General features: G+C 42.4%; 3 protein-coding genes and 1 long non-coding RNA gene across 9 annotated transcripts; 3 read left to right on the top strand and 1 right to left on the bottom strand.

The window, feature by feature from the left end:
* Positions 1-5,719: 5,719 nt before the first annotated feature.
* Positions 5,720-11,749, bottom strand: LOC139063803 (uncharacterized). 3 transcript variants are annotated; one of them, XM_070546628.1, is made up of 3 exons: positions 10,201-11,749; positions 9,982-10,049; positions 5,720-9,811 (listed from the first exon to the last, which is right to left on the bottom strand). In XM_070546628.1, exon 3 carries the CDS (start codon positions 7,827-7,829, stop codon positions 6,828-6,830), a length of 1,002 nt encoding a protein of 333 aa, XP_070402729.1. In that variant the 5' UTR covers positions 7,830-9,811; positions 9,982-10,049; positions 10,201-11,749; the 3' UTR covers positions 5,720-6,827. The 3 variants fall into 3 exon arrangements, with proteins under 3 accessions (XP_070402729.1, XP_070402727.1, XP_070402728.1); XM_070546626.1 differs by having other exon boundaries at positions 9,982-11,749; XM_070546627.1 differs by having other exon boundaries at positions 5,720-10,049.
* A 6,921-nt stretch (positions 11,750-18,670) lies between these two features.
* On the top strand, positions 18,671-20,715 carry LOC107395331 (uncharacterized). The gene is made up of 3 exons (XR_011517116.1): positions 18,671-18,795; positions 19,753-19,856; positions 20,304-20,715. It is a non-coding gene; the product is annotated as an uncharacterized lncRNA (long non-coding RNA).
* Positions 20,716-28,127: 7,412 nt separating this feature from the next.
* Positions 28,128-41,522, top strand: cbx3b (chromobox homolog 3b). Of its 2 annotated transcripts, none has more exons than XM_070546580.1 (5): positions 28,128-28,294; positions 28,617-28,757; positions 28,839-28,986; positions 29,298-29,446; positions 39,605-41,522. In XM_070546580.1, the coding sequence occupies exons 2-5, from the start codon at positions 28,618-28,620 to the stop codon at positions 39,723-39,725; spliced, it is 558 nt and encodes a 185-aa protein (XP_070402681.1). In that variant the 5' UTR covers positions 28,128-28,294; position 28,617; the 3' UTR covers positions 39,726-41,522. The 2 variants fall into 2 exon arrangements, with proteins under 2 accessions (XP_070402681.1, XP_070402682.1); XM_070546581.1 differs by lacking the exon at positions 28,128-28,294 and adding an exon at positions 28,312-28,471.
* A 130-nt stretch (positions 41,523-41,652) lies between these two features.
* On the top strand, positions 41,653-44,089 carry snx10b (sorting nexin 10b). 3 transcript variants are annotated; one of them, XM_015974694.3, is made up of 6 exons: positions 41,653-41,797; positions 42,001-42,123; positions 42,201-42,301; positions 42,375-42,476; positions 42,627-42,836; positions 42,982-44,089. In XM_015974694.3, exons 1-6 carry the CDS (start codon positions 41,774-41,776, stop codon positions 42,986-42,988), a joined length of 567 nt encoding a protein of 188 aa, XP_015830180.1. In that variant the 5' UTR covers positions 41,653-41,773; the 3' UTR covers positions 42,989-44,089. The 3 variants fall into 3 exon arrangements, with proteins under 3 accessions (XP_015830180.1, XP_015830179.1, XP_015830178.1); XM_015974693.3 differs by having other exon boundaries at positions 42,934-44,089; XM_015974692.3 differs by having other exon boundaries at positions 42,627-44,089.
* Positions 44,090-71,328: the final 27,239 nt, after the last annotated feature.

The following is a 71,328-nucleotide window of genomic DNA, read 5'->3' as shown; positions in this document are numbered from 1 at the left end:
GACCGAGACGCTCCACTCGGCGTGGACGCGCTGGCGCACGACTGGCCACGGGGTCTGCTTTACGCTTTTCCCCCAGTGGCCCTGATACCATCCACCTTGCTGAGGGTACGAACCCAGCGCCACACTCTCATTCTGGTGGCCCCATTCTGGCCAGCCATGCATTGGGTGGCGGACATTTTCCAGCTCCTGGAGGGCCAACCTTGGAAACTGCCGCTTCGCAGGGACCTGGTGTCCCAAGCGGGAGGCTCGATCTTCCACCCTCATCCAGAACGGCTGGCCCTGTGGGCCTGGCCCCTGAGGGGTGCGGACTAGTGTCAGCAGAGCTGCCCCAGGCAGTCATTCGAACCATTCAGAATGCTAGGGCCCCCTCCACTAGGTCCCTATATGACTGTAAATGGAGGGTGTTTGAAGCCTGGTGTCAGGGCAGGGAGGTCTCACCCTTCCAATGCCCGGTGAATGTCATTCTGTCTTTCCTGCAAGACTTGTTGGATGGGAAGAAGGCTTTCTCCACCATTAAAGTGTACCTAGCAGCCATTTCCGCCCGACACTTGGGTTTTGGGAAGAAATTGGCAGGTCAACACCCCCTGGTGTGTAGCTTCATGAAGGGCGCGCGCAGGCTTCTCCCTGTGTCTCGACCCCTGGTGCCCTCATGGGATCTGTCCTTGGTGCTGTCGGCCCTCTCCGGGCCTCCATTTGAACCTATGGACGGCCTGGACCTTAAGATCCTGTCTCTTAAGGTGGTGCTACTCCTGGCTTTGGTATCTGCAAAGCGAGTTAGTGACTTACAGGCTCTCTCTGTGCACCCATCCTGCACCCAGTTTGCACCCGGTGACATGAAGGTGTCCCTGAAGCCCAACCCTGCCTTTGTGCCTAAGGTGGTGGGCTCCTTTTCTCCTATTATCCTCACAGCTTTCTACCCACCGCCCTTCTCCTCTCCTGAGGAGGAGCGGTGGCACAAGCTGTGTCCGATTCGCGCGCTCAAGGAGTATGTGAATCGGACAAAGAACCTTCGCAGGGGGGACCAGCTTTTTGTGTCATGGGGTGGGCCTCGTAAGGGGAAACCCGTCACAAAGCAGAGGCTTTCCCACTGGATTGTGGAGGCTATTTCTATGGCTTACTCCTGTCAGGGCATTCAGGCACCTGTTGGGCTCAGGGCCCATTCTACTAGGGGCCTGTCTGCTTCTTGGGCCCTTTTTCGGGGGCTGTCAATCCAGGAGATTTGTGCTGCAGCAAGTTGGGCTTCTCCACTTGCATTTGCACGCTTCTATAAGCTTGATGTTTCGGTCCCTGCAATGACTCACACGATTCTGAGTGTGGGGTCTTTGGCGGGCCAAGACGTATCCCTGTAGGTTGGTGATCGCTGGATAAGCTGTCTGGCAATACGGGAGTCTCTATATCCCATAGTGAGACATCGAAACGAATGTTAAGAAAGAGAACTTTAGGTTACTGTCGTAACCCCGGTTCTCTGAGTAACATGAGTGAGATGTCTCACCAGACAACCCTTCTTGCTGGGCGAAGCGAGAAGAGGTGTTTATCTTGAATAGTGCGTGCGTGGGGACGCTTGCTACTTATAGTAGCATGGGGACGCGTACGTCACGGTCACTGGCCAATCAGGATTGGCGTATTGAGATAAGTGCTTCTGAGGAATCCGCGGAGGGGCGTATCCCATAGTGAGACATCTCACTCATGTTACTCAGAGAACCGGGGTTACGACAGTAACCTAAAGTTATGCGTGGGGCACATGCAGGTGTCCAAGCTAAAATAAAAGAAGTGGCTAAACACACCTTTTATGTTTATGCTTAAACTTGGTCATTGTAGACGCTGTAAAAAGTGTGGCAGATGCAGGAAACTTCTCCTTGTTGGAACGAATGTACACATTCATGTCTGGCTCTTATGTACATAACAGATGGCTGGAAGTGCAGCGGGAGATGTTTGATGGTGCACCACGAGAGCTTCAACAGCTAAGTGATACACGCTGGGCTTGTAGGCACATAGCATGTCGCAATGTTATGGACAGGTTGCCTGCAATTGTACAGGTGCTTGAAGAGATTGCATCTGAGAAACATCCACAAAGAGCTGTTGAAGCAAGAGGGATATTGGCTCAGATTGATCTAAATTTTGCCGGATGTCTTGTTCTCTTTCGAAAGGTTCTCAGTGACTCCAAATATTTATCAGACCTGCTCCAGTCTAAAACGCTGGATTATTCCAAGGTTGTTGAGCTTGTTGAATCACTAAAAGAGACACTGATCCAGTACCGTAGTCATGACTCTTTTGAGGAAATGTGGAGTGAAACACTTGAGTTATGCACACGAAGCAGCATTGAGACGACTCAGCACAAACCAAAGAGGCCAAGAGTCATATCAAAGGTGCTTCAGGGCAGTGTCGTTGCCTCCACCTTAGGACAGCATGAAGTTCCAGATAACAAACACACTTTTTGCGTCTCTGTGTACTATCCAGTTCTGGATAACATGATTGGAGAAATAGGAAGAAGGTTTTCTAACACAAACTGTAACATAATGCAAGGTGTGCAGGCACTAAATCCATCAAGTCAGACATTTTTGAGAGAGGAAACGGTTCTTTTGTTGGCTGAAGCTTATGATTCCAACACTGAGGATCTCAAACATGAGTTACATCAGATAAGAAGGGTGTTGCAGAGAAAAAAAAGGGCAAAAAGAGAGTCCTACCACTCTGATGGAGATGACTCAGTTTTTAGACCCATATCAGGATGTTTTTCATGAATTGTACAGGTTGTGTAAAATAGCTGTTGTTTTACCAGTAAGCAGTGCATCCTGTGAATGAAGTTTTTCAACTCTCAATCAATCAATCAATCAATCAAATTTTATTTCTAAAGCGCTTTTCAAACAAAGTGTTATTCAAAGTGCTTTACAAAATGACCCCAGATTCCCATAACAGGTTAAAAACATTAACAAACATATGCAATCACACGCACACAAACACAGACTCACACACACACACGAGTAAAAATTATATTAGGCTGAGTCCAGATGAGCCAAGTAAGGTAACGCAAGGAAACGCCATCAGAGGAGCCGTCTGTCCCGGCAGCATCAGGTCTTCCACACTAAGTCAGGGCGCTCAGTGGAGGGGGAGCATAGACCCCCACCTATAGAGCGCCCAGGAAGCTACAGTCGACCACCGCTCCCGGGGCAGAGGGGCCCCACAGAGGAAACACTGGATTAAAATGAGTAGAAATGTAATAAAAGAGCTAATATAAATGACAACAATTAGAAAATAAGTAATAAATAAAATCATAGACAGTAAAATAATAATTTAAATAATAAAACTGTGCTAAAATATAATCATATAGAACATGCAAAGCAAGTAATAAAATATAATCATGTAAAACGAGAAATAAAACTGTAGTAAATATTTAGATAAAAGCTAACCTAAAAAGATGGGTCTTGAGTCTTGACTTAAAAACATGAACATTCTCTGCGGCCCTGAGGTCCTCCGGCAGCTCATTCCAGAGGCGAGGGCCATAACACTGGAAGGACGCCTCGCCGTGACCTATTTGCGGTCTGCTATGACAGAGAAAAGACTATCAAGCTTGGCTGTACTCAGCATTGAATCAAAACGGGCAAAATCTTTGGATCTTGATGAATTTGTAAAGTGTTTTGCTGAGCAACATGGAAACCACCACATTCAGCTGTTGTAGGAAGGACATAATTTTATATGTTTTATTTTTGTGATGGGCCTTTAAGCTTATTAATTGAGCACCCAAAACAAATGAATATGTAAATACTGGGAAAAGATAAAAGAAAACATGTTTCTGAGTGAACAATAAAACCAAAGTACAATATCCCGTTGCAGTGAAATATTTCTTAACACAGTGCAATTAGATTTACCTTGGTTCAGCTCATATATATATATATATTATATATATATATATATATATATATATATATATATATATATATATATATATAATATCTGTGTGAGTATGCATTGCCACCCCAGAAAAATGTTTGCCCCTCTTCTGCCACCCCATAGATAATTTTCTAGATCCGCCCCTGCTTCACATCCAGATGTTCCCTCAAACAAAACGTATGATAAACTAATAAACAGCAGCTGTCCCTCAGCACAATCAGTGTGTTTGGACTGAGCTCACGCTTAGCTATTGTAACTGTCTAAAAATGTCCTGCCTTTTTCTATTCCTTTTAAAACGTCCTCACTGGAGTTAAAGGAACAGTCAAACATTTTAAAATGGAAAGAAAAGATCCCTTCTTGATGTCTGCATGTGCGCTGTGCTCTTCATTAGCCAGCCCAGTTCCCTCACAGACTCTAAATGCACTTTAGGTCGTGATTCTTATTTGCCCTCAGACGTGAGTGTGCATGGCTCTGTGTTGTGAGAGGCGTGTTTCAACCCTTGCATGTTGAATTTAGACTCCAGCCCCAATAATCCTAATCAAGAACATGGAGACTCACTTCAGACACATGACATAATCATAACTGGATATTCCAGATCCATATAACATGGATAGTCCATGTTTTTTATTACAAAGCTGAGCTAATGATCACAACTTAAACCTAGCTCAGAATCACCTCCACATCTTGTATCAATGGGTGGCAGTGAGAGATGAGTCAAGTATTCCCACTGTAATGGGAAGTGTGCAGGTTTGAGCCCCGCTCTGTCTGTCGCTGTGTCCTTGAGCAACCTGCATTGATGGTGGTTGGAAGGACCACTGGCGCCAGTATATGGCAGCCTCACTTCTGTCAGTGTGCCGCAGGGCAGCTGTGGCAAGCTCATCACCACCAGTGTGTGAATGTGTGTAGCACCTTGGGGGTTTCTAGGAATCTAGAAGGTGCTATGTCAAATACAAGCCAGTTGGAATATGGAACACAAACATCAAAGCACCATCTAGTGTATGGAGGTTGCCATTGCAACAACAGAACAAGGTTTTCTGCCGTCGGAATACCAGGTTCGCTGCCCATACATACGTTTTTTTTAATTTGAGTCCATCTGTTGCAGGCTTCACCTAAACTTGATCTTGTTTTAGATCTTTTCTGGTCGCTCCTCTTCTGAGAAGGATGACGACGAAGGATGGGCTCAGAAGCAGCTGCTTGACGTGCCGAGTCTGCCATTTCCCGCAGAGCCTGCCTGAGCAAACTGTTTGGTAACCCAAGTGAATTTAGCCAAAGGTTTAAATTTCCATTTGGTCTCACAGGATTGGGATGGGAAGGCTTACACTGGCAGCATAAACCTCAAACACCAGGATCCATGCAGCATGCTCACAGAAGTTTGTCTTTCATTTTACATTTCCTCAGCTATCACCATTAGCACTGGCTCCCCCCAGGGCTGTGTACTGAGCCTCCCTGCTCTTTACGTTGTACACCCACCACTGTGCACCCGTTCATAACAGCAACATCATTGTGAAATTCGCAGATGGCACCACTGTGGTGGGGCTCATGTTGGAGGGAGAAGAGTCTGCCTATAGACTTCTTTGGTGTGATCTTGCTGTGTTTAGTTTCTAATTCCATTTTTGGTTCTTTTTTAAACACTGAAAGGTTTTTCTTTACCTTGCTGACGTTTCGTTTGCGGCTGCAAACGTCCTCAGAGCTGACGCTGATGGTGGCGTCACTTCCTTATCCGTTTATCCACGGGCAGCAGAGGACGTTGTCGCCCTCTGCTGCCCGCTCTCCCCTCTCCGATGATGCAGTCCCATGCACGATCCAACGAGTAAACTCCATCGTCCCTGTTCATGGTCCCACATCCACGTCTCCTTATCTTGATTGCTTCTTTTATCCATCTTTTGTATTTTTGTTGTTCAGTGTTTTGCTGCTCTTGTGTATTTTTGACTTGTTTCTATTTTCTATGTTCTATTGTTCGTGTGTTGAGTTGGCGTCCGGTTTCTCCTATGTATGTTTTATTGCAGAGTTTGCATGGGATTTCGTAAACGACTCCACATTTAAGTCCAGCTGGTATTTTGTCTTTTGGGTGTACTTGTCTGTTTCTAACTCTTGTGTTGGTTTCCTATATGTGTTTATGTTTAGGGTCCCGTCGGTCTGTCTGGTGATTTTCATATCCATAAATGCTATGCTGCCTTCTGTTTCTGACTCATAAGTGAACTTTATGCTGCCTGTGTCATCAATGTTATTCAAGTGTTGTGTTAGTGTTTCTGTTTGTCCTTTTGGTATGATTTCCACTATGTCGTCTACGTAGCGTTTCCATAGTTTTATTTTGCAGTTTGGGGGGGCAGTGGCTATGGCTTTTTGCTCCAGGTCTTCCATGAAAAACTGGCACAGGGTGGCTGATAACGGGTTACCCATGGCGAAGCCTTCCAGTTGTTTGTATATTGTGTTGTCGTATGTGAAGTAAGTGGAGTTAGCTAGCAGTCCTATCAGTTGTGCTATGTCCACTGCTGTGAGGTTTGTTCTTTTGTGTAAAGTCTTGTCCTGTCTGATTCTGTTAACTACTATGTCTATGGTTTTTTGGGTTGGTGTTTTTGAGAACAGGGATGTGACTTCATGTGAGATGAGTATGTCATTATCTTCTATTGTCATCTCCTTTAGTTCTTTTGCCAGTTCTATACTATTTTTGCAGCGTTGATTGTCACACCTTGTCCTGTCTCCCCTTTTGGTTTATTCCTGTGTCTCTGTTAATTGTTTCTGTGTCAGCGTGTTCATGATTAAAGCCTTTAAACCGTTCATATCTGGTTGTAAACCTTATTCACCCGCGTGTGGATCCTTACCTCCGCTTCGCACTCCAGCACGTCTGACATTGATCTGTGTTTCCTAATAACGGGCTGATGATTTTACTGATGTCTTTCGCCATGTTGTATGTTGGTGTACCTATGCTGTCTACTATTGGTCTAAGTGGTGTTATGTTTACTGTAGGAATCCAGTGTTTGTACATTTTTTCTGTTATTTAGCCTTTTTGGTGCAGTGGCTTCAGTAATTTTTTCGTTTTTCTTAATGTTTTCTGTTGGGTCTTTTTTAAGTATTTCATATGTATTTTTGTCCTCTAGCATCTGTTTCATCTGTTGTTTATATTTTTCTTTGTCCATAACTACTGTAGTTCTTCCTTTGTCTGCCGGTAGAATAATTATCTGTTCGTTTTTGGATAAAGCTGTCATGGCTGATTGTTCTTCTTTTGTAATATTGCTGTGTTGAATTTGGCTGTTTTTTAATATCCCAACTATGTTATTTCTGAGTTCTGCTTTCTTTCCCTCATCTGTGATCTGTTGACATGCTAGTTCTGTTGCTACAATAAATTCATCATATGGTATTTCTTTTGGTGTGACTGCAAAGTTTAAACCTTTCTTTAATATGCTCTCTTCTGCTTCTGTTAGTTCGTATTGTGAAATGTTACATACCCATGAGTTTGGTGTGGAGTTACCTTGTATTTCTTTTCTCTTTTTCTTGTTTATGAGTTTGTTTAACTTCTTAATGTGTCTTCCTTTTACTTTTATGAACTCAGTTTCCTGTTGTTCCATCAAGTGTCCTTTAATTTGTTCCTCCATTTTTTCAACTAGTTTGTAATTCCTTTTTAAGTCCAGGTGTCTTCTTTCCAGTTCGTTTTCCACTTGCTTCTGTTTGGTTGTGACGTTTCTTATCCTTTCTTTGAGCAGTGCTCTCTGTGCTCTTTCCACTATGTTCTGTGCTGTCTTGGTCCGGATCGGTGTTTTCAGCTGTAGGCTTGTGGGCGTGATATTTTCGTCCCGGCATCTTAAACTGAGGCGACGGTGGTTCCTCAGACGTGCGCGTTTTAGGTGTAAACGTTCCAAACGGCGGAAGTCCTTTGTTCCTTGTTGTCTGTATTTTTCTTTAAACATCTTTGGTGTGTTCTTGCTGTGTTTAGTTTCTAATTCCATTTCTGGTTCTTTTTAAAACGTAGGAAAGGTGTCTCTTTACCTTGCTAACGTTTCGTTTGCAGCTGCAAAACATCCTCAGAGCTGACGCTGATGGTGGCATCACTTCCTACTCCGTTTATCCGCGGGCAGCAGAGGAAGTCGTCACCCTCTGCTGCCCGCTCTGCCTGTAGGTACGAAGTGCAGCGGCTGACAGCGTGGTGCACAGAGAACAACCTGCTCCTGAACACAGCAAAGACAAAAGAAATTGTTGTGGATTTTAGGAAAAAGAAAACTGATGTCAGTTCACTCTTTATGAATGGGGACTGCATGTATTTCCGCTTCCTGGGTGTACACATCACAGATGGCCTGTCCTGGGGTGTGAGCACAACAGCGATGGCAAAAAAAGGCTCAGCCAGTAGCGGTTTTAGGCACGGGCAGACAGGGCAGTTGCCCGGGGCGGCATTTTTTCATGACACAAAAGGGGCGCACAAGCGCGGAGTAAAAAAAAAAAAAAGGAAATCTGCGCCGCACCGAGGTTTTCTATTATCTGTCATATGACAGTGTCTGGATTGGAAACAGCAAGTTGGCGCCCCCTGCAGTTGCAGGCGCTCCTGCTGACTGAGAACGTTCACGTGCACCGTGTGTCTATGAAGAACAGGAAGGGGAGGGGTGCGGCGGGGGAATTCACCTCTGCGTCTTTCCCAAATGAATGAGCGTGCAGGGGCTGAATCAACTGTATTAGCATTGCTAAAGTCAATCACATCTTAACGTTCTTCCATATTTCATTCATAATATCATAAACACAGGCCTATAATTCTTTCAGGTTTCTCTGAATTGTGTGAAATGGCCGAATAAAAAAAGGAAAAACAAAACGATTTTGTGGTCACCCCCCATCAAGGTCAAATTGATTAGTCCTGACTAAAGGAAACTTACTGAGTCAGGAGACAAACAGAAGAGATGAACATAAAAAGGCTAAAACCACCAGGTGCCCCATTCAGGGGAAAAAAAGAAAAAAGAGCAGAAAGATAAAGGTATGTAGCTCTCATGATGCATGTTTTCAATTTTTTGAACCAGTTAACTGGGATTTTAACGGTTAAATGCGGTCAACTAATTGCTAACAGAGCTAATAGGGCTGAAATATTTAAACGAATATTCAAATGGTTTGAAAAAAGTCCTTGAATCGTTTTTTACTGATTCAAACTAGGATTTGTTAAATGCTCACTGCAGCTTGTGGCCTGCCTGAACAACAACAAACACATGTTGATCATGTTCACATAATAATAAATAAAACAACTCTTCAAGCAGAAGAAAACTCCCCAGTCACCACTAACTATCCTGTTTATTTATTGCAGATGGCTGCACTCAGGGCCGGAGTGGGACACATTTTCAGCCCTGGAGTTTCAGACCCCAGACCGGCCCACTTAATGAATTATTATTAAAATCATGTTAGAACTTTATATGTATAGTCTACAAAAGCACACTACTCGGTAAAGCCTTGTAATTCAGTGCAAGAAAGAGTTGCTTTACAATGTAGGTTTATTTGAACATCAGTGCACATCTCCAACATTGTTCTTTACAACACATTCTCTAACAATATAACAATCTACCTTCTGTTCAAACAGCTGTTCTGAGATTTTCAAACCTTTAAAATGAAATGACTCAGCACTCCCTTTCACACTTTTTCCAGTTTCCCTATACTCACCTGCACACAATTAAAATAATCATCTGTAAAGCTTTAGCACATTTGATACGGAAAACACATTTTTTGTAACCAATTAAAATATTTTCTATGGCAAAATATGCAGGCTTATTTCATTTTACTTTCATTCTAATAACTATCTGTTGTGGGCTTTGTGCATTTACTAATAAAAATACAACAGGTCACTACTATTATTTGGACATTAAAATTAACTAATGTTTGCTTGTTTGCACATGAGTTGGCTCACCTTCTATCCCAACAGGAGCAATACCCTCACTGCTGGCTCCTGGCTCTTCTTCTGACACTACATTGTGTGAAAATTGTCACAATTCAGCATTCATTTTCCTTTTTACACGCTTTCTGATCAATGCTGAATCATCTAGCATTTTAGAACACTTTCATATAGAGCCAGGATAGTTTTCATCATATAAATTTTAATAATATTCAGTTCACTGACTCAATAAGTAATCCTACCTGTACATGTCCACTCTGGAATGGTGGGTTTCTGCCTGGTGCTTATTAGGCCTACTGGATCTTGTGGGCTACAAGACAGTTTGGTGGCATCAGTCACATCATACTGTTGACTATATTACATAACGTTATGTCATGACGCCATATAATTCATTATTGATGCTTAATTAACTTGAATGGTGATTTGCAGCCGGTAAAGTTTAACATCTTGACTTGCCTTACCCGTTTTATCTTCATTTGAAGTTAAAGACCGCAAGCTTGTTTGAGAAAAAAAGGTGCTCATTTTTGCACATTTAGCTGCATCTGTTTCCAGCGCTTTCCTCTTTTTAATTCTTGCCTTCTCCGCGCCACCCTTGCTCTTTCTACTTTCCATGTTTCCGTCAACTGCGAGGTCACGTGGTGCGCACAGGCGCATATTGGGCAAAAAGAAAAAAAACGAGCTGCAGCCTGCAGGTAGAGACAGCCGGGAGGAGCGTATGAGATCAGCCCGGCGGCCTCAGTGCCATGACTGAACACCGGCACCAAAAAATAAAAATAAAATGATAAAAAACAAAAACGAGAGCACCGGCCCATGCGGCCCAAACATCGCGCGGCCCACCGGGAATTCTCCAGACCCTCCCGATTAGCCACTCCGGGCCTGGCTGCACTGATTATTTTTTACATGATTTGTTCTGTAAAAGTTGGCATTTTTGGTAGTCTACAGTTTTTTATGTCAGTTTAAATTACAATTTCAGAGGCAATTCTAAAATATTATGGATCATGATAAAGATCTATTGGAGATCTACCCCAACTTTTGGACTGCTCTGTCAGTCACTGTGGCTCAAGCTGAGAGGAGCTTTTCAAAACTTGATCAAGTCATACCTGAGGTCACCTATGTTTCAGGGGCGGCTCACTAACCTGGCTCTGATTAGTACCAATCACTCAGTAGGGGAGCAGATTTCATGTGATGACATTATTGATGACTTTGCATCAAGGTTAGGTTTTAATTTTAGTTTGTGTTTTCTATTCTAAGTGCAATGCTGTAGTGATTACCTTTAGTTTGTTACGTGTGAAATATTTTTGCTATTTAGAATATTTATTATCTATTATGTTCATATATTCTTAATATTTAGTTATTGTTTGTTTTTGTATATTTGATTCTATATATTTTGATACAGTATATAATGTATAGTGCTTTACATTCTGACAACTTCATAGTAATTAATGTAAATATGTGCAACTTAGAAAAATGAATGTTCAATAGTCGTTCTAATAAAACATGCCTGTTTGTAGAAAACATGCGTGTGTTCATGCAGGTGGGGTGGTGTGGTGGTGGTGGTGGTGGTGGTGGGGGGGGGGGGCGCTCAAAGGGGGCCTCGCCCGGGGAGTAATTCGATGTAGAACCGCCACTGGGCTCAGCAGAGACCTCAGGAAAAACAACATCTCACAAAAACTGCTGGTGTCCTTCTACCGCTGTTCCATAGAGAGCATCTCGTGCTACTGCTTCTGCGCGTGGTTCTCTAGCTGCACATCAGCACAGAGGAAATCACTCCAAAGGACTGTGGCGACCGCCCAGCAGATCATCGGCTGTCGTTTGTCTTCTCTGGATGAACTTCACAACTTTCGCTGCCTCAGGAGAGCAGAAAGCACCCTAAAAGATCCCTCACACCCTGCTCATGATGTGTTCCAACTACTGCCTTCAGGCAAAATATACAGGAGCATTACAATGAGGACAAAAAGACTACACAGCAGCTTTTATCTTGTGGCTATCAGGGCACTGAATAGCAATCCCCCCCCCCCCCCCCCCCCCCCCCCCCACACACACACACACACACACACACCCCACATTCTTAATTCAATTTTATGTGCAATATATAATAAACTGGTGCTATTTTATTATGTATATATTGTTAGCTGTCTTTCACACAGTCAGTGTGAAATGATTCAAGTGCAGTACTGCTCTCCTTTTATTTTTATCTAATTATTTGTTTTCTATTTCAGACACGTGGATTGCATCTAACTTGGTTGTACTTGTTGCAGTGGCAATAAAGGTTATTCTCTTCCTTTATATCAAACCAGACATGATTTTACTTGATCTCTGTCGCTTTTACTAACAGAAGGTATGGAGAAGGGGCTGAATCCCAAATGGATGTGGACCACAGAGACAGCTCATATGGAGCTGTGAGGTAGATGAGGTTAAAGGTCAACATGTTGGATTCGGTGGAGCTGTGTGTGATTAGAGCGCCCTTCAGCAGCTTCACAGTGACACAAAGATTTAGCAAAGCCAAGATCTTCTCACCAGCCAAATAAAAGACAATACTGAGCTGTCTACTCACTGCGGGCCCATGACGTTATTAAATGTCTTAATAATAACATGAGTTATAATAACCCAATATTTGATATTTCTAAAAACTGATGATGAATGTTTCATTTTTCTCACACAAATGTGAAGTAAAACAACTGAATGGTGAATTCATCCCAGTAGTCAGGTACCTGAGTGAATCAGCACGTGTTCTGACATCCTGTTCTGCTGTTCTTCATTTAATTTGTAAATTTCTCTTTACCACTCCTTCATGCAAGACCTGACTGCTTAGCTTGAGATTGTATTTCACCTGAAGTTTGTGTTGGAAGGACACGAGGAAATTCCTCCTTCTTGTACTTGAGGCAAACACTGAGCTTTTGCAAATACAAAGCTTTACAATTCAAGAACTTCATTTGCACACAGAAATGAGAATGACAAGATGATCCTCCTCACTGAGTCTCAGAGTGACTGCAGGAGGCCCTCCGTGTGAAAACCAGCCTTCTCAGTCCATCCACGGCCCCTCGCAGCATGACCCGGCAGCCACCTGGCTTTTCCCTCCTCTGGCCGGGTGGATCTCCAGGTCCAAGCAAGATTCACAGTGGGTGACAGGAATGTGCTTGTCTGGGGGGTAAAACAGGATGCCATGATGTCATATATATCTTTTCACCAAGTTGGAATGTGCGTAGTGCTCAGCTCCATCCTGGTATGTTGAGCTTTAAAATGAAAAGTATTTAATCATTGTGTGTAGGTTACACTTCTTTTAATGGCTTTAATGGCTAATGTTCCAGACTTTTCTTTAAAGCTGCAACCCTTAACAGGAAGAGCCCAGACTATCAATGTGTGGTTACTATGGCAACTACTGGTGAAACATTTCAACAGTGGACAGGTCAAAAGAGCAAAACAGGCTCATATTACTGAAAACCAACACATGCTTCAGTCTGGCTTTTTTGCCTGAGACCGCTCTCTTTTACAAAAAAAGCAGGAAAAGCAAACAGGACTTCAACACAATCTTACAGATATACATTGTATTTGGCTTGTTTCTATTATAAATTTATCTTTAAAGGAAATATGCTGAATTTTAGCAGGAATAGCTTGTAGCAAAGAAAAGACCGTATGTTGTTCAGGGTCTATCCAGACTTAATGATGGGTCACAAGAAAACAGCAGTTGACCATCAGAAATCCAGAGGATAGCACCTCTTCCTAAGTCTTCCTAAAAGGAATTGGACTGTACACAAGTATTTACAACTTGCGCAAAACATGTTTCTTGTCATTTTGAGATGTCAGTCAACAAACTCTCCTTTCAGCAGGCAATAACACCTCACTTTAATCTTCCATGCAGGCACCTATCCAGGATTTTCTTTGAAAACTAAAACCAGCTTTAATCACATCGCAGAGGGCTGCCTGATATTTTCTCATTGTGTTGAGAGGAGACTCGGGACAGGCTCGTCGATAACACGACTCAAGCCTGGGCCGAGCTCCTCTCTGTGTGGGTGTGTGAACCTCTGACCTTCTGCTTGTATCTGTGATCTTGTTCTTTCGGTCACTATCCGAAGCTCGTGGCCATAGGTGAGGGTAGAAACATTGATTGATCGGTAAATTGAAAGCTTCACCGGCTCAGCTCTCTTTTCACCACAACAGATCAGTACAATATGAGTGGCGGCTGTTTCTCTTCTTCCAGACCGCTGTGGCTGTCTAGGAGCTGGAGGAGCAGGATGAGGATGTGCTTTTACCTGGTAGGGAGCTGTTGCTTGAGTGTTACTGTGAAGCAGTTCTTCTGCCGGTTTGTCCCTCTGTTAACTTGTGTTTTGTTTTCTTTATTTACCCCTTTTTTGTAAATAAAGTTTGTTATCTTGATTTTAACACCTGAACATGCATCCAGGCCCCCTATATGGCGTGGGGCACTACCACTTACGTGTGGACATCAATCACAGAGCGTGCCTCAGTTGATTGAGAGTTGGTGACCTTTCTCATGAGCAAGTCTATAAAATATAAATACATGAAAACATAACATGAGCATAATAGGTGTAAAACAATGTGTTTTAGATATATGTTGTCAGCTAGAGGAGTGCATCCATGAACGAGAGGCCATTGCTTTCAGCCATAAATATGGAAATAGAAGCAATTTGGTGTGATAAGCTTGTCAGGTTGTGCCATCAGATAAAATGATTCATCTGGACACCTCCTTTGATATAAAACTAAAATCAACCTTCAATTTTAACATTTTTTTATTTAGTTTTCATATTTTTTTTAAACTGAGAAGTGTGTTTATTTTGTTTTATTTATGTATTTACACGATTAACATGTAACAAGTATGGAAGAAATACAGTCTAACCAGAATATGATCTTTTTTTAGACATTGAATTTTTAGGGAGTCTAAGGCCCAATCTCAACACTCGCACTGGCACCCTTGCGCCCTTCATTTGCACGTTTCCAGCCAGGAGTGCGAGTGCGTAGGGTGTCCCGATTCTCAAGTGCAGGAGTTGGCCACGCCCCCATTGCACCCTTAATCTGCACTTCACCCAAGTCCGCAGCGATGCGGACCTCGGGCAAAGGTATTACCCACAAATCATTGCTGCAGGAGAAAAGGCTCAAGTACCTTTTCTGAACATCTGTATTTTCTAATGACATTTGTTAACTTTAGGATGATTAGTTGATGCTCTAAAACTTTTAGACAAAGCAGCAATGAATGTAAATTTATTTCAAATAACTGTTTGGTTGTTAGTTTAAAAGTTGTTAATAAAGGTTTTTGAGAAAAGTATCACAGCGACCAGCCTCCTGGCATGCGTTGTGATCGATGACGTAATGCTCCCCGTCTCAATTCTGCAATTATTTGCAGACGTGTGTACTTCGCACTCGAACCCTACTGCACACTTTCTCCTAGTGCACTTAGCTGAAGACCGCAGGGCGAGTATTGAGATTGGGCCGAAGTCTCCTCCTTTTCTGGTCAGCTCATGTGTCCCTGGAAGAACAAAAAAAAGGAATGCAAGTCAATGAGGCTAAAAGAGCTATTTCGTTATCCGCTTTGCCTTACGCCCTGGACCACACATTTGATGTACTTCAATTAAACCCTCCCACTGTCCTAATGGGTGTGACCCCACGAGGACATTTGACCACTGAGCAGGGTTGATGGTTTATCACTTGGGTCCATGTGGCAGGGGTGAGGTGGTGCTCACTCCTCACCCCTGCCACCATCAACCATCAGCTCTGCTCAGTGGTCAAATTTCCTCGTGGGGTCACACCCATAAAGACACTGGAGGGTTAAATGAAAAGTTATGATGTGTGTTTTGACCATGTCTGTCACATACTTTGAGATTTATCAGCTTGTAAAAATGTGTATGACTAAAAATCAGACGTCAGCACGTCCCATATATCACGTAATAACAGAAACTTCTCTTCCCCAGCGTAGCTGCTACTCACCACATGGCCAGATTTATGGTGTGTTTTTTCCTCCTGAAGGAAGGATTCGAAATTTGCAGAATTTGCAGCCATTTTTCTCTGCTTTTCTCCGCTACTGATTTGATGATGTCAATTTGGTGATACGCAGTTGTTTTCCTCAACGTATTTTCATAGAAAACCTAAAAACACATTTGCCCCAATTTCTAAATAAGCGTGTTCTTGGCATCTGATTGTGTCTTTAAAATTCACGGTCATCATTTGTGAATTCCATGGCGCATTTCAAACAAACTACATTCATTCTTCAGGGGACCCACGATCTGGAAGTAGATGGGTGCGACTTACTACGATTTCCCACGGGAAGCATCAGCGGCACGGAACGGAAGCTGAACATTTCTGAATAAAATCCATTATAGTCTATGGACTGTTTTAAACCAGTAATGATGCGGAAATTTCCAAGAAACGGCATGCTGCGCCACTAAAGAAAGGAGCTGGTTCTATTTTTGCCACGAGCCGCTTCTGGGACATGTCAATTTCCACAGTTAACATAGGGCTAGACAGGAAATCACACACAGTTTCAGTGTAAAATCCCTGGTAATTTTCTAAATAAAAGTACTGCAGCGATGCTATTTCATATGCATGAAACGTACATGAGACTCGATGGCTTATTCACGGTATCGTTCCAGAAGTGCAGCGGTGTGTTTTCATGGCTTTATTCCTGGCAGTGGAAAGTAACAACAATATGTATGACATTAAACAGCAATAACAATGTGATTTTCTTCTTTTTGGTTTAATGGCAGACTGCATGAACAAACCGTGACTTGAAGTCACAAGGGATCTTGAGATATCGCGAGTCCAGCAAAGAGCACAGCGAGGAGGCCGTGCCGCTGCCAAAATTTTCCCGGTGTGCAAATGACCACTTTAAAGTTCGGGAGTAATCCGTTACGCTGCCGTTTCACGCCGCTGATGCATTCACTGTGAAACTGGGGTTAGGCTCCCTATTGCTTTGGCTTGGGTCACCCTTTGCTGTTGAATTTCTGAATTTCAACCTGTAGGGTGGAGGAGCAAGAAACTGTTTAGTAAGTATTAGTGAATTTTATTTATATGGCACTCATCACAGACAGAAAATCAGAAAGTGCTTCACATTGGTCAGAACTAAACAAAACAAATCATAAAGTCATAAAATCATAATGATCTTAAAACAGAAATAAATAAATGTCAGATAAACAAAGTCAGAAATTCATAAAATACCATAAAACAGATGGAAGATGATAACAAATTTGAGTAAAAAATAAGAAAATAACAGATTTAGGTAAAAGAAGCTTTAAATAAAAGGGTCTTCAGCTGTTTTTTAAGTGCTCAGACTGTCAAAACCATGTAAGGATAAAGGAAGTTCATTCCAAAGTCGGGGTGCAACAGTCTGGAAGAAGCGATCACCTCAACTTTTATTGAAGTCTTTGGAACTTCTAGAAGGTTCTGGTGGGTGGACCTGAGGGCTCGGGTTGGAGCATAAGGCTTTAACAGTTCAGTAATATAGGGAGGAACTTGACCATGTAGAGCATTGAAAGTTATAGCCATGATTCTTAAAATGAACTCTAAAGTTAACGGGTAACCAGTGCAGAGACATCAGAATAGGAGTGATGTGCGCTCTTCTGTTTGCTTCAGTTAGGAGCCTCGCTGCAGAGTTTTGGACCAACTGAAGGCGGTCAAGGGCTTTTTTGTTAAAACGTGAAAAGTGTGTTACAGTAATCTAGACAGGAGGAGATAAAGGCATGGAGAACCATTTCAAGTTCATGTTTTGACACCAACCTTCGCAGTTTGCAGATACTCTTAGTTGATAAAAAACTGTTTCGGACCAACGTTTTTCAGTGGCCTTCAAGAAACACTGATTGGTTGAAAATAACACCCAAATTCCTAAGAATCCAAAGTTTGACTTGATGGCAGATGATAAATGACCATGTTGTTGACTAATCAGGTAAGCATGCTCTCATGGGCAATGATCAGACATTCAGCCTATTTAGAGTTTAACTGAAGGAAGTCATTGTCTAGCCAGCTGGTGATAGCTGATAGACACTCTAGTAATTCAGACAGTTTATGGAGCTCAGAATCTTTAAAGGAGCAGTACAGCTGAATGTCATCTGCATATAGGTGATAAGAGGCATTATGAAAATAATCAATTATCTGTCCATGAGCGCGAATGTACATTAGAAACAAGAGTGGACCCAAAACAGAGCCTTGGGGTGCCCCACAGAACAGATCAGTAGAATCTGACATGATTTGGTTTCTACAGACACTGTAACTTCTGTTAGATAGGTACGATCTAAACCAGTCTAGAACAGTTCCAGAGATCCCCACCAAGTCTGTTAATTAAGGTGTTGTGATCAACAGTGTCAAAAGCTGCAGAAAGATCTAACAATACTAACACTGAGTACCCCGTTGTCTGCAGCCATCATGATGTCACTGGAAACTTTAAGCAACGCTGTTTCTGTTGGATGATTATACAAAACCAGATTGGAATTTGCCAAAACTGTTGTGTGGTTCCAGAAAATTTATCAGTTGATCTGCCACAACCTTTTCCAATATTTTAGAGATACAGGGTAATTTAGAAATGGGTCTGCAATTTTTAGGCTGAGGAGTCCAAATTGAGTTTTTTTAAGGATAGGTTCAACAACTGCATGCTTGAAAACAGAAGGAACAGAGCCATATTGTAAAGATCAGTTAAAAAAATCCACAATGCATGGGCGTATTTGGTCAAACACAGGCACGTGCAGAGGGGGGGGGGGGGGGGGCGGAGGGTGCTTGAGACCCTGCCCCTTTTCTCCCATGTGCCCAAAGTGCCCTTTTTGAGGTTTAATGATTTTTTTAATATTTATTTTTTTATTTTTTTTAAAGAATTTTCTGTTTGTGCCCCCTCAAGAATAACAAAAATAATAATTAATACAATTTCTGTTTAATAATGTTATATAGCTGGCGTGAGTCACGTGACCATACCGTCACGTGACCATTCCGTCTCTTCCTCACGCCAGAGCGCACAGCCGGTCACAGCAAGCTGCAAGCAAGCACCCACATTTTCTTCATGGCCGAGCGAGCGGTGCAGAGCTTTTAGGACATACATATTGATTGGGAGAAACGGACTAACACCGGTAAGTAGGATGCACACTACTATACACAGTTATTAGATTATTTTGTACATTATTAAGTTATTTTGTGGCACTAGGTGTGTTATATATTACTAGCTGGGTGTGTGTCTGTGGCTGGGTACCGATTCTGAACCTCAGTAACTTTAGGATTAACCAAAAACATTCTGTACATAAGTACTTGTACGAAAATATTTTTTCAATCTTAAATATTGGGAATTTGCCAATAAAATGTCATTGTTGTTAACTAGGTGCCACAAAGTTTCATTCCTATCGCTGCTGCGTGTCACGTGACTGGGGTCTCACACAGCCCTGCTTCTTGTTTACAAAATCACTTCCTGGTTCGCGGACTAATAAAACTTGAACAAATTTAAAATTTAGCTACCTTTTGTGAAAGGAAATAAGAAAAATACTAAAGGTAACATCCGTCACAAGTTTTGTGTTACTAAATATTCAGTCCTTATCTGCAAATTCTGTCCAGCGTTTTAGGGAACATACGGTAGTTTTGTTTTAGATTTTAAGGTTTCTCAGCCCTTCTGGTGGGTTTTTTAGTTCACTAATACTATGCATATTCTCAAAATTTGGAGTTTATATTTGCTCTCTTTTTGAATGCATTGTATTAAAAAACATTATGTTTTAAAGATGTACATTTAAAATAAACTACTGTTTTCACAGCAAAATTATTTTATCTGTACAGTTCTCTGTTTTTGCACAAAGTAGATAGTAAAACTGAATGAAAGCATAAACATATTGTTTTATTCTTTATTTTTATTATAATTACTAAAGCACTATGATTAAAATATTATGGAAATATTCTGGATCAGCATCATGAAGCAAATTTGTGGCCAAATTATATACAGTTAGTTTTCTGGAAAAGGAATGAAATGTCCCAGAATGTGTATGCATGAGTTTTATATGCATGAAAACATATTTGTAAATTAATTATGATATATCATTGTACAGACATGCTTCGTAAGGACAGGAGGCGGAAGCAGCGACAGAAAGAGCTATGTGAGGCAGCTAAAGGCAGTGGGTCCCTCACCAGCTGGATAAAAAAAAGAGTACAGGTAAGTTGCATCACAGCAACAAGTGTAGAAACAATACTATACACAACTGCAATGTTTTGATGCCAGAAAATGTTTTTTGTTAGCCTCTTGATCATGGATTAGGTGCAAGACCTGTTAAATGTGAAAAACTACATAATTAATTCATACAATAGCTAATTTTGCCTTGTCCTCAGATGGACAGCAAGTGGAGAGTGATAGATCACATGAGGAGATTGAAGACACACACAACTCTTTCTGTTTATATTTCTGTCACATTCTTATCTCTGACATAAACTCCTCTATTATCCACTAATGTTTAGATTTCCATTTATTTACCACAGGTGTTGTCTCAGATATTTCTGTCTTACAGTTCTAAGAGTTTTCACCAATTTTTGCCATTGTTTTATTATCTTACATTAATTTTGTAATTGACTAACATTTCTCCTCTGTTCGTTTTACTACCTACAGTCTGAGATCAACACAGCCTTGTCCTCCAGCATCATCAGCAGCAGCAGCAAGAGGAGCAACCCTGCAACAGCTACATTGTACCCCATCATCAGGTAAAATAGGACAGCAATAGATCAGGAGGAGGAGCAGGTTGTCCAGTAATCGGAACGTTGCAGGTTTGATCCTGACTTCAATCAGAGATTGATGCTGTTGAGTCCTTGGGCAAGACACTTAACCTGCTTTGCCTGCTGGGGGTGATCGGAGGGACTGGTGGCGCCTGTGCTCAGCAGCTTCACCTCTGTCAGTGCGCTCCAGAGCAGCTATGGCTACATCATAGCTCATCACCATCAGTGTGTTAATGTGTGTGTGTGAATGACTGATTGTGTTGTAATGTGCCTTGGGGGGCTGTAGAACCCTAAGAAGGCATTATACAAATACAGATCATTTACCTAAACAAGTTACTTTTGCTTCACATTGTCCTTATGGTGTATATAATGATTCGCTTCCATTTTGAATTTCTAATAAATAAGATTTGTTATTCAGCCGGGTATACTGTGGTTATGTCATGGTGTTTGAAAATATTATTCTGTGTGCCCCTTTTTAAATTTGAGCACCCGCCCCTTCAAAGGTCTCTGCACAGCCCTGGTCAAACATCTTAATGAACAAGGTGGTAAGGTAATATCACGGGAACGGGAAGTTGGTTTAATTTGTTTCTGAATGAGACAAATGTCCTGGAAATTTACAAGAGTAAAGAAGGACCATGATTGAGAGGAAGGTGGTTGGATGGGAGAATAGGAAATGGATGTGGATGAAAAACATGCAGTGATACTTCTAATTCTAGGATTAGGCAAAAATCTGAAAGAGGACTTAAACTTACTAACTTGGGTGAGACCCAAATGCACTGAACACGTACTGAAGCTGGGTAGTAAAGACACACAGTTAGTTCTAATAATGCCTGAACCCTCATGGCATCAAACACAGTGTTGCAACAGGATTAAGGAAATGATCAGGAACTAACAGGTTCCAGTTGGATGACTTGAGGATTATCTAGGAAGACAGAAGATTGTGACGAGCAATCAATGATCTGACGTTTGAGCGGTGAATAAGAGAGCAGATCTTCATTACATTGGAGGTAAAAAATATTATGTCAAGAAACTACAGACCAAAGAGCAGGTCAACGCCTGCAACAGCAAATCAAAACAGTCTTTGAGGCTGCAGCCATTACTATTTATCACATCTTCTTTGTTCCTCTCTGGCTGTGATGTAAACATCCACCCCTCAGATGATGACAGCTTCAACCCACCTCGCTGCTGATTTATAATAATGCACATATTTTCTTATCAGAAATGCAAACTGCGTTACAATGAAATAAGACAGTACTTAATTAGATTACCCATTACCGAAAAAAATGACTTCCGTTAGTGAGGTTATTCCCGTTATTCCGTTATTCTCATCACTGTGGCTCAATAATATCAGAGAAGGAGAAACAGCCGGCTGCTACCACTTCAACTTTAGGACAAACTACCACAGTCCCGGACTTCCGGTTATGGCTGCCATGTGAGAGGACGGGCACACCACGGCTCCGCCACCAATTCTTCTTTAAAGCACTGACAACAGCTCCACTCAGACAAGAATAACAGAGGTTGAAGTTCTTTATGATGCCAACAACACGTAAGACAGACCCAGCGGTTAAGTCAGCAACCAAACAGCCTAAACTGACGGACCTCCGGATCAGCAACGACACACCAAAAGTTAAGGAAATCGCTACGAGTGACGCAGCAACGGTGGTAATGAACGAAGAGAAAGCAAACGAGATTCTAGCAGCGATTAACTCATTAAAATCTGAATTCTCAGCGAGACTGGATAATGTCATGGAGGCAATTGAAAAGGTACGGAAAGAAACAAATGACTGTGTTGAACGAGTGACCCGGGCCGAGCAGCGTATATCAGGAGTAGAGGACGAGCTGCAAAGCCTGCAGGCCGACGTTAAGGATCTAAAAGAACACAAAGCAGCACTGGAAGATAAAATCCTCGACCTGGAAACTAGGACCAGGCTGAATAATCTCAGACTGATTAACCTTCCGGAGGGGGCAGAGGGACCGGACCCTTGTGTTTTCCTGGAAAAGTGGATCTCGGAGGTGCTGGGTTTGGAAACACAGAGCTGCAGCGTAGCACTGGAGAGGGCGCACCGCATCGGTCCAAAGGGGGACGCGGAGACACGGCCCAGAACTCTCATCATGAGGTTCCTTAGCTACAAAAGTAAAGTGGCAGTCATCACGGCAGCACGGAACAAGAAAGAAATCCGGTACAAAAACCAGCAGGTGTGGTTCTATCAAGATCTGGCGACAGGAGTCCATCAGAAGAGGAAACAATTCGACCCAATACGCCAGGAGCTGCGCAGGCTGGGAGTCAGACATGGAATAGTTTACCCCGCAAAGATGTTGGTTACTTACAAGGGTCAGGTCCATGCCTTCAAGAGCCCCGCTGAAGTGAAACAACTACTAAAAATAATCCAGGAGGAATCACCCAGAGCTAAGTGATAGTTAAAAAGGGGAAAAAAAGAGGAAGAAGCTAATTGACTGGGAGGGATATAAAGAGAGAACTAAACCTGCTTAAATAATAGAATCAAATGGAGCGCTAATAATGTGGTGGATAGTGGTGAGGCTGATTTTTTTTGTTTGTTTCCTTTTACTTAGGTTCTATATTTGGAAAGTGGTTGGACTTTTCCTCACTGAGGACAGGTCCCAGCGTAGCGGGAGACAGAGATGGGTACAGTTGCTCCTAAGCGAGCGAGGGAGAAAAAGAGTGTTTTGAAAGTTCTGATTGTTCAAATGTTCCAGTTGGTTGTGCTTTTCAGGCAAAAGAACGGCAATCCAAAACAACAAACAAGTATTACATAAAATGAACATAGATATAATGTCCTGGAATTGCAGAGGCTTACAACAACCTATAAAGATAAAACAGGTAATGAATAAGATTAAAGATAAAAACTCAAAAGTTGTTTTTTTACAGGAAACACATCTTCCAGATGAAGACATTTTGAAAATCAAAAGGAGGTGGCGGGGCATGGTTTGGTCGGCCTCAATTTCATCTCGGACCAGTGGGGTAATGATACTAATTCATAATGCAATTCCTATTCAGGCTAAAAAGATTATTAGAGATAAAAGGGGAAGGTATCTAATTATTCAAGGTAGACTGCTAGAAGAGGAGGTGGTGTTAGTAAACTTATATGGACCCAATGCAGATGATCCCGAATTTTTCGAGGAATTATTTATGAATCTTTCCACATTGACAGGGCAATTCATAATTGCAGGAGATTTTAACTGCACTTTAAATCCTAGTCAGGACAGATCCACGGGAATAGATCAATCTCATATTAAAACAAGGAGTATCTTACAATATTATATGAAAGAGCTAAATCTAATTGATATATGGAGAGAAAGAAATCCACAGACTAAAACATATTCCTGCTACTCTTCAGTCTTCAAAACATACTCCCGAATTGACTATATTTTAATATCATCTACCCTGCAACACAAGATTCAAAGCTGTGAATATGATGTAATAGCCATATCAGATCATGCACAATGTTGCATGGTATACAAAGAGGATAGACTCTCAAAAGACCCAACAAGATGGCATTTCCAGAATAAGTGGCTACTAGAGGAGGATTTTATAAAATATTTAGGGACCCAGATCGATATATTTTTTGAAATTAACACAACACAAACATCAGCCGGTATTAGATGGGAAGCATTTAAAGCTTATATAAGGGGGCATATTATAAGTTATACTAGCACGAACCAAAAGAAAAAGAGGGAGACACAATTAAATATGGAAAATAGACTAAAGAATCTGCAAAAAAAAGTAAATGAAAGATACAATCCAACAAGCGAAAAAGAATTGCTGATTTTAAAGGCGAAATATGAGAAATTGTCAACATTAAGAGCAGCAGCGAGCCTACAGAGATTACGACAGAGCTTTTACGAACAAGGAGAAAAACCTGGAAAGGTTCTAGCATGGCAAATAAAAAGATTAGAAACAAAAATACCAATTACAAATCTGCGGTCGCAAGGTAACAATATAATAGAACCATCTGAAATAAATAATATAATTAGAGATTATTATGAGAAGTTGTATAGCCCTAAAACAGTTAAGATGCAGGATATTACAGAGTTTCTAGATAAATTACAAATACCAAAAATACAGAGAAGAAAGAGAGGAATTAGAAATGGAGATCAGTATTACGGAACTAGAATCTGCCATGGATAGTATAAAATCTGGGAAAAGACCTGATGGCATCACAATTGAGATATATAAAAAATTTAAATCTAAGTTAAGTAAACCACTTCTGGAAATGTTTAAAGAGGCCTTTCAGGAAAATAACTTACCACCACTCATGAATAGAACTCTAATAACATTGCTTCCCAAACCTGGAAAATCGTTTGACGAATGCGGTAATATGAGACCTATAAGCCTATTAAATGTAGATCTAAAGATTATGTGCAAACTGCTTGCAAAACGACTACAAACAATTCTACCCAATATCATTAATAGGGACCAAAATGGTTTTATCTTAGGAAGACAAGGGCTACATAATGTAAGGAGGGTGTTAAATATTATTCATTATAATACAGAAAAACCAGACACGGCGATATTGTCCTTGGATGCAGAAAAGGCATTTGACCAAGTAGAATGGCCTTTTCTTTTCAAAGTCTTGGAAAAGTTTGGTTGTGGTTAAAATTTCATAAAATGGGTCAGACTACTATATAAAAATGCGGAGGCTGAGGTTTTGTCAAACAGGAATGTCTCAAAGCCAATATCAATAGGAAGAGGGTGTAGACAGGGTTGTCCCCTGTCGCCGCTGCTTTTTATTATGGCAATTGAGCCTCTGGCCATAGCGATCAGGTCAAATCCCCAAATCAAAGGAATTACAGTTGCGAATAGTGAACACAAAATAGCACTATACGCAGATGACACACTGCTATTTCTCACTAATCTAAAAAAATCGATCCCAGTATTATTAGAAGTAATTAAAAAATAGGTGACATCTCGGGATATAAAATTAATAAAAATAAATCCTCAATCCTGATGCTTAATGATGATGAGAGAAGAAATCCCCTGTTAGAAATAACTCAATTTAAAATAACTGACAAAATAGAATACTTAGGAATACAAATCATGCCTCGGCTAGAACGGATAGCAGAAGCAAACTATGCACCGGTGCTAAAAGAAATTAGTGAACAAATGGAGAGATGGGCCCATCTACCACTATCATTGATTGGAAGAATAAATATTTTAAAAATGAATGTACTCCCAAAACTGCTCTACCTGTTCCAGAACATCCCCCTGCCACCCCCCACGGAACTATTTCCCAGGCTGGAGAAAGAATTCATTAGATTTATCTGGAAGAACAAACGGGCAAGACTTAGACTCTCCTTAATGTATCTACCCTATGAGAGAGGGGGGCTGAAATGCCCCAACTTAAAATGGTATTACTGGGCCGCACAGTTAAGGACTATTACATACTGCTTTTCAGCCACAAATCCCACACACTGGGCGGAATTAGAATCACAAGATCTAAAGTTGCCATTCTTCTTGTATGTGTACTCTGACTCACAAAAGAAATTATTAAAACCTATAAAGAATCCGATAGTGAAAAATATGATAAAAGTTTGGTTCTCAGTGAAAAAGCATCTTACAGAAGAACAAGAATTGTCTTGTTTCAGTCCCATATGGGGTAACCAGCAATTTACACCAGGAAGAGCTGATGCCGTGTTTAAAAGCTGGTATTTACAGGGAATTAAATCAGTTAAGGACTTATATTTGCAAAATTCTGATCATTTGATGTCCTTTGAGCAGTTAAGGGCTAAATATGGAATAGAAAGGAAATATTTTTTTAAATACCTCCAGCTCAGAAGTTTTCTAAAGTCTAAGCAAAAAAATGGGGACTCCAAACCCTCCATCACCATGTTGGAAGAAATGATGACAAAGGACTTCACACGAAGAGGAATAGTCTCGGACTGTTATCGGATAATCGTGGAACATCATTCAGATGGAGCGAACGATAGAAGAGCAGCATGGCAAGACGACCTCAGGCAAGAACTGAGTAAAAAGGACTGGGAGAAGGCCTGTGGAGGAGCTCATACCAAGTTCATTAATGCAAGGTTAAGATTAATTCAGCATAAATATTTAATGCGGACATATGTCACCCCAGAGAGACTGAAGAAATACAATAGCAATATACCAGATACATGTGTTAAATGTGCTGTTCATAAAGGGACATTGCATCATTGTGTTTGGGAGTGTACAGAAATCAAAAAGTTCTGGGAGGATGTAAGAATTTCTACTGAAAAAATTATCAAAAAGGAGGTACCATTGGATGCTAAATTGTTTCTAATAGGACTTTGCCCTAATGAGTATGCTTATAGCAAGTGTCAGCGTGTCTTTTTGGATCTTAGTTTAATGGTAGCAAAAAAGTGTATAGCTATGGCATGGAAATCGCTCCATAGGCCCACTGTGAAGGATTGGATGAAACAGATGTTACAGGTGATGCCGCTGGAACGGATTACCTATATCTTAAAGGCCAAGCAACATTTTTTTGACGAAATATGGACACCTTTTCTAACATATATTAAGAGGATGGACATAAAAAGCTAAGGACTTATAAAGTGGGAGAGTAGGAAAATAATCGGTCTTCTGACCAGCATTTAGACTGTAATGGGAGAAGCAAAAGTAAGGTGTAATTCGGGGACTTCTTACTCAAAGTTTTATTAAACATGTCTATGTGAATATTGCCTTCAATACTATAAATGCACTAACGTTGGAGAGGATCGCCAGAAGCACAACCAAAATTGTTAAAATGTTCTGTTGTTCTGTTGTTCCATTAAGATTTTATACAGAATGTACTTTCAGTATACAACATAATAATGTGTGAAAGGTGTACAGTAAACTAAAAATGCAATAAAATATACTTTTTGAAAAAAAAAACTACCACAGTCCCAAAAAGAAAAACACCACTTGAAGTCATGGACTACAAAAGACGTTTGGACCTGGAAAACTGCAACAGGTGTTAGCACTATCTCGTTTCCTCTGGCATTGGTGGTTTCTAGTTCTGGCAGAAGCTCTCTGGGAAGATGCTGGAGGGGAGGGTGAGTATTCTGTGACCATGTTTACTATCAAAAACTAGCTTGTTCTGTTGATTCACTATAGCAGCTTTAATTTATGCATTAAAACAATGCAACATGTCATTCGGTCTTTACTTTAGTTTTCAGCTAGCCTGGGCTATATATTGCAACAATAACAGTTTTTATTTTGTTTTTATAGATAGATAGATAGATAGATAGATAGATAGATAGATAGATAGATAGATAGATAGATAGATAGATAGATAGATAGATAGATAGATAGATAGATAGATAGATAGATAGATAGATAGATAGATAGATAGATAGATAGATAGATAGATAGATAGATAGATAGATAGATAGATAGACGGACGGACGGACGGACAGACGGACAGACAGACAGACAATTTATTCAGTCGAACGTATATTTTGTGTGAATCTTCCTACCTTAACCAACGATCATAATATAATGTATTTTTTCCTTTTCTTTATTTTACTAATAGAGGAACACGACCATTTTCCGGTTGTAAAGCATCGACCCAGCACGCTGCGGTACCCAACTGACACCCATGGGTGGCAGGACAGTTCCGCAAAGACGGGAACGGCCAGGTGGCGGACTGCTCTCTGATTGGTCGGTTCCGTGCGCGTCCCCGTCGTCTCCTCCCAATTTTCCTGGCATGACCTTTTCCCTTGGCAATCACTTCCTCTGAGCATGAACGGCCATCTTTAATGTAAACTCATTCATAAAAAGTTGTGAAGATCGTTTTGACGCTGCAGAACAATTCCTCTGCGCACGGCGCAGCGTGGACGGCGCTGTGTGCAGGCGGTTCGCGGCGAGAGGCGCAGAGCGGAACGGCACCGCGGCAGACTGTCCGTCGAGTCAAAGTAAACACCGAGAGAGAGAGAGAGAGAGAGCGTTCATGTTGTTCCGTTCGGTATTATTTCATCAAACGAGCGGTCCCAGTCATGTTTCCGGTCGCTGTCTGACACGGTCTGTTGGTCCCAGCATGTCTGTGTGCACGTGAAGCGGCAGAACCATGACGCTCTTGCAGCAAACAGCAGGTGGAGCGCCGCGATCATTGTCTGAAGGACACGTCTCTGCCATGTTGTTCTGGATCAGTGCTTGTTTCTTTGTCGCGTTGTAGCAGAACGCTGACCCCTTCACATTCCTCTAAACGTTCATCTCCTGTTCCCTGTGTGATGGCAGAATGAGAAAGAAGCAGACGGCCAAGCAGAGGAAGACAGAGGAGCCTGCAGAGGTACAAGAGTTTGTGGTGGACAGGATCATTCGCCGCAGAGTCTTTGATGGCAGAGTGGAGTATTTCTTGAAATGGAAAGGCTTCACTGAGTGAGTCAGATTGCACAACCTTCTATTGTGTAAGATTTAAGCTCCTTCCTGATAGTCCAACGGCCCTCTGTCTTATCACAGTGCAGAAAACACGTGGGAACCCGAGGACAACCTGGACTGTCCTGAGCTGATTGAGGAGTTTCTGAGAAGTGCACCCCCCACAGAAGACGAGCAGAGCGAGCAACAGTTCCGTCCCAAAGAAGAAATGACAGAGCAGGACGTGGAACTTGTGAGTGTGTGAGAAATGTAGAGGTGGAGGTGTCTGAGTGTGTTGTTTCCATTTAACTTACAGCTTATTTAAAGCATCTTCTGGCTTTGCTTGGATTTAAAACAACCTCTTTGGCTTCGAGTTGGTCAGAACCAGATATCAAGTAAAGATCACCTGATAGCTTGTTCCTGCTTAAAACTGAACTGAACGAGGCGTGTAAAGCTTGGCTTTGCAATCCTGCTGAAAATGAAAGCATTTAAATTTCCTGTTTTTTAACCGTTTCATTTTCAACCATTAACCTCTGTGGCAATTTCCTCTTTGTGATCACGCAGTCCAGCGAGCAGAGCAACTGCAGCAATGGCGTCCCGAAGCAGGACGATGAGCAGTCAGACGCCCCCATCAACCTCAGCACATACCTGGAGCCTGAATGCATCATCGGCTCCACAGACAGAAAGGGAGAGCTCATGTTCTTAGTCAAATGGTAACTATTGCTTCCTGTTCTAGTCCAGTGCTGAAGAAATACCAGCAGGTCTGGTCTTTGTAGACTGATCTCCTGGTCTGGTCATGACTGACTCTGATTATGAAGCAGAAAGTTTCTCTCATCCAGCCAGAAAGCGCATGCAACAAACATTTGATTCTTCATGAGAGTAAGGAGTATGGAGCGTACAAACTCCAAACATTGGGTTTGAAGTTTGTTTCACCGTGTTTGGGGCAGTGTGGATGTAGAAATGTTGGTTAAAAACACATCTAATGTGACAGACATACCGGGAATGTAAAAAAATCTAATTAAATTTTTTAAAAGCAGCAGATGCATTTATGTGGAAGTCAAAGTGTGCCACATAATCATAAAAATATTCTTTCCCTTGCATCAAATGATCATTACATTCAAGGGAAGGGCATCCCTGTGGCTGTCCAAGCCCAGAGAAACCTGACTGATATGGCTAAAAAGCATCTCTCTTTGAGTGAGGCCAATATAAACATAAAAAATTACAATATAAAAGATAAACAATGAAATTACTAATTCAAATGAGCTTTATATATTTGTACACATAAATAAAATTTTTCAAAAATAAGATGAAAATTTCTAAATAACGTAAAAAATAAAAAGGAACATCTGTAAAAAAGATGCATTCCAATATGGCAGCCTGATATCATCATATATAAATTAAATGAGTGAATTTGCTCTAAACACAAACTTTTTGTCCTACTGAAGATTTTTCTTATTTACAGTTTACCTTTATCTCTAACTGAAATAGTCATGTCATAGTTGAATCTTTGCTCGATAAAGTTCTGGAGCCCAAAGCGTATGAAATATGTAGGACGGTGGCCCTTAAGGACCAGAATTAGGTTTTAGCTGTTTTACATTATGATGCATAATAGACTCATACCAGATAAAATTATTACCTACAGTACTCAGCATAAATGAGTACACCCCACTACATTTGTCAGAAAACCTTTAGTTTCCTTTCAGAAACTACAGTACATGTTCTATGAGACACCATCCTACAAAGTACTTCTCTAAATGTGGGCCATTGATCGCAAACACGATTTGATCATTTGCACACAAAAAAGTGATTTTCCTAACAAATCTATTCAAGCTCAAGTTTCAAAAATGAGTACACCCCAATTCCAGTCTCAGGAGAAAAGCCACACTTAAAACTACAAAATTCGTATGAACAGGCGTTCGACCACAGGTGAGTCTAATGATTCATGCAAGAGATGTCCAGCAGACAGGTGACTATGAAAGAGCATTACTTACCAAATGAAAGCCCTTCCCATTTCATGCTGTCAGCAACGGCTCCACATGGAAGAGAAATGTCTCAAAATCTGAGAAAGGAAATAATTTCTATACAAAAAAGGTGAGGGCTAGGAGAAAATCAGCAAAGTTTTACATATCAGTCAGAATACTGCAGCAAAAGTCATCCTAACATTTAAGAAAGATGGAAGTACAAACATCTTACAGAGACGTCCAGGCCGTCTGCAGGAGCGTCTTCTGATGAGAAGCAGGGTTTTTCCTGGCTCAAACTGAGGCAGAGGTGGTGTGGTTCTTGGATTTTAACAAGACACAAAGAGAATTAGACAGGTTTGTCCGTAAAACAGTGCCGGGCTTTGTTTTTAGTTTGATACAACCAAGGTTGTCTGGGACAACCCATAGCTGATGTCCCAACAACTCGAGCCAAAATGGCTTTGAAAACTCCAAGGGCGAGCATTAGCCCAGTTGTCTCCTGTTCGAAAGCCCTTATCCGCTTTCCAGAACCTTCCTGTGTCTGTGGTAGCTGTGAAACCAAACCAGTGAGGTCGAGGCTCTGCCAGGGAATATAATTTGCTCTTGTGCCCTTAATTAGAGTTGGGTACTGGCTATTGTCAGGACATCGAGCAGGTGGTCTTAGGACATTTCTGGGTCTCAGATCATGGTCTTCACTGCTAGGACCTGGTTTTTCCTCCTCTTGAGTCTGAACTGTGTTTGGAGCAACACATTCTGGTTTATAAAGTGTGTGTGTGTGTGTGTGTGTGTGTGTGTGGGGGGGGGGGGGGGGTTATAAAGAGGCTTAAACCGTTTCTCCTTGCTTGTGCTAGTGGTGTTCTCACTATCCTCATCTGACTGTGTGCCTGTGATGTGATTTATGGATTTCTGCAGCCTCTGAGATATTTCCTGTACAGTTTGGTTGACATCGTTTAGCTCATCATGTACATTTGTGTCCTTATTCTCAAGGTCAATCCAGTATGAGTCAGCCTTCGGTTTTCTTTTTAAAAAATCCTTATGTTCTGCAAAACAATCAATTGCCTTTCGTCCCTCTTCACTTACCGCTCAACGTCCCGTGCTACAGTACTTTGGACGCGTTCCACGTGGTGGAGTTGTTGGTTCTAGTTCCCTTCCCTTACCTTCTTTTGTTTTTGCAGCAGGAGCTGCATGCTTTCCTCTGTTCGGCGTTTCATCTGATTGCTGTGATGCAGTTAATTTTAAAATTGCATTTTCAATATCTGAACTAGGGCTGAAACGATTCCTCGAGTACCTCGAATAATTTGAGTACAAAAAATCCTCGAGTCAAATTCTCTGCCTCGATGCTTCGTTTAATTCATGTTTAATTAATCCATGGCTTTGCTGTGGTCATGTTTCACCCGGACCGAAATAAGTGACGCACATACACACTGCACTGAATGCACACGCGAGTAGCGAACGCAACTTAACTTTCTTTTAAGCCATGGCGGACAACGTGGACCCTGGTGGAGTGCGAAAAAGACACAAAATGCCAAAGATGTGGGACCATTTTTCACGCCGTAAGGCGGAAAACGTAGTCCAGTGTAAATACTGTAAAATGGATTTAGCCTACAACAACACCAGATCCTCGGTGCTGCAGCACCTGACCAGGAAACATCCACATGTAAATGTCACTTCTGCAAGCGGACTCGGAGCCTCTACAAGGTAATGCATTTTAGCCTGTATTTCCATATATTCTGCAGACACTGTGCGACTTTTTCATTCATAGCACTCAGTTTCAGCTCACACCGTACGTCTGGTAGCAACACGTCGAACTTAAAATGTGCTAAAAATAGCAGTTTTTACAACACGTCTGTTGTCCCTCGGGATTGTTGCAGAAGGACACGGGTATTTATGAGTGGCGGAGGAAAACGAAAGAAAGTAAATAAATGTTTTGTGATCAGTATAATTTGACATAACCACAGCAAACATGCTTTCGACAATCCTTGTTAGTGTGAGACAAAAAAAGTGTAGAAATTTAAACGGACGTGTGTTAATAGGGAAACAGCTGGCGAGCCATGTTTGCGCATGCGCCGTGAGCGGTTCTGGTTCTGTTTGGGCCGCAGCCGCTCGCATTTGTTTACTGTGAAGTAAAGTTGAAGTGCTGAAGTTTTGAAAACTAATTTTGAATAAAACTTGAAGAATAACTGGCTATTGCTTTGTCATTTCAAGAGATCTTTCATATTTTATAACATGCTATTTGATATAATGGTTTACAAATGCAAAAGAGTAATTTATTAGAGTACTCGATTAATCGATAAAAGATTCGATAGAGTACTCGATTACAAAGACATTCGATAGCTGCAGCCCTAATCTGAACCATTTGGACCTTTGTCGAATGTGTCGCGCAAATCAACATCTCCTGTAATTTTAACAGTTCCCAAAAGGGGGTGCAGGCCCTCTTGTTCTGGGGTCTCCACCTCCTTTGGGGCCATGTCCGTTTTGTCTTTCATTTTAAGGATGGCGTGTTTGAGGTTTTATCTGTAAATCTTTCCTTCATTCCTGAATAAGTCCAGGATCTGAAGTTTGTTTTCTCTTTTCTGCTGTCTTTTCTTAGACCCATCTGATTTATAATCCTGAATTCTTAATTTCAGATTATCGCAGGCTACGACATCAAAAGCACCCTCTGGTGGCCAGGGACTGCACAGTTTGCTTGTTCGTATAGCCCAGCGGTTCCCAAACTTATTTAGCCGCGCACCCCCTTCTATGTCCCGACCATGTCAACGCACCCCCCAGCCCCCACATCAGGGCATGACTTTATATATATATAATCAGATGTCAAGCTAAACAGACAGGGTTAAAAAAATATGATCGACCTTTTTCCCCATCACTTTCATTTTTTAAATAGTAGGCCCTAATTAATAAACATTCAATACCATTACAATTCCCTTTGATTTAATTTTAAATAAATATTTAGAGTGCCCAGGTAGCACATAAACAATGCAATTTAACGTTTTTTGCATGGAACGTAACCCGTGGCAAGAGCTCTCTCCCTCCTTCTGCTCTGGTCACCTACTTGTGCGTAAATAAATGTCTATAGGGGAAAAGATGGAAAAGCCATGAGGTTCACTTTTGCCTCACACCGACTTATTGCTGTTTTATGGTGTGGCTGAATCTGCGATCCGCTGCCACGCTGACTGGAATAACAAATGCTGCAGTAACATGAGTTGTAGTCAGGTGTGTGTGTGTGTGTGTGTGTGTGTGTGTGTGTGTGTGTGTGCGTGTGTGCGTGTGTGCGTGCGTGTGCGCGCAAACACAGCTCCATGAGCCGCTCCAGTCACTGCGTCTTGTTATTGGCGCTACTTAAACCAATGTTGTAAAATTAATTCTGCCCAGCACTGATGTGCTCACTTGTGCACCCATGAGTCGTGGTTCCGCTACAACGCGTCTGACCTCTGACAGACGCACTATGAACTTCAGATCTTCAGCGCGCTGTTAATAGGCTGACACGTTTAGAATGCTGTCCCACGGTCAGTGTGCTAATATAATAATGCTAAAATGCTCAGATGGGAATCATGTCTTGATTTATTTTGTTACATCCACAATGTTCTGTGTGTGAGGTTTACAATGTCAGAACACCTGCATGAGACAGGTGTTAATTACAATCTGGCAGGCACCACCTTCAGATTCCTCCAACACCGTTAAAAATGATCAAATACGGAACATATCGGCGTGCGCAGGTCAGAGTGCTGAAGCTCGGCCCATTGTTATTATGAAGCTAGGGCACATGCGGAGGACACACACACACACACACACACACAAAATATACTTGTTTTCAATTGCATTTATTGGGCCCACTAACTTTTTCTTAGGCCCACCCACAAATGAGTTTCTGGCTACGCTAATGGTGACATATGACAGACTTCTCTGAGCTCTGCAGCCATTACACTTTTCACCTCGTGCACCCCCTAGCGGCAGCTCTCGCACCCCCAGGGGTGCGCGCACCACACTTAGGGAATCCCTGGTTAGCCCATTTTTTCTGACATGTGCTTTATATCTTTTGCTAAATCAAGGTTTTTTTACCGACAAAATCCCAACCGGCATCACCGACTTTTTGAGATTTCAGAAAAACGTATTTCTCTAATTAGTAAATTAGATTGTTGATTTATAATCTCATGAAAGTAGAACAAAAATTGAAAGTTGAAACCTATGATTGATATATAATAGCTGTACTCTTGATGAATTTATTGTTGCTTTGTTTACGCAAATCGTTCAGCATTTTTTCTTATTATAAATTCTTTACAAATCAAATTTTTTCTGATTTAATACTAAAGTAAAGTTGGTTTAACGAGCTTTGTTTATTGTTGGAGGAAAAAACTTATTATTTAATGTCTGGAAGTTTTATAAGTAAATCTAAATCATATATTTATTTATTTCTTCTCAACAGCTCAGCATGTAGCTGCAGGGAAACCTCATGTTGGAGGGGGCTGCTTCAGAGAGAGATAAACCAATCCTGAATGCAGAGCATGTGTGTGGTGAGGAAATCTCAGCCCAAAAGGAGGGGTTTCTCTACACCTATATGGCTCACCAACCAATCCGCACACAGAGGTGGAGTCAGAGGCGGGATCGCTTCTGTACTTCTGTCTGTGTGTATCTGTCTGTGTGTATGTACAGTCTATGGTGTGTATGTAAGAAGGAGAGCGAAGCCACACAGCTGGTGGGTGGGGCTTACACTTCTGCAGTGGAGCTGTTCTCAGTCTGAACTGAGAGTCTGCTGTGGAGGTTCCTCTCACGGAGAAGCAGATGTAATAAAAATACCTAAATGCATTCACCTTTCAAAAACTTTACAATTTTCTAAACACCTTTTTAACATTGCAGACAGAAAAGAGTCAAAAGAGTGTTTTATACAACAAAATCAACTTTTCTCCAGTTCTACCCTTTCCTCTTTTATCCCAGCCGGCAAGAGGACAAAACAAAAGCGGAGTGTTTGAGCCTTCACTGAATCTTGTTCTTATCTAAACTAACACAAAAACATCCATATTTCATCACACACTTCCAAGAAATAAACCAACCACACACAGCAAAGAGTTGAGTGAAACATGTTTTAAAGCAGCATTTCATGCATGACACACAAAGCACAGAAACATTGTATAATATTGTTTTCCTGTTAATCTTTATTCTTCTGATTCTGCTTCCGTACACTTTTTGAACCTTTTCTACTCCATCAATTTTTTAACTATTTCAACAATTTTATATCAAAACATTCAACTCATTAAGCTCTTTCCGGCTATTACGTTTGGCATTGATATCTTTAAATTTTTTTGAGTTATTAAGCTTTTTCTGCGAAAATTCTCCCATTGAAATGACTGGGATTGGTCAATTTTCAGCAAATTCCTATCACTTTTTTGACCTAAAACTCTATTGGGTTCCTTTTAACTTAGAGACTTCATTCAAAGTTTAACAAACTCACAAGACTTTCCTGTTAAAACATATTAAAGAGGCTTTTTGATATCTTTTACGGTTTTTCTAAAATCGCAGGTAGAAGTTGAGGTACGACTTGAAATTTTCAGAAAAATTCACAAAAGTTATAATGGGAAAAGATAGGAGCAGTGACCCTCCCTTGCTCCATTTCTGGCGTTGTCCCGAGAGAACCGTAGGTCCAATTGAAATAAGACACACGCTGGCTTACAGCTAACGAATATACCTTCGTTTTGAGCTATAATTCATGACTGTAGTCCAAACATTGTGGTCGTACGGTTCATTTGTTTGAGAAAATTCCAATTTAAAAAAATGTCTCCCACCACTCTAAGCTGAAAATTCTGCACTTTTGAACTTCACATCTTCTGTGAACAACTGTTTACTACCCCCAGACCGTTTGGACTACCAAAACAAATTATAACTCAAAAAGTAGGAATTTTTGTCGGCTTTTCAGAATGGGTTTCATTTTATCTGTAAGTGTTACCGTTCTTTCGCTACAAGCCTCAGAAGGAGGAGAGACCCTGATTCTCCCTCATTAGCTGTTTTTACAGGACCAGAGCGTTTTCAAAACGGGATTTGCTGCGGCACCCTGGGGAGGATTTTGGCATTTACCGTAGCAAAGCTGAAGCTAGAATATACTGCCGTCAGGCACCTCTCCAACCAAGATGGGATATAGGGAGGTCGCTGACCCCCCCCCTGTTGTTGTAGAGCTTAGTCTTTCTTAGGTTTACGATCATCATATATTTTTCTGTGCGACATTTGATTGTGCGACTGCTACCCGTTAGCTTTAGCATTAGCCAATCTATGTGTAGCTGCACTTCTGATCCCAAACTTTGGACCAGTTCTGCCTTTGTGATGTTGCACCTGTGCTACGTTTAAAAACAGACAGACATGCACAGACAGTGTTTTCGTCGCACTGTACAGCCCTGGTCTGATATGGAAGAGCCTGCGGGAAATTCAGGACATCAATAGCACCAACCATAGATATGGACAAACTAGCGAGAAAAGCCATTTTTGATCTTCTTTTTCTGCAGCGGTTTTAGCGCTTTTCGGTGCACCGCTGCTAATACAGCGCCCCTGTAGTGGTGCAATGCTGTAACTGCAGTTAAAATCACATCCATATAGCTGGGGGGTGAGTGAAACCAGGCTGGGGCAGCACTAAATTAGGTGGAGGCGGCCGCCACGCAAATTTTAACACAGGAAAACCCTGAGAAGGGTTGAAGAAAATAGCCATACAAGTTCACTGCAGTTAGCTAAAACAGTAGAAAGCTAAACTGGAGTGACCGTGACATCATACGGCTCACACTTGCAGAGGAATGGCATGCATGGGTATAGTCCACGAAGGAGGTCTCTCCTAAACCCCATGCACAAAAAAGCATGCCTAGGATTTGCCAGGGCCCATGCTGAAAGAAACTCTATTCACTCTGGAGTGATGAGACAAAGATCACCGTTCTTAGAACTAATGGCTTCAAACTGTATGGCATCATAAATGTGAGGATTTCAAAGAGAAATGCATGGTGCCTACAGTGACGCATGGTGGTGGCAGTGTCCTTATGTGGGGCTGCATGAGTGCTGCTGGTGTTGGGGAGCTGCATTTCATTGATGGTATCATGAACTCAACAATGCACTGCTCTATAGAAGATGCTGCCTTCACCTTGTGCATTGGTCGCCGTGCACTTTTCCAACAAAACAATGATCCAAAACACACATCTAAAGCTACTGTAGCATTCCTGAAGAAGAACAGGGTGATAATGCTTGAATGTCCAAGTATGTCTCCTGATCTGAACCCAATCCAACACTTGTGAGGAATTCTGAAGCAGCAAGTTGAACATCGCTCTCCATCCTTCTTGTGAAGAATGGAAAAATATAGATGTTGCAATATGTCGCCATCTTGTTCATTCCAAGCCTAGAAGACTTGGTGTTGTCCTTGAAAATCACGGTGGTCATACAAAACACTAGATGTGGTAATTTTTGTTGTGGCGTGTTTTCATTTTTGCATCAACAAGTTTTAGTAAATCTGAAGACTTTGATCTAAGTTATATAATTAACCTTAATGTCATGTTATAAAGTTAAACATGTGTTCAATAAAACCGGCCTTGTGAACATTCTGGAAATTATTCTTTTGTTCATTGAGCTGCTAATTAAATTTGTACTTTTTAAGGGGGTGTACTCACTTACGCTGAGCATTGTACATATAAAATAAACAGACCAGTTGCCAGTAAAATTACTGCTTTTTGTAAATAAAAACACAGACTAGAATGAGACCAGATGAAACCTTCCATTTACGCCAAATCATAATGAACTGGAATTATTTCTAATTTATCTTTAGTCCAGCCAAGTCGGAAACAAAAGTCAAGTCCCCTTAGCTTCCTAATGGGATTTATTTTATTTTTGCATGATTAGTTTCAGTACGTTGTAGAATTGTTTACTGAGAAACTCAGACTGCTCACTTCTAAAATGCTATCAAATATCAAATGTAATCCAAAAAAGTCTTCATTATGTTGGCAATGGTGGCAGAGGAGTCAAGTGCCCGCCCCGTAACTGGAGGGTTGCGGGTTGGAGCCCCATCTGTTACAGTCATTGGGTCCTTGGGAAAGACACTTCTCCCACGTTGCCTCACCTGTCGGTTCCTCCCAGGACAGCTGTGGCTAGTGTAGCTCATCACCATCAGAGTGTGTGAATGGGTGAATGTGTTGTAAAGCGCCTTAGGGGGTTGTCTTTCATGCATTTGCTAGATGTTTACTTTTATTTAAAAAAAACTTATAGATGGAAAATCTGATCAAGTGCAACAAACTTTCACAAGTTTCTGAATTTTCTCTAGTAAATAATCATCTTTAAAAATGAGAAAACAAGATGTGAACGTTAAATGTCCAAACTGCAAATTCCAAGAAATAATTAACATTGAGATTTAGCCTCACAATTGAAAAATGAAACTAAACACCCAAAGACAGCGTTTAGGATATTTCCCGGATCTCCTAAAATTCTGATAAAATTTGATGTTGAATCCAAGTTTAAAAATGGAGAATATTTTACAAGCAAGGCCAAACCCAACATGTGCCAGATGCTCAAAAGTCAGATCAGTGAGGTCAGACGAATCACCAACAAGGTCACGGTTAAAGAAGTCTGTGCTCTTTTGATAGTAAACCTATTTTTAGGAGTGCAAAGAGTGAGCGGACTTTGAAAGATGACGACATTAACAACACACACCCACAACCAGCAGAGGAGTGTAAACACAGATCTGACTCCGTCAGTCCTGAACAAACACTCTGGAATTGGACACATGTACTACAATTTAACAAAGAGACTTTCTTTTCATTTTTTTCTTGCTCTAAAATCTTCTGCATTAAAATGTAAGGAAATAAATGGAATAATAATGGCTTCAAATCAGTAGAATTTATTTTCCCTTTAATATTTTAGAGGTTTCCCACATTTTTCATTGATTTGCATCCTGCTCATCCTCAGGAAGAACTCCGACGATGTCGCCCTGCTGCCGGCTCGTGAAGCGAGTCTCAGGTGTCCCCAGGTGGTCATCGACTTCTACGAGCAAAAGTTGACCTGGCACTGCGGAGACGAGGAGCCGTAGAAAACACACGAGAGAGGGTTTGTGACGTGGATGATGACGGATGAACAGCTGCGCTTTCACCTAAAGCTTAGTTTAACCTCCATCAGCTGACATTAAAGGCGCCCAGCGTGAAGTCACGTCCCGCTGCAGGTAGAGTTTCAGAACGGCAAGCGTGAAATCCTGTGGAGGGGGTGGAAATGTCATCAGCCAAGCAGTGCTCCGTAAGGTCACTTTGCCTTTGAGGGCACGGCAATGGAAACAAATACAAATCCTGATAACTTAAGTTCAGAGCAGCTGATCTGAGGTCAAATTAACATCTTGCAGCGTTTATCTTGTGTCATATGTAGCAGACTCATAGCCATCCTATGTGTTAATACCTACAGCCTGAAGAGCAAAATCTTGTTGCTACTGCGACAGTTGGTCTAGATTCCTAGGCTTAGCAGACTCAATCACTGTAGATGAGTTTAGTTTTTAAGATTTTGAGTAACAGAGTTTTGTAACTTTTTAGCGGTGAGCTGATGAGCGTGTGCTTTTGATTCCTGTTAGCAGAGCGAGTCAGCTTTTGTTCAGAGCTAAACAACGTCCACCTATTGTGGGTGATGTAATGGAAGCGACCTCTTGGGGCCACTTGCAGAAAAGAAACTAAGGAAAATGTCAAGAATAAGAGTTGAAGTAGCCTAACTGTTTTGGGAAAAATAAATTCACTAGTAGTTGATTTCAGGAGTAACGAGTGGACTTGGATCCTTTAGTGTTCCTGAACCTGACTTGTTTCTGTTTCTGGGTTACAGCTGAGTTTTTACTGAGTAAACTAAAAACGTCAGGCAAGCTGCAGGCTTTTGGCTACTTCTGCTGCAGCGCCCAAAGTAGAAGTCAATGAACTTCCTGTAATCTTTCACAATAAAAGTCCCAAACATGCACACATGCCTAAATATCATCTGAAGCTGAGTCAAGTAAAACTCATCTAAATCCTGGTCCCCGAGTGGCCGTGTGCAGCATATTTTAGTTGTTTCCCTGCTCCAACACACCTAATTCAGTGACTGAGCTCACCAAGCTCCACAGAAGCCAGTTAATCACTTACGGATTAAAGTCAGGTGTGTTGGAGCAGAGAAACAACTAAAACATGCTGGAGAGCAGCACTCGAGGACCAGAGTTGCCCACGCCTGCCCTAAAAGAACAGTGCCGGTGGAGTTCAGGTCCAGATGCTTTGCACTAAAAAGATTTCTTTATTAATAACCTGATTATGATTTAACTCATCTTAATCTCAAAATAAAAACCCTCTGACTTTTTTCTCTCAACCTTTCTATTTTAATCCAGAAATAGTATTTTCTTGACATTGTACCTTTAGTCCAGACACTTAGTCTTCTTTCCTCTGTGTCCGGTCTTTGATGCAACCTTTACTGTACCTTTGTATGAATCTGCCATTGATTTAAATGTAAAACACAAATCCCTGTGCATTTAACCCGCTGCTTGTAGCAACCTGTCTTTTCATTTATTATAAACTCAAATATTTGATGCTTTTACTCAAAGTGAATGTCCAACTGTTTCTAAAATAGACCCGTAGGGTTTGTACCCGTGACCTTTGTGCACTTGTATGAATGTCGGTGGTTGTTAAATGTAGCACTTTAGTTGTCAGACAGGGATGTTGTCGCTGATTTTAATGATCCAGCTGTACTTGATCCTGACCAGGGTAAATACATATCTCCCCTGACTGTCATGAGACACCCGGCTGAACCTTGAACCTCCCTAAAACACACTCCTACTGAACTACTGTTAACTGTTGACCATGAATCTGTGAATAAAAGAAACCTTTTTGGGACACTTTTTGTTTTTCATTCTTATTCCACTGAAAACTCATTTATGTTAAAGCCTCACGTCCAAACAGTGACACGTCAGAAACAAATTGCTTCATAAAATTTATGTGACCATTACGGGGAAGGGCTTAAGTCTTGTGACTTCGTTTGGAGACCTTTGCTCCTTGATGGTATGGAGAGAAAAAAGGGGTGCAGAACTAAAACATTATCCGACTGGTTAGAGGTCTCTGAAGCTTCAACCTGTTGACATTTTGAATTATGAGAGAAGAAACCACAGATCAGGTTAGAGTTTAGCCTTTAAAATCTTCATTTCTGAGAATTAAGTGTAATTTGGCCTTAAACACTTCTTGTTTTTCTCTTGTTTTCTGTACTTTGCAAGAAAGAACTGTTGGATTTTCCAATCCTGATTTTTTTTCATCGTCTTGGTCATCGCACTTCCTCAATCTGCCAATAAAAGCCTTCCTCTTTTTGCTGTTCCATGCTAGATTGAGTTCAGTGTGTCTCCTGCCTCCTCCATGCAGCAGCTCATCAGTGTGTGGGTGCGAGACCCGCGAATACAGAAGAATGATTTCTGGCACGCCTACATAGACTACGAGATCTGTTTACATGTAAGTAAAACGATGAAAACGGTAGATTCCACCTCTGATAAGTTAGATGTGTGTGACACTTGTGTGACTCGTCACAGACCAACAGCGTTTGCTTCACCAAGAAGATCTCCAGTGTGAGACGGAGGTACAGTGAGTTTGTATGGCTCAGGCAGAAACTGCAGGCTAATGCATTGCTAATGTAAGTTATTTAGATTAATTATAACGTTTTCTGTATGAAACACTTCTGCTAACACACCTCCTGTGTTTTTTAGGATAAAGCTACCAGACCTGCCTCCCAAAAACCCTTTCTTCAGCCTGAACAACGCTCAGCAGATAACAGACCGGATGAAGGGCCTCCAGAAATTTCTGGAACAGTAAGAAAATATAAATTTTGTAAAAGTCTGTACTTTTCTGAACTGGTTTGCACTGGTTTCCACCAACTCCACACCCCATTTCCACTTCCACTGGCAGTAAAATATACCACACACAGTAACAATAGTGTGCGTTCTCCCAAATTTTCCCAGGATCCTTCAGAGCCCTCTGCTGCTCTCTGACAGCTGCCTGCATCTTTTCCTGCAGTCAGAGCTCCGTGTGTCCAGGATAGAGGCCTGTGCTGCGGGGAAAACCAGCTTTTCTGTGGCCCAGGCAGTTCAGGGCAACGGGCTGCGGCGATTTCACTCAGAGGAGGACCTACAGAAGGATCTGTGCCTGTCATGTGACTCTGACTCAGACAGGTATTGTAATGCTGCGTTTTGGAATGTCCAGACCAGTGGAAATAAATCCCACTATTGCAAAAGCCTCCAAATATAACTGTTCTGCTTTCTGTATCAGATTACAACATCTGTAACTTTATTCTCACTCCTATTCATCACGGCTCAGACTGTAGAGAACCTGACGGCAAGTTTAAGGAGTTGACATTTAACAAGAGCACAGCTTCCCTCGATTCCATATCGACCTGGCAAGAAGAGATGCTCAACTTCTCACCTGGTTCTACATAAAAAAAAAACTGGAGCGTTTTTCTGGATTCCTGTTCAGTGGCTCTGTAATAGAAAAAAGAAAACTCAAATCAGGCTTTGTGAATATAAGTGATTAACTGATTTACTGAATGAATTCAAAAATAAACATATGAAGTGTAAGTTATAATAAATGTGTTATATGTTGCAGCATTGTGCCTGAAGGTGGCAGTGTTGCCTCAGTTTGTACATTAAGTTCTTATGAACATAACTACATGTCTGCTTTGTAAACAAATCTTACAGAAACACAGATTGTCATTTTACTCATGAAACTACATATGACCATGTTATCTAAGACAGCCTGATGGCGTGTGAGGTGAACTCAAACTACCTGCTGTGTAACAGCTGCAGCTTGGGCATCTCATGGGGCTTACAGGAGATGTACAGTTGGATGTCATCAGCATAAAGATGGTAGGAGATTCATTTAAAAGGCTCAGCATGTACTGAAGAGGAAGCAGATAGAGGAGGAAAGGTAGTGGCCCCAGCACAGAACCTCACTGTGTTGGAGGATCGAAACCTGGAGACGGCCACAGAGAAGGAACGCTCAGACCGATAAGAGAACCATTCCAGTAGCAGGTGATGGTCAACAGTATAAAGGCTGCTGTTCAGTTCAGCAGAACCAGGACAGAACAGGTACAGGTACAGGTACTCAACCAGTTCCAAACAGCAGGAACCCAAATATATTAGTATCTTCTACATCCTCCATGGACAGCCATAACAGATACTTAGTCTTCCGTCATCTGAAGGCAATTGTCTATGGTGTGAAGATACGAGATGTGCAACACCTGAAACTACGGATACTGCAAGCCTGCGCTGGCATTTCTCCTGTGGTGTTGCCGTCAGTGTGTGAACAGTGGGAGAAGAGGGTTGCACTGACAATCCAATACAATGGGCAGCACATTGAACACATTTTATAAGTTGTCAGAAACTTGTAAATAACTCATGAAAGAATAAAGTTACATTCCAACCAAGCACACCATTGTTTTTCTTGTGAAATTCCTAATTAGTTTGATGTGTCACATGACCCTCTTCCTATTGAAAAAAAAAAAGTTGGATCCAAGGTGGCCAACTTCAAAATGGCCACCATGGTCACCACCCATCTTGAAAAGTTTGCCCACTCACATATACTAATGTACCACAAACAGGACGTTAATATAACCAACCATTCCCATTTTATTAAGGTGTATCCCCGTATAAAAGGCCCATCCTGTACCACAGGTCTTTACCTGTCAACTTAACTTCTCATGGTCTTCCAAACTTTATCCAGTCTTTGATCAGTCTCTATGCAGACGATGTTTTACTCTTTCTCCGGAATTCTCAATCCTCTCTCTCCCAAGCAATTGAACCCTTTTTCAAAAGTTTCAGATTACTCAATAAACTGGTTAAAATCCACAGTTCTACCAATTAATTTCTCTTTTGTCAATATACTTAATACACAATTGGAGTCAGGGAATATCACATACCTGGGAATTAATGTCTCTCCCAAGTTAGATGATCTAACAAAACTAAACTATATCCCACTTTTAAAGAAAGTGGAAGATGATCTTGCAAGATGGAAATCCTTACCGATATCACTCATGGGGAGGGTTGCTACAATTAAAATGATGGTCTTACCCGGAATAAATTACTTATTTTCAATGATCCCAAACAAATCACCAGCTGACTGGTTTAGATCTCTGGACTCTTCAATTACCAAATTCCTTTGGCAGGATAAACCTCCACAAATTAGCTTAAAAATGCTTCAGAAGACCAAAGACAGAGGAGGACTGGATCTACCCAACTTTTATTAATATTTCTTCGCCAACAGGTTGCAATATATACCAAGATGGTTGCAAGATAACCCACTAGATGAGTCCTGGTTGGATATAGAACAGACACTTTGCAATACGATAGAGCTTTCAGACTTACCATTTATTAGCTCAAGCATAAGAAAACTTGAAGGCTTCAAAAGTATTAGTATCAGCACCTCTCTGACAGCATGGTGGGAGTATCTAAAAATGACAGAGTCTTCACTAGTACCATGCAGACGCACACCTATCTGGAATAATCCTGATATTTTGCAAAATAACAAAATGATGAACCTTCCGGACTGGAAAAATAAAGGAATCCTATACCTGGAACACATATATGAAGGATTGGACTTCATCCCATTTAATAGAATAGTCTCCCAATTTGTAATAGATAAGAATAGCTTTTTAGAATATCACCAAATTAATTCTGTAGTTAAACAAAAATTTAAGCTAAATAAAGTAGAATTACAAACACCACCAAGGGTATTAGACTTTTATAATCCCCCCCACCCCCCCACCCCCCACCCAATTACTGTCTAAAGTTTATAAGACACTGTCCAAAATAGACGATAGAATAGCAATCCCTATTGAAAAATGGGGGGTGGATCTATCAGTCAGCTTTGACCAGGGCTTCTGGTCCCAAACTTGTTTAAAAACTTTTAAAATGATCAGACACTCCAATTTACAATTAATTCAGTACAAAATTCTACACAGAGTACACTATACAGGTCATCGGATTTTCAGGATGGGGTTTGTGTTGTCTGACACCTGTACACACTGCACAAACAACGTTCCTGACAATTACATTCATGCACTGTGGTCCTGTCCACCTGTCCAGGAATTTTGGGGTAGAGTATGTAAAGACCTGTCAAAGTCTCTGAAATGTCATATCCCAACCACCCCCTCTCTTTTTTTACTGGGAAACCTGGACGATGTCCCGATTGAATCATCTTTAGTTCACGTGGTTCTGACTGCCATATGCATCGCTAAGAAAACTATCCTCTTGAATTGGAAAAATAGAGAAACTCTCTGCATTAACCAGTATAGAAGTCTTTTGTTAGATCATATTGCACTTGACATAGCCTCTGCTTCCACTTCAAATCAATCTCTCTGGGATCCTTTGATCGGTTCCATCACATAGCGATGACGGGGGATCATTGATATTGTCCTGCAGGATGATGTGGGTGATGGGGTGGAGGGTCTGAGTTTGGAGTATCTGGACGTTCCCTGGAGGTGGGTTCACTGGGGGTGTCTGGGACTGGGGGACTTGGGGGTCTTGGCAGAGGCAATGGATCACTGCCTGGCAGCTGCATTGCCCCTGGGCGGGTCTAGGCCTAGGGGCTCGGGGTGTGGGGGTGGCCGGCCCCATGTGGGGATCTGGGCGGGGCCTTGGGGTCAGGTCCTGACATGTATGCTGCCGGGAAGAAGGCAGGAACATGCTGCAGTGCCTGGCCCGGGCTCAGGGGTCTCAGGTAGAACTTGGCTCCTCTGCTGTCCCATCACAAGGGAGGGGGAAGTCCAGGAGGGGGAGGACCCAACCTTACCTGGATGTCCTATGTCTTATATGTTCTGGAAGTTGTGCAAATGTAGGGATGGGAGTAGATATTCTGCTGGGGTGGGGCTGGGTTGGTGCCCTCCGACTCTGTGAGGCTCTGTGATGATACTGCTTTGGACACTGGCAAGATGGGCTGGGGTCTCCATACCCTGGTTGACATTTTGGCAGCAGGGGTGCCTATTGGGGCAAGTGGGGGAGCTGGCTCCCTGGAGGGCTTAAGTCCAACCAGCTATTCCTCCCCATCCCCGCACATTTTTCTCCTCCTGCTCCCTCACATCATCACACAAACATGCACATAAGACCTCGGGGGGTGGACAAGTCAGGGGGTGCGGGTATGGACTCCATTTCTGCATTCCTGTGGCAACCTGCCCCCCAAATTTATTTGCACCTTAAACAATTCCACCAACAACATTTCACGCAAACACACACTTAGGCACTTGGGAGTGAGCACATTCAACGGCATTTGGCAGGGGATTTTTCTGCCTCATCCCGAGTGCCGGTGCCCACTTCCAATTTTAAACTGCACTTGGACACTGAGGGCTGTGGGTGCAAGTGGGGTGGTGTGGTGGCATCAGCTGGCATAGGCCAGACGATGCCCGCACTGCATGCTCACCACAGCCATGGAATACACCTCATCAACACGCACTAACACTATATTTGCGCAGGCGGAGGGAGACTAGGGGTCTAAGCACACCCCTGTTGTCACTTGGCTTCCTGGGGCTGGAGGGTAAGAGAGAAATCTGGCCATCCGGTTGGGGTCTGGGGTGGTGGGTTCCTGTGCTCAGCGTTGGGCGGGAGAGCCTGCTCATCAACACCCCAGCAGAAAGGGCCGAAATATGGGAGCTGGTAATGGTTGTACCCCTTGTGCAGCAGTACCGGGACCAGAGTGAATAGGGTGTTTATGGGGAGCATGAGTGGGTTTCTGGCGTGCATTTTTGTAAGTCTTTGGTTGTATGGATATGTGTGAGCATGAGGGAGGGAGTGTGTGACTGTGTCTGTGTATGACTTAGATGTCAGGTGGGACCTTTGACTTCTCCCTTCTCCTGGGACTTCTTTTGATGCTATACATCTTTGTCACCCCTTCCCCTGCCACACCTGGTGTGGAGTGCGGTGCTTTGGTCTGCCTGAGTGTTTGTGGCTCCCGGGTCAGGGAATTTAAGATTTTTGGCGTCTGCCTGATAAATCCCGGTGGCTGCCTGGTGGGATCTGGGTCCCTGGGGTCTGCTGGGCCCCCGGCAGGGGTCGTCACCCCTGGGTCCCGGGTTGCTGGGTCCCGGGCTCAGCCAGCTAGGGGGTGGGAGGTTGCGGGCGGGCCTTTGGGCTTGCCGCTGATGTCTCCTGGGACTCGACTGCTGGTTGTGAACCCCTGGGGCTATCCTCTGCGCTTCTCGAGGGGGGCAGGGGCTTTTCTGGTCGCGGTCTCCATTGGGTCCCTGTGCTCTGGGGCAGCTCCTGGATCTCTGAGACTTGGAGCTCCCTCCATCTCCTACACATCTTTGGGGGGCAGATCTGTGGCCCCTCACACTCTCTATTGGACACTCCTATAGAGTAACCTTACATAAACAAGAGCATGTACGTACACAGATGCTCACATGGTGCTCTCATAAGTGCTCTTCATCAAGTTGACGCAGTGATAGCTTGCTCGTGTTGTATTGTTGTGTGATCCTTTTCTGCAGGTCTAGAAGCAGACTCTTGTTCATCCTTGACTGTTTATTTTTGTGGACCCCCCCCCCCCCCCCGTCTCTTCCTTTCTCTTTCTTTCTTTTTTTTTTTTTTTTTTTTTTTACCGTGTCCTGTCTGGCTGTGAAGCAAGCAGAATTGATGTCTGAATGCTGGTGACAAGCCTTACAGATTTATTCTCAGGTGGAGCATCACAGCGTTTGCTTTTAATGTCACGCCTGATACTTAAAACTTTATTGTTATTGTTGTTAAATGCTTTGTAATTCCGACCAGACACGGAGACAGAGGTGAAAGAGAAAGGAAGAGAAAAGGTGGAGAGAGGGGCGGGGGTTCCACAAAAATAAACAATGAACAAGAGTCTGCTTCTAGACCTGCAGAAATAGACAAAAAAAAAAAAAAAAAAAGGACACAAAAAAGGGACACAACAACAATACAACAAGATCTACCTATCACTGCGTCAACTTGATGAAAAAAAAACAAAAAAACAATACATATATATATATATATATATATATATATATATATATATATATAATCAACATTGCTTAACTGAAGAATCACGATAATAAATCACAATGCATTAAGTGCCCACCATAGTCTTAAGACATGTGTTGAACGTGCCCAAGCCTATACTTTTGAGAGCACCATGTGAGCACCTGTGTGTGTACACACGCTTGTTTATTTAAGGTTTCTCTATAGGAGCGTCCAACAGAGAGTGTGAGGGACCACAGATCCGCCCCCCAAAGATGCGCAGGAGAGGGGGGGGGGGGGGGGGGAGCTCCAAGTCCCAGAGATCCAGGCGTTGCCCCAGAATGCAGGAACCCCAAGGAGACTGCAACCAGAAAGGCCCCCGCCCCCCTCGAGAGGCACAGAGGATCGCCCCGGGGGGCCACAACCAGCAGCCGGCAGAGTCCCTGGAGATATCAGCGGCAAGCCCACAGGCCCGCCCGCAGCCTCCCACCCCCTAGCCGGCCGAGCCCGGGACCCAGCGACCCGGGACCCAGGGGTGACCACCCCCGCCGGGGACCCAGCAGAGCCCAGGGACCCAGACCCCACCAGGCAGCCACCGGGATCTATTAGGCAGATGCCAAAATCTTAAACCCCCAGACCCGGTTGCCACGAACACTCAGGCAGACCATGGCACAAGCCCCCACACCAGGTGTGGCAGGGGGAGGGGGGACAAAGATCTATATCATCAAGAGAAGTTCCAGGAGAGGGGAGGACCCAAAGGCCCCACCTGACATATACAGTCATACACAAACACAGTCACACACTCCCTCCCTCATGCTCACACATGCACATACAACCCAAGACTTACAAAAATGCACGCCGGACACTCACTCATGCTCCCCATACACACCCTATTAACTCTGGTCCCGGTACTGCTGCACATGGGGTACAACCATCACCGGTAACCAGAGTTTGACCCTTTCTGCTGGGGTGCTGATGAGCAGGCTCCCCCGCCCAACACTGAGCACAGCAACCCACCACCCCAGACCCCAACCAGACGGCCAGATCTCCCTCCTAGTCTCCAGCCCCAGGAAGCCTAGCAACAACAGAGGTGGCTAAGACCCCTAGTCTCCCTCCACCTGCTCCAATATAGTGTTGTGTGATCATGAGGTGTATTCCATGGCTGTGGTGAGTGGGCAGTGCGGGCATCATCCGGCATATGCCAGCTGATGCCACCGCACCACCCCACTTACACCCTCAGCCATCAGTGTCTAAGTGCGGTTTAAAATTGGAAGTGGGCACCGGCACTCGGGAGGAGGCTGAAATATCCCCCTGCCAAATGCCGTTGAATGTGCTCACTCCCAAGGCCCTAAGTGTGTGTTTGTGTGGAATGTCGTCAGTGGAAGTGTATAAGGTGCAAATAAAATTGGGGGGCAGGTTGCCACAGGAATGCGGAAATGAGGTCCATACCCGCACTCCCTGACTTGCCCACCCCCCAAGGTCCTATGTGTATGTTTGTGTGATGATGTGAGGAAGCAGGAGGAGAGAAACATGCGGGGATGGGGAGGAATGGCTGGTTGGGCTTAGCCCTCCAGGGAGCCAGCTCCCCTACTGGCCCCAATAGGCACCTCTGTTGTCAAACTGCCACCCAGGGCATGGAGACCCCAGCCCATCCTGCCAGGGCCCAAAGCAGCTGCATTACAGAGCCTCGCGGAGTCCGAGGGCACCAACCCAGCCCCATCCCAGCAGAATATCTATGCCCACCCCTGCATTTGCACAACTTCCAGAATATATAAGACATGGGACATCCAGGTAAGGTTTGGTCCTCCCTGTCCTGGACCTCCCCCTCCCCTGTGATGGAACGGCAGAGGAGCCAAGGTCTACCTGATGCCCCCGAACCCGGGCCAGGCACTGCTGAGTGTTCCTGCCTTCTTCCCGGCAGCATACATGTCAGGACCCGACCCCCAAGGCTCCGCCCAGATCCCCACACGGGGCCGGCCACCCCCAAACCCCGAGCCCCCAGGCCCCCACCCAGACCCACCCAGGGGGTATTGCAGCCGCCAGGCAGTGACCCATGGCCGCCGCCAAGATCCCCAAGGGGCCCCACTCACAACCGCCAGCAGTCCACCCCCCGAGGCAACCCAAGCACCTCCAGAGGGGGGCAACAGCCCCCCAGTCCCAGACACCCCCAGTGAACCCACCTCCAGGGAACATCCGGATACTCCAAACTCAGACCCCCCCCCCCCCCCCCCCCCCCCCACCCACACCATCCCGCAGGACAACATCAATGGCCCCCCACCCTCGCTATGTGATGGAACCGATCAAAGGAGCCCAGAGAGATTCATCTGAAGTGGAAGCAGAGGCTATATCAAGTGCAATATGATCTAACAAAAGACTTCTATACTGGTTGATGCAGAGAGTTTCTCTATTTTTCCAATTCAAGAGGATAGTTTTCTTAGCGATGCACATGGCAGTCAGAACCACGTGAACCAAAGATGTTGCAATCGGGACATCGTGCAGCTGTCCCAGTAAACAAAGAGAGGGGGAAGTTGGGATATGACATTTCAGACATTTTGACAGATCCTCACATACTCTACCCCAAAATTCCTGGACAGGTGGGCAGGACCACAGTGCATGAATGTAATTGTCAGGAATGTTGTTTGTGCAGTGTGTACAGGTGTCAGACGACACAAACCCCATCTCGAACATCCGATGACCTGTATAGTGTACTCTGTGTAGAATTTTGTACTGAATTAATTGTAAATTGGGGTGTCTGATCATTTTAAAAGTTTTTAAACAAGTTTGGGACCAGAAGCCCTGGTCAAAGCTAAATGATAGATCCACCTCCCATTTTTCAATAGGGATTGCAATTTTATTGTCTATTTTGGACAGTGTCTTATATACTTTAGACAGTAGTTTGGGGGGTTTGAGATTATAAAAGTCTAATACCCTTGGTGGTGTTTGTAATTCTATTTTAATGAGCTTAAATTTTTGTTTGACTACAGATTTAATTTGGTGATATTCTAAAAAGCTATTCTTATCCATTCCAAATTGGAAGACTATTTGATTAAATGGGATGAAGTCCAATCCTTCATATATGTGTTCCAGGTATAGGATTCCTTTATTTTTCCAGTCCGGAAGGTTCATCATTTTGTTGTTTTGCAAAATGTCAGGATTGTTCCAGATAGGTGTGCGTCTGCATGGTACTAGTGAAGACTCTGTCATTTTAAGATACTCCCACCATGCTGTCAGAGAAGTGCTGATACTAATACTTTTAAAGCTTTCATGTTTTCTTATGCTTGGGCTAATAAATGGTAAGTCTGAAAGCTCTATCGTATTGCAAAGTGTCTGTTCTATATCTAACCAGGACTCATCTAATGGGTTATCTTGCAACCATCTTAGTATATATTGCAGCCTGTTGGCTAATAAATAATAATAAAAGTTGGGTAAATCCAGTCCTCCTCTGTCTTTGGTCTTCTGAAGCGTTTTTAAGCTAATTCGTGGAGGTTTATCCTGCCAAAGGAATTTAGTAATTGAGGAGTCCAGAGATTTAAACCAGTCAGCTGGTGGCTTGTTTGGGATCATCGAGAATAAGTAATTTATTCTGGGTAAGACCATCATTTTAATTGTAGCAACTCTCCCCATGAGTGATATTGGTAAGGATTTCCATCTTGCAAGATCATCTTCCACTTTCCTTAAAAGTGGGATGTAGTTTAGTTTGGTTAGATCTGCTAACTTGGGAGAGATATTAATTCCCAGGTATGTGATATTCCCTGACTCCAATTGTGTATTAAGCAAATTGACAAATGAGAAATTAATTGGTAGAACTGTGGATTTTAACCAGTTTATAGAGTAATCTGAAACTTTTGAAAACGAGTTTATCTGTTCTATTGCTTGGGAGAGAGAGGATTGAGAATTCTGGAGAAAGAGTAAAACATCATCTGCATAAAGACTGATCTTATGTTCTATTTTCTTACACTTTATCCCTTTAATGTCTGTTGTTTGCCTAATTGATGCTGCTAATGGTTCGATAAAGATAGCAAATAGTGAGGGGGAGAGTGGGCATCCCTGCCTGGTCCCCCTCTGAAGACAGAAGCTAGCTGATATTTGGTCGTTCGTCCTGACACGTGCTGTTGGTGAACTGTATAATGTTTGTAGCCAGTTTATGAAGAAGTTCCCAAAGCCAAACTTATGTAAAGTTGCAAATAAGAACTTCCAGTTAACTCTATCAAAAGCTTTTTCTGCATCTAGAGATAATATACTAGTTTCTATGTTTCTACTGTAAGAGAAATCTATCAAATTAAGTAATCTACGTGAGTTTGTGGATGACTGTCTACCCTTAATGCAACCAGTTTGGTCAGGGTGTATTATGAAGGGGGTTACCTTCTCTAATCTTTTGGCCAGGGCTTTACAAATTATTTTGAGATCAACATTAATAAGAGAAATTGGGCGATAGCTGGTTGGAAATGCTGGGTCTTTGCCTGGTTTTAACAAGAGACTAATATTGGCTGAATTCATGTTCGGCTGTAATCTGCCGCTCTCTTCGATTTCCCTCACCATTCTGAAAAATGTTGGAGCCAGAATGATCCAGAATTCTTTGTAGAATTCTACTGGGAACCCGTCTGGACCTGGAGCTTTCCTATTAGTCATGGATTTAAGGGCTTCCTGGAGCTCCGCTGATGTTAGTGGCAAGTCCAGGACTGTAACTTGGCTGTCTGATAATTTAGGAAGTGTTATCCTGTCAAGGAACTCATTGATCTCATGATCTGATGGGTTTATCTGTGGTGAGTACAACGTTTGGTAAAAGTCTCTGAAGGTGTTGTTTATTCTTTCAGGGTCATTAACTATATTCCCGGTTGAGTCTTTAACAGCAGATATGGTAGTTTTCTCTTTATTTATTTTTAATTGGCTAGCTAAGAATTTACCTGATTTATTACTATGTTCGAAGTTTTCTATTCGTAGTCTTTGTGCTAAAAATTGTGTCTTTTTGTCAATAATTCTATGAAGTTCTAATTTAGCTTTACGTAATTTGCTCATTGACTCTTCTTCTGTGGATGCCTCTAAAGACTTGATGATTTCCTCTAACTCCTGAATACGTTTGTTTTCTGTTTTTTTCCTATGTGATGAGAAAGAGATTATTTTACCTCTCATCACTGCCTTTCCTGCCTCCCAAAGAATAGGTGCTGATGTTCCAGGCAGGTCATTATGTTCTAAATATAAAGCCCACTCCTTTTTAAAAAAATCAATAAAACCTTCGTCTTTAAGCAGTGATGTATTAAACCTCCAGTTTTTGCTTGGTGGGATTGTCTTTTTATTTACCAGAGTTAAAGAAACCGGAGCATGGTCGCTGACAACTATGGGGTGTATCACAGTGTCTGAAATTTCAGCCAACAATGAGCTGCTGACTAGAAAATAATCCAAACGTGAGTGAGAGTGATGGACGTGCGAAAAAAAAGTATACTCTCTACGGTTAGGATGAAGAGATCGCCATGCATCACAAAGCCCATAATCACTCATGTACTGTTTAACTATATTAGTGGATTGCCAATTGCGCTGAGTCCCAGCTGTACTGAGCCTGTCTGTTAAGGAATTCATCCAAAAATTAAAATCACCTCCTAGTATAAGTGGACAGTCCAAGTGTTCGGAGAGTACAGAGAAAAAATTATGAAAGAATGGAGGGTCATCAATATTTGGACAGTATATGCTGACAATACATAAGCGTTGGTTCTGTACAGATAATTTTAACATTATAAATCTACCCTCTGGATCAGAAACTATGTCCAATACTGTGAAATTGATGTTTTTGTGTATTAAAATAGCTACACCTCTTTGCCTAGAGTTATAGCAGGCAGAGAACATGCTGGGAAACTCAGGTGTTTTAAGTTCATCTGCGGATGTGGCAGATCTATGAGTCTCTTGTAACAATATTACGTCTGCTTGCACTCTCTTTAACTGATCAAAAATTTTTACTCTCTTCTCTCTAGAGCCAGCCCCATGTACGTTCCATGAGACAAACCTTAGTGCACCCATAGATGTGTGTGTGAGTAGCTAAAATATGACGCCTTCATGTGAATAAGATGGAATAAGTATATAAATGTATAAATAGTATGTTAATAAATAACAGAAAAGTAAATAATAATAATAATAATAATAATAAAGATCCAACAGTGTTTGTGGTTGTATTAATTGATGCATAAATTATGATATTGTGCTGTGAATTTAATATATATATATGTGTGTGTGTGTGTGTGTGTGTGTGTGTGTGTGTGCGCGCGCGTGCGCGTGTGTGTATGTATGCGTGTGTGTGTGTGTGCGTGTGTGTGCGTGTCGAGTCTGACGCAGTGTTGGAAAGTTGTGTGGTTGTGCCATACAGGTGTAAAGGTACAGAAGCAGGTAAAAAGGAAGGGAAAATACAGATATAGGTTAAAAAAAGAAGAAAGAACTAAAAAGAAGAGGTGATGGGGTGTAAGGTGGTGATGGACAGGTGATCTTATCATCTACAAAACGGATTTAGCAGCTGTTTAATCCTGATGTGATCAAACCCAGTGAATCCTGATAAGAATAGTAAATGTCTGACCTGATGTTGGGCTAATACAGCCAGTCAGTCACTCCTCGCTCCTTGTAAAGTTTATTGTCCACATAAAGCTTATCCACCGCGATGACAGCTCTCTTCCCATCCTGGATAAACTTTTTACGCAGCGGAAAGAGGACCCGGCGTCGATCCAGAATTTCCTTCGGGAACTGATCATTCACACTGAAATCTTTTCCTTTGAGCTCTCTTCCGTGAATTTTAACAAGATCTTTCTGCTTAAAATGTTCAAATTTAGCCACGATGGGACGAGGTCTTCTGCTGTCCACTCGTCTAGCTCCAAGGCGATGTACCCGGTGAAATGTGATGTTTTTTATCGTTTCTTCTGGAATCTTCATTTCTGTCTGGAGATAGTTTTTTATCGTTTGCTCGCAGTTCTCCACCCCTCCCGTCTGCTCCGGCAGACCTGCGAACACCAAATTATCCCTCATGCTGCGGGCCTGAAGGTCCAAAACCGTCTCCTTTAGAGTTTTGTTGTCCTGGGTGATCCGCGTCATTCCCTCTTCCAGGGAAGAAACGGACTCCCGCAGAGATGCGTTCTCAGCAGCGAGCCGCTCAACCTGCTCCTGGCTGAACTCCAGAGATGTTCGGAGGTTCTGAAACTCCTGGTGAAGAACCTCGAGCAGATGAAGTCGCCCCTCCAATCCCAGAAGCCGTTTATCTATAGAATCTAATAATTCTAATATGTCCTTACGGGGAGATGAGGCCTCAGGCGAATCCTGAGGACGGCTCCTCTTGGTCCCAGCAGGTGCTTCAGCCTCAGCTGCTGATTTCTTCGGACCCATGACGAATAACTCAAAAACTTCGTCAATATAGTTTAACAAACTTTCTGAATTTTCTTCACTTACCTCCAGATTGAGTGAGTTATACTTACCAGATTATTTTATGCGTTGTCAGGAAATAAATTAGGCGAAAATGTGCCTTAATTGTTTGTGGATGTTTGTTAACGAGCTGCCATCAGCTTCAAACGCTGCTGTAGCATTGTGGTTTTATGCTCTTTTATGAAAGAGGAACCATGCTACGTATTAATTCGGAATATTAATTTTTAATATTCAATAACCAAGTTTTATATTGTTCAGAAGACTCAAAGGTTGTTTTCATCGATAAACTGCCGATAATATCTGAGTGTCTGTGTTTCAGTTCAATGAGGAAACCAGTTTGACGATTAAAAGTTTTAATTCTTCAATTTAAACTAATGATTTTGAAAATTGACAAACAGGAAATACAATCAACATTGGTAACTTTGTGGGACAATCTTTAACAGTTGATATGCTGTTCTTGCTCAAATAGACCTTCTGTCGGTGAATGAAGATTGAGAGTGATATCATGTGATATATAAAGTGTCGTGAAAATTGAACATGAGGTGAGATGAATGCGTGTGTGCATCTGATTTTGCTTCAGGAAGAAACAGGTGTCTGAGTGAAAAGTGATGGTTTGAATAAACTTAGGTTTAGTTGGAAAAGATGCATCCAAACGCTAAACACCGTGTTCTGTCTCACCGAACTCTTGTGGACCCTCTTTCGGATCCGGGCCGTGGAGGATGTTGTGGTTCATCCAGATGACACTCAACGGCTGACGGGGAAGACGTAGGTGTCGAACGGAACCGGTCCAGAGTTGCCCTCGGTACACGTTGATGGTAAAGCGTTTTGTCGACGCGCTTTCTTAAGTTAATTCACTCAGAAATCAAAAGACTCAGTATGAGTCTGCGTTAGAAGTTGCGATTCAGCTATTCTGTCTGGCTGACAGAAACAGCGTGGGGGGGGGGGGGGGATTGAGCCAATGGGCTCCGTGCCCCGTTAGCGGTTGTTCACACGTCCTCTCTGTTTCGTTGTCAAGCACGAACTCGAATCATAAGACTGAAACTTACCAAAAACCTTTCTCTTCTCAAAGCAAACGTGTGCGTCATCAAATGTGTCTGGAGTTTACTGTGGGAAGATGTGTGTGGGTGTGTGTGAAGGTCAGTACCAAACATTCTCAACATTATTTAAGAATGGATTCATTAATCCATTATAATTACCCAAAAGCATAAGAACCATTCATTTGATTAAACACATTTATAATGAGCAAAATGATAATGGTTACTTTAACATTAAAATCAAGAAAAAGAAGTTTAAACTTTAAGTTTTGATTTGTTATGACTACTTGTCCATGAGAACTCCTTCTTCTGGTACCACAGGTGGCAGATGTTATGGTTTCCTCCCAGACTCGCTGGCGTTCAGGTCTTAATCTGTGGGTGAAAGTTCTCAATGACCCAGCTTTGACCCAGCTGCGTCCAACACCACCATTGTGACAGAAAACCCATATTTCCTCACGTTACACTGCCGTGTATCCGGTGATCGGCCGTCAGCGCATGCGCATGCTCACCCAGCACCCTCCGCATGCTCACCCAGCACCCTCTTCCTTTCTCTTTCACCCCTGTCTCCATGCCTGGTCGGAATTACAAAGCATTCAAAAAGACAATAACAATAAAGTTTTAAGTATCAGGCATGACATTAAAAGCAGAAGCTTTGATGCTCCACCTGAAAATAAATCTGTAAAGCTTGTCACCAGCATTCAGACATTAATTCTGTTTGCTTCACAGCCAGATAGGACACAGAAAAAAAAATGTCCTAAACAACACTGTCCCAGTGCCTGATAAAACTGAAGTTTTAAACTGTTTTCACAAGCATTTCTCGTTTGGTTCAGTGTCTACTTCTACTGAAACATGCCCTTTGTTCCCCTGTACAGATTGCCAAATGACCCCTGGTGCCTCTCACAACTTTGTTCCATTTACTGTAGAGCAAGTACATAAAATTGTTAGAAGTCTGGATCCAAGAAAACCCTCTGGTCCAGCTCTATTAATAAATTACAGACCAATATCTAATTTGTGTGTCCTCTGAATTTTTTGTGTCCACGAGGGAGTACCACAGGGTTCAGTCTTGGGACCCCGCTTGTTCGTTAATGACATAGGACAAAATGTGTTGGATGCTAATTTGCACTTTTATCCTGATGACACTTTGTGTGATGACACATAATCATTTATTCTCACTGAAGCTGTTGAATTCTTACAAAAAGCTTTTAATGAGGTCCAACAAACACTTTTACAGTTAAAATTGGTCCTCAATGCTTACAAGACTACGCTAATGTTGTTTTCAAACTCTAAAAAAAGACCCCTAAGCATGTCCTCAGGGACCACTCTTGAGGGAAATATCATAAAAGTGGTCCACAAATAAAAAATACCTGGTATCTGGCTCGATGACTCCCTCTCCTTCAAGCCCCTTCTTGTGTAGAATCTGTGAAGAAACTCAAACTGAAACTCGGTTTCTTTTTTCGAAATAAACTGTTTTTCTTTTGAGGTAAAAAATGACTAATTTACTGGAACATTTCTGTGTATTCTGGATTATAGAGACCGTTTGTATATGAATGCCTTAACACAGTGTCTTGGTAAGATTGATGTAGAAGAAGAAGAAGAAGAAAATATCATTTCTACAGCGCATCTCAAGATAAAAATCACGAGGCACTTCACAAAAACAAAAAATGTAAAAATACAAAACGGAATTAAGAAAATAATTAAAATTATATTCAAAATGAGCAAAAATAGACAATTTTGATTAAAAAATGTTAAGAAAGAGAGAGAGTGAATAGGAAAGAGAGGAATCAGTTGATCCTGAGGAAGGTGGAATAGGTGGGGAGAGCAGAATAAAGAGAGAGTGGTGAAGAAGGTCATACAAAAGCCAGCTTGAACAGGTGAGTCTAAAGGAGACCACTGAGTCCACTGACCTCAGGCTCAGGGGGAGAGAGTTCCAGAGTCTGGGGGCCACAGCAGCAAATGATCTGTCACCTTTGGTCTTTAGCCTGGTGCTGCACAACCAGCAGGCTTTGATCACTGGACCTCAGGGACCTACTGGGGGTGTAGGGACAAAGAAGATTACCAATGTAAGATGATGCTTGTCCATGTAAGGCCCTATAAACCAGAACCAGGGTCTTGAAATGAACCCTGAAGTTGACTGGCAGCCAGTGAAGCTGGAGGAGAAGCGGGGAGATGTGGGTGTGTTTGGAGGACTTGGTCAGAAGCCGAGCACAGGCATTCTGAACCACCTGTAGACGGTTCAGGGAGGTTCTGCTCAGACACGTGAAAAGAGAGTTACAGTAGTCTAAGCGTGAGGAGATGAAGGTGTGGACAACTGTCTCAAGTTCAGAGCGGGACAGAATGGGACTCAGCTTAGCAATGTTCCTGAGATGGAAGAAGGAAGAGCAAACAAGAGAACTGACATGAGAATCCAGGGTGAGAGCTGGGTCAAAGGTCACACCAAGATTCCTGACAGAAGGTTTGGTGTGAGAAGAAAGCTGACCAAGAGAGTCTCTGACTTTGGGAACCAGCATGTCTGGGGCACAGATGAGGATCTCAGTCTTATCTTCATTTAGCTGAAGAAAGCTCCCAGCCATCCAGATTTTGATAGAGTCTAAGCAGGTGTGTAACAGCTGCAGCTTAGACATCTCATGGGGCTTAAAGGAGATGTACAGCTGGATGTCATCTGCATAAAGATGGTAGGAGATTCCTTTGAAGGAGCTCAGGATGTGCTGAAGAGGAAGCAGATAGAGGAGGAAGAGCAGAGGCCCCAGCACAGAACCTTGTGGGACACCATGGGTAAGAGAGGTGGTGGAGGACCTAAACTTGAAGAAGGCCACAGAAAAGGAGCGCTCAGAGAGATAAGAGGAGAACCATTCCAGAGCAGCTCCTGATAGGCCTACCCAGTCTCTCGGCCTCTCCAGTAGCAGGTGATGGTCAACAGTGTCAAAGGCTGCAGTCAGGTCCAGCAGGACCAGAACAGAACAGTCCCCTGCATCACTGTGAGTCAGAAGGTCATTAGAGACCCTAAGAAGGGCTGTTTCAGTAGAATGAGCTCTACAAAAACCTGACTAGAAGCTATCATAGATGTTATGTTCATCAAGAGCAGCTGTGAGTTGTTTAGCCACAACCTTTTCCAAGATCTTGGAGATGAACGGAAGTTTAGAGATGGGTCTGAAGCTGCTGTGGAGAGAGGGGTCGAGACTCGGTTTTTTAAGAAGCGGGTGGATTACAGCGTTCTTAAAGTAAGCAAGGACCTGACCAGAAACCAGAGAAGCATTAATTATAGAGAGCACGCTGAGACCGATGGACTGAAAAGCACTTTTAAACAAAGATGAGCGTAAGATGTGGAGGGGGCATGCAGAGGTCTTCATAGAGTTAACTAGTTTGGTTAACTCAGGCAAAGAAACAGGAGTAAATCTATCTAGGATGATGGGCCTGGTTGGAGTCGGGAGAGGCAGAGATAAGGCTGCAGGAGAGATGCTAGATCTAACCTTATTGACTTTGTCTACAAAGAAAGACAGAAAGTTCTCACAGTCTGCAACAGAGTGGATAGAGGCTGTAGGAGAGACGATGCTGCTGATGGTGTTAAACAGCACCTTGGGGTTCCCTTTGCTCTGGAACACCAGGTTGGAGAAATAGGAAACCCTAGCGTCTCTGACTGCAGAGTTAAAGGATGTCAGAAGATCCTTTAGGTGCAGCAGATGGACGTGGAGATGGGTTTTCTTCCACAAGCGCTCAAATTTTCTGCATTGGCGCTTCAGGCTGCGAAGGCTGTCATTAAACCAGGGAGTAGGGTTCACTGCAGGAACTGATCTGGTTCTGACAGGACAGATGCTGTCCAGAATGGAGAGGCAGTGCTCGTTAAACTGAGAAGTTAAGGAATCTGGGTCGTTATCAGAAGAGGGTGGATCAAAAGCAGCAGAAAAATGGCTAGCTGTGCTCTCATTAAGAAAACGAGAACTAACCATACGGCGAGCAGGAGGTGGGGACGCAGAAACTGACAAGTTAAAGAAAATGCAATGGTATAAACTTCCTCAGGACAAACACTGTCAGCATTTGGACTCAGGGTAAAAACAAGGTCCAGAGTGTGCCCCCTGGTGTGTGTGGGGCCATAAACATGCTGGGTAAAGCTGAAGGAGTCCATCAGGCTGGAGAAATTCATGGCAAAGTGATCAGAGGGATCATCAATGTGGATGCTAAAGTCACCAACAATCACCAGTCTGGACAGCTTCACAGTGGAGGATAGAAAGTCACTAAACTCCTGAAGGAAAGAACTGTTTGGACCAGGTGGACGATAGATCACAGCACAGTAGAACGGGTCCTTACGCCCGACTTTAATCAGCTGCAGTTCAAAGGAAGCAAAGTGACCAGAGGTCATAGAGCTACATGGAAGATGGTCTCTGAAAACAACAGCTAGACCTCCACCACGACCAGAACCCCGGGGCTGGCTAAGAAAAGAATAACCACTCGGGCAGAGTTCAATCAGAGCAGAATTATCAGATGTTTGCTGCCAAACTTCAGTCAGAAACAGAAAATCAAGGTTTTTAGAGAGAATTAGATCATTGAGCAGGAAGGACTTATTGTTAACAGAGCGGGTATTTAATAGAGCCATGCTGAGTGAGGTGGAGGAATCCGAAAGTACAGAAACAGCTGGAGTTAGTGGATGTAAATTAGCAGGGTTAGATCCACGGTGTTTATAAAAACCACTTTTGGAGGGAACAGGAGGAGAAACCACTGAGGAATGAGAATAAACCGACCTTAAAAAACTTGGATGGATGAACCGTGCTGCAACGCGGCCTGGCGGGAATGCGGAAGTGGCGCTCAGGTCACCAAACAAAGGAGCAAACAAACAAAGCTAGAAGATCACGCCGATGTTTACTAGATAAACCACGCTTTAAGAGAAGTCTTATTCTCACCTGGATTCCTGCTCATTTACCTCTTTTCCTCCGACGTTTTCCTGGGACCGGACAAACATCGCTGGAGGCGCACAACTCTGGACCGTCGTTTGGCTCTGGGCCAGTGCGCCACTCAGGTAAATAAACAGGATGGTACGTCCTCGGTGCGTCTTGGGCGATCGTGAATGAACGGAAGGACAGAAGAGTCTGGCGATCATAGGAGATGGTAGCAGGGACACTACTGAAGAGGATCGGAGACAGGAGCAAGGTGGAAAAGAGGAGGTTAGTGAAGAAAAGTTTGAAAAAGTGGCCGGTGACTGCAGCTAAGCCAAGCACAGGCGCCATCTTGTTGCATCTGGTTCATCATGCCTCACTGAGGTTTATTACTAACTCTAGACCACTGACCCATCATTGTGAATTGTATTCTCGAGTGTGATGGCCTTCTTTATCCACCATGAGGTTGGGATATTGGTATACTTTCATTTATAAGGTCATACTTGGATTACTTCCCAACTACGTCTGCAACCTAATCTCAAGGAAAAGTGTGACTTCTCAGTCTGCGAGCAAATGATCAGTTGTTACTTTGTGTTCGATTTGCTTGCACCAAACTGGACAAAAGGGCTTTCGATCACTCAGCCCTTTCTGCAGGAACAGGCTGCAGGAAAACTGGAAATTAACTGAGTTTATCTTCTTGAATACATTTAAAACCAGAATAAGAGCCCTTGAGATGGATTCCCTGTGTTGTAGCTGCCTTCTGTAATTTTGTGCATAACATGCCTGTGTAACTGAAAAATCTGTAACTGTAACTTTTGCTGCCTCTTGGCCAGGACTCCCTTGAAAATGAGGTTTTTAATCTCAGTGTGACCTTCCTGGTTAAGCAAGAATAAATGAAATAAATAATTGTACTTCTTCAATCACGGTGTTTTTAACGTTTATATTGTTGGACTTTTTCCACAAGACGTTATTCAATCTGTTCTGTGTCTGCTGCTAGACATCTACTTTCTTTTGTTTAAATTTTAGAGGAGGGATGCAATTTCTGTTGACAAAGTTAAAGGAAGGAGCACTCTGACCAATCACAGACTGTTTGATGAATAGTTAGATAACTGGGCTCTAATCGGTCTAATCGGTCCATGCCTGATGGAGAGCCCGTTTCAACCACGGAAAATGGCGTTGCGTGTCTCTGCACTTCCGCAGGCGGAAAGTATGAATCAGGCTTTAGGCCACCAAAATGGATCCCCTTAACACCTTGGCTGCACCTAGAAATCCTGTCCATAAAAGTGATGAACAGAATCTGCAACAAAAGTGCACCCTTTGCGGAGCCAACTTACTGCCAGCCAAGCTCTGGCCCCGATCATGCAGGGGAACTAACAGCCAGTATAAAGAGGCCCGATACTCCATTCTCCCAGAAAACAAAAACTCTATAGCTTCTCCTAAATCTGAAGTTTGCCATGATCCGCCCCAGCCTCCCTGACTGTGTCTCTCCTGCCCTGATTAGCCTTATTGTTCTCACCTGTCCCTGATTACTCTGCCCATGTGTTCCTGATTCCCTTGTGTATTTATACCTCCCTCCTTGTTGCTGTCTTCGTCGGTTCATTGTCGCTTGTGCATGTTCGTTCGTCCTGTTGCTCCCGTCCTACCAATTAAACATCTTTCTATTTTTTACATCCGTCTGCCTGCTCTTCTGCCTCCTGGAACCCACCACCACACATGGTCTGCCACCTCCACCCGCAGAATATGACAGAATGAATCGACCAAACCTGGACCTGTGGTGAGCTAACACCTGCTTCTGGAGGATTATTTTTTCTTTTTTTTCCCCTTTCAGCAGAGGGTGATTACTGGCCTGGAGTTTTTGTGTTCGGCGCATCCTACCTGTTCTCGGGGTGGTCGAAGTCCTCTGGGAGATCCTGGCGCATCCTACTTTGTCTTCGGGGTGGTCAGGGTCATTCACCACCTGCTGCTTTTGCCCCGTCCCGTTCTTCTCCTGAAGCCGCGGATCCTGGAGCCTCAAGAGAGTTACACCCCCTACGCACGCCATTATTCTCCGGTGTGGTAGGGCTGGTCTCCCCGCTCTTCTCCGGTGGATCCTGGAGCCTCAAGGGAGCTACACCCCCTACGCATGCCATTGTTCTCCGGTGTGGTAGGGCTGGTCTCCCCGCTCTTCTCCGGCTTCCCTTCACCCGAGCCTCCGCCGATGGACCCAGCAGATCAGGATGTGCACCTGCTCTGATTGGGATGTCGAGTACCTGCCGCCGAGCTGGGCTTCCACTCGTTGCTCCCGCTGCTCAACCATTTCCTGGTCCACGCCTGCAGGTTCTGTGCCTGCAGGTTCTCCATGCGGCAGTTCCTGCTGGGGCCTATGCCTGCTGCTGCAGTTTCTGCTGGGTCCCACTCCTGCTGATGCAGTTTGTCTCAGTGTTCCTGGTGTAAAGTCTTCGTGAGGCAAGTCAAGTGTTCGTGTCTCAAGTCAAGTCAAGTCTTCGTGAGTCAAGTCAAGTCTTTGTGAGTTAAGTCAAGTCTTCGTGTCAAGTCAAGTCAAGTCTTCGTGTCAAGTCAAGTCAAGTCTTCGTGTCAAGTCAAGTCAAGTCTTCGTGTCAAGTCAAGTCAAGTCTATGTGTCAAGTCAAGTCAAGTCTATGTGTCAAGTCAAGTCAAGTCTTTGTGTCAAGTCAAGTCAAGTCTTCGTGTCAAGTCAAGTCAAGTCTTCGTGTCCAAGTCAAGTGTTTGAGTCCCTGTGCCAAGTCTTTGAGTCCCTGTGCCAAGTCTTTGAGTCCCTGCGCCAAGTCTTTGAGTCCCAAGTCTTCGAGTCCGAGTTTCCCAGTCTGAGCTCGAGAGACCCTTTGTAAGACGGAGTGCCGCCTGATCTGAGAGGCCCCTGCTCCGCGTCCCTGGTCTGAGTTCGTGGAAACGTCTGTTGGTCGTAAGATGGAGTGCCGCCTGATCTTAGTGGCACCTGCTCCGCAGCCCTGGACTGTTTGTTCCCTGGTCTCGTCTTCTGTGTTCCAGGGTCTTGTGTGCCCTAGTCTGGTCTTCGTTCGTCCCTGTGTCTCCTGTGCTCTGTTGCTTGTGGGCGTCTGGTATCCGCCCCTTAAGGGGGGGGGGGGGGGGGGGGTACTGTCATGATCTGCCCCAGCCTCCCTGACTGTGTCTCTCCTGCCCTGATTAGCCTTATTGTTCTCACCTGTCCCTGATTACTCTGCCCATGTGTTCCTGATTCCCTTGTGTATTTATACCTCCCTCCTTGTTGCTGTCTTCGTCGGTTCATTGTCGCTTGTGCATGTTCATTTGTCCTGTTGCTCCCGTCCTACCAATTAAACATCTTTCTATTTTTTTACATCCGTCTGCCTGCTCTTCTGCCTCCTGGAACTCACCACCACACATGGTCTGCCACCTCCACCCGCAGAACATGACAAAGTTTTACAATTTGGTGAACATCCGAATAGATACCAGGGAGGCTCAGGAGTGTAATCTCCTTTAATACACTCTGCGGTCCTCCCAGTTGGACTTGCCCGAAAACGTCACTAGGGAGGTGTTCAGTAGACATCCTAATCAAATACCCAAGCCGCCTCTACTGGCTCCTCTCTGTCTGCCTCCCATCCTATTTTTAGAATTATTATATAATTCACTTATTGCACCATATTTGAACTATTGTAAAGAAATTTGGGACACAACATATAAATAAGAATCATTACAAGGAGTAATTACAGAGATCCATCTAACCCGTTATTCATAAAAACAAAAACATTAAAATTTTATGACCTGGTGGACTACAATATTTCTAAATTTATGTATAATGCAAACAAAAAAAACCTTCCTAAAAATTTATTTAGAAGATTTATAAAAAGACAGAGTAAATATGAACTAACAGGACATGAAATATTTACAATACCTGAGCATAGAATAATTATAAAGGAGTGCTGTGTCTCTATATATGGAGTTAAAATATGGAATTGGCTAGGTAATGTAATCAAGGACGCAAAAACAATATTTACTTTCAAAAAACTAATTACAAATGAAATACTGGAATCATATACATGCAAATCAATTATATAGATACACATATATATATATATATATATATATATATATATATATATATATATATATATATATATATATATATATATATATATATATAGAAGATGTGTGTAGGTATATTCATGTGTGTATGTATAAATATGTATGCATGCTTGTGTATGTGTATATGTAGTGGATATGTGTGCATGTCTATATGTATATGTATAGATGAAGTATGTGCGACCATATGGGCATGTGATGCACTTAAATGTATATATGTTTTAATAGGTATATGTGCAAAAATCCCTTTGCTTTTTGAATTATTATTATTACTATTAATTTTCTCTTTCTTCTTTATAAATTGGACTCAAGTTAGCTAACCAGTCGAGAAATTACTTTGTATAGGCTAATTTATAATTATTGTTATTTCAGTGTAAAAATGTAATTTTAGTTTAAAAGGGGCAGATAACATAAGTTTTCCTCTTTCCCTTTTCATTTTCTTGGTTTGAGAAACCTCATTTTATTTGTTAGTATTGTTTTTTTTTTCTATTTTTATAATAAATGAAATAAATAATAAAAAAAATTAAATAAAGATATTCTAGGAACCACCAGTAAACCTGCAGTCTGAGAGCGAAGTGCTCGGTTAGGAACATATGGAACAATCATATCACTGATGTATGATGGAGCTTGATTATTAAGAGCTTTATACGTGAGAAGAAGGATCTTAAAATCTATTCTGAATTTAACAGGTAGCCAATGTAGGGAAGCTAAGACAGGAGAGATATGATCTCTCTTTTTAATTCTCATCAGAACTCTAGCTGCAGCATTTTGGACAAGCTGAAGACTTTTAACTACATTCTGTGGACTTCCTGAGAGTAATGGATTACAGCATGGACGTCACTAGGATTGAGATATAGGGGGGGCTTAGCCCCAGGAGCTTGACCTCGAACGTCACAACCTGCAAAAACTTTGTCAATTAATTCATTATCTGAAGAACATTTAACAAAACCTATTATTTTATCACTTTCTTTTCCTTTCCTACTTTTGTGCATTTCTCTCTTCTTTTTATAAAAAATAACAATCAGTTAATTAGTGGGGTTTATGTTGAAGAAAGATTTTATGTAAGTCTATTAAAAATTTGATATGTTATATTTCCAAATAAAGCTATTCATTTCAGTCTACTGCACTTAACAGGGGGAAATGTTGTAGTCATTTATTTAATTTGTTTAATTACAACTTTTTAAATTATAAATGTTACTGAAATATGACACAGAACAAATGAAGAATTGTCAAACTTTTATTCTGCCAAATGAGTGTGCAGTTGACAGTTTTAATATATGAATAACACTGCTATGATATGGAATAAAGGAGTATGTAATTAACAATTACAAGACAAAATAACAGTATATATAAAAATATCCAGCAAGTAGTAGAACTTATAATACAGAAAGTCAACTATACAGATACAACTTGACATAAGGTTGCAGGTCAGATGATAATTATAGTTATTTTTTTTATCAAGGTCTCTTACCTGTTCACTCCTAAATAGAAAACTGTTCAATTCTGCTTGGGAACTTTGTGCTCAGGTAAATGCTCATAACGGTGTGCTCGCCCCTGTTTTCTCTGTAGATCACTGACCTTGACCATGCAGATCTCCTCAGCATCAACCACCTGGTCTCTCTCCTGTTCCTCACTCACTCTTAAAAAATCTTCGTATATCCATCTAGCCAACACATTGAAAAACATTTTCAATTTCTAATGCCAAAACAAATGCTACTATGCCATTTAGTTTTCACTCACAATAATTGAAACAGCCATTGGTGGATAAATGGTACAGAATATGGACTATGTTTGGTTGCTCATGATGATGGCATTTTCCATAATGTCACATTAAGCTGCCAAAATTTATGTTACAGTTAGATGAGTACAATATCTCCTTTCTTTCCCATAGGTAAACATAGGAAATATTAAGCAACTGACAACCCACATGGAAAGAATTCATATAAACATTTGGTTTTAATATATGTTTTGACATAGCTTTTGAATATATGTGACATAAATAAAACTGGCTGTTTACAATTTTATATGTACCTATAATATAATATATATTATAGAAAACATATATAATATAGAAAAACTGTCAATAATATACACATTCAGCCATATTCTGATTCAGGTTTTTAGTGTGGAGTGATTTTTGTGCCACCAACTGGAGCGTGCAGTGATCAATCTGCAAGAGCAACACCTGCTCTGCAGTCATATGCAACCCTCTCTCTGCATGCTCAACTCCATCTCTGCCTGCACAGATCTGTCCCTGTTGTTGCTCAATTTGCAATTTACAAAGCAATGTAGCCTCTCCGTCAGCCAATCAGACAGCTCTCCATTATGCAATCAAAGCATGTCCAGGAAATACTGCCAGGAAAATTGCACTTTTTTCAGATAAAGAGGACTTTATATAATTATATTTAATTAGGTTGATTAACCCTCCTCTTTTCCTGGGACATTTCCACTGTTCACTTCCTTTTACACATCAAGGGCTCATTTATGTCTAACCAAACAGAGAAGAAACACTTAATGTTGAAATTAAAAGTCCTCTTTAACGGAAAAGAGTGCAATTTAACAGTTTTAGGAATGGGCAATGTGTCTTCTCTGGAAGTCAAATATGGTCACCCTAATCATGACACATGAATTACAACAAAGTATTTTGCAGGTAGTGGATGGTGACTGGTAGCTAACCAGCAGCAGAAAGCAGTTTAATAAGCTGTTAAATGGGTGTTTTTCTGTAAAGCAGTATTTCCTGGACATGCTTTGATTGGATAAAACAGAGCTGTCTGTGATTGACTGGTGGAGAGGCTACTTGTTGAAAGAAGGGAGAGATTTGCATGCGCAGAGACAGAGTTGAACCCAAAGAGAGGGCTGCAGCTGCTGCACACAAGCGCAGAGCAGGTTCTGTTTGTGCAGACACATTACTGTACGCTCAAGTTGGTGGCACTAAGTCACTCAATGAACTGGCTGGCTCGTTAATCATGTCACTTCAGGGGAGTTTTCCGACCATTTTACTTGACATCAAAGCTTTTCATTATGGTTTGCGGCATGTAAACATGCTAGCAGAGTTAGCATTAGCATGTCGGTGCGGTAGCATTTTCCTCTCTCTGAAGTCTGAACTATAACATTGAAATGTTAACGGTGTGCTGCTGTTGCTGTCTTACCCTAATGTGATGTTGAATGACTTACAAGAGCGCTGAGCAGGGTTTGCTCATCGATATAAAGGTTTTGCTGTATAACCCCTGCCCCTGACTTGTCAACAAAGCTGCCGGGCTTAAGGGGAGGAAGTCCTTTCTTGATACTTCCTGTGTGCGACGGTGTAGTTCTATATTCATTAATTATTATTTCTGTTTCAGACCAAAAAAAACTCATGTACCAACTACACGTGTTGTGATTGTGTTGAGCATGTAGATGTGAACAAATAAAAAAAGTTAACTGAAAAAAATAAAATAAACCAAAATGATAGGGGGGCTTGTGATTATTTTAGGGGGGCTGAAGCCCCCCTAAAACGGACCTAACGACGTCAGCGGATTACAATAATCCAGTCTTGATGTAATAAATGCATGAACTAGTTTTTCAGCATCACTCCTGGAAAGGATGCTTCTAAACTTAGCAATATTCCGAAGGTGGAAAAGGGAAATCCTACAAACCTGTTTAACTTGGGATTTGAATGACATGTCTTGGTCAAAGATAACACCAAGGTTCCTTACTTTGTTCTTGGCGATTAATTTAACCCTCTGGAGGCAGGCGTTGCAGATTTGCAACATTGAAACCTACCTGGTTACTCCACATATGTATTTCATGAGCATTTTTAAGTCAGAAGTACCCCTGAAGGACTTAGTTGTTCGTGCTTTTATCAAAACTTATTTTGAGCCTGAGAGGGTTAATGCCGTTCAGGTCAGGTGATTGACTAAGCAATTTCCTTTTCTGATTTTCGGGTCCAGAGGTGAGAACTTCAGTCTTGTCTTGATTTAAAAGCAGAAAGTTTAGAGTCATCCAATTTTTTATGTCCTCAAGACAAGCCTGTAATCTACCTAACCGATTAGGTTCATCAGGGTTAATGGATAAATATAACTGAGTATCGTCAGCATAACAGCGGAAGTTTATCCCATGCTGTCTAATGATTTTACCAATTGGAAGCACATACATAGTATGCATCCAAAGAGGGATGGATGCCGTCTCTTTGCATCAGACTACATTTTCCCCCAAAAGTTTTCCAATTATCAATGTAGCCCACTTTGTTTTCAGGACACCACCTAGACAACCAGCGGTTGAAGGACAGCATGCAGCTAAACATGCCACCATCAGCGTCAGCCTGAAGAAGCCGGCAGCCGTCGGCGAAACTGTAGCTACAAAACAGGTAAACAAAACTGTTTCTGTGTTTAAAAAGAACAAAAGCATGGAATTGTGTGAATTTCTTTTTTGTGGTGCCCAAATGTATGTACCTGTCTAATTTTGTTAATACAAAAATTGCACACTCTCTGTAAGTCCTATAAACTTCATTTCACGTCACAAATATCACTGTGTGTGTCTCCTATAAAACAATTTTAACTGAAAAATGTATCGTAACAACCAACGATTTAAGCAGGAAAATCATAAAGATCAAAAAGGCTGCCTAAACTTGCATCCCACTGTAGTTAAAGTTGTAATTATTTTGTATGAAGGGCAATTTTAGACATTTTAAAGGTCAGACGGCAGGAGGCTACTTTAGTCTTAGCAGCATTTGGCCTAGCTATTTGCTCTCCAGTCATGTAAAACACAAGCAGTGTATAATAGGAAGACCAATTTGCTATTATTCTCACTGAAATGGATAAAGGTTTAAATAATTATACAATCATTGGCAAAGTCTGCAAATGAGTCAATTTAATTCAATTCAATTCAATTTTATTTATATAGCGCCAAATCACTACAAGAGTCGTCTCAAGGCACTTCACATAATAAACATTCCAATTCAGGTCAGTTCATTAAGCCAATCAGAAAAAAACTTTCCTATATAAGGAACCCAGCAGGTTGCATCGAGTCAATTCTTATACTAAGCAAGCATTTAGCAACAGTGGAGAGGAAAACTCCCTTTTAACAGGAAGAAACCTCCAGAGGATCCTGGCTCAGTATAGAGCTCCGGGAGTTGACGTCACTTCTCCCGGCATGCAACAGTTCAAATCGAAACGGCGCCATTTGGCAGGCAGAAGCCGGCAGCTGGACTATTTGTTATTGTCAGAAAACTCAATCAAACAGGAAATATGGAAGATTCCTGTTGTGCCCCAGGATGCAGAACAGACGCGGACGACATAAGGAATGAGCCATCTACAGGATTCCCCAAGATCCGGAGCGCCGCAAACGTTGGATCATTGTAATAAAACGCACT

Source organism: Nothobranchius furzeri, chromosome 17 (genome assembly GCF_043380555.1).
Source record: "Nothobranchius furzeri strain GRZ-AD chromosome 17, NfurGRZ-RIMD1, whole genome shotgun sequence".
Lineage (NCBI taxonomy): Eukaryota > Metazoa > Chordata > Actinopteri > Cyprinodontiformes > Nothobranchiidae > Nothobranchius > Nothobranchius furzeri.
The sequence above is the reverse complement of the archived record's forward strand: the minus strand, read 5'-3'. Positions and strand labels throughout refer to the sequence as shown.

What these genes read in the sequence shown, in the direction of transcription:
- cbx3b (XM_070546580.1), top strand. Translation starts at nt 28,618, where the DNA reads ATGAGAAAGAAGCAGACGGCCAAGCAGAGGAAGACAGAGGAGCCTGCA. An exon ending in AAATGGAAAGGCTTCACTGA is followed by an intron (nt 28,758 to 28,838) that starts GTGAGTCAGATT and finishes GTCTTATCACAG; the next exon opens with TGCAGAAAACACGTGGGAAC. An exon ending in CTCATGTTCTTAGTCAAATG is followed by an intron (nt 29,447 to 39,604) that starts GTAACTATTGCT and finishes GCTCATCCTCAG; the next exon opens with GAAGAACTCCGACGATGTCG.
- LOC139063803 (XM_070546626.1), bottom strand. Translation starts at nt 7,829, where the DNA reads ATGGAATTAGAAACTAAACACAGCAAGAACACACCAAAGATGTTTAAA.
- snx10b (XM_015974692.3), top strand. Translation starts at nt 41,774, where the DNA reads ATGAGAGAAGAAACCACAGATCAG. An exon ending in ACTACGAGATCTGTTTACAT is followed by an intron (nt 42,124 to 42,200) that starts GTAAGTAAAACG and finishes GACTCGTCACAG; the next exon opens with ACCAACAGCGTTTGCTTCAC. An exon ending in CTCCAGAAATTTCTGGAACA is followed by an intron (nt 42,477 to 42,626) that starts GTAAGAAAATAT and finishes AAATTTTCCCAG; the next exon opens with GATCCTTCAGAGCCCTCTGC.